Source organism: Pangasianodon hypophthalmus, chromosome 14 (genome assembly GCF_027358585.1).
Source record: "Pangasianodon hypophthalmus isolate fPanHyp1 chromosome 14, fPanHyp1.pri, whole genome shotgun sequence".
NCBI classification, from domain to species: Eukaryota; Metazoa; Chordata; class Actinopteri; order Siluriformes; family Pangasiidae; genus Pangasianodon; species Pangasianodon hypophthalmus.
The window spans coordinates 22111358-22183446 of record NC_069723.1 but is presented as its reverse complement, the minus strand read 5'-3'; the positions used below and the strand labels follow the sequence as shown (position 1 = coordinate 22183446).

Genomic DNA, 72089 nt, shown 5'->3' with positions numbered 1-72089 from the left:
CAAAGCATATCTGCAATAGAGACGTAGATGTCTCAGAGACGACTCATATTTTTTTCCAGAAGAGAGACTTAAATCCATAGCAAGTTATTTTAAGCACTGGATGATTCTGAATTTAAATTCTTCCTTGAGCAAATTCTATAAATGGCACTTGGGTATTTATAGAACTGCAAATGAAACACCTGCTAGAAAAGTTGTTCCTCCTCCTTCTGTTGTTCTAATATTAGTCAAATCTCACTCAGGCAGTTTCGAAATTAAATCGTGCATGAACAAGATTCCAGCAAGCAGATGAATCAGGATTCCCAGTTAACGTTCTGTTTTTCCCTTCACCAAGCTGTGAGCATAGATGGTTTATGGGGTTTTTTTGGGGTTCATAATATATGTGAAGTGGGGCATTTCCTTAAGCTTTAGTCGAGGAGCAGGGTGTCACTTCATTTCCTGTCTGCTAGAACAGAGCAGAAATGCTCATCAAGTATACACTATGCATTTCAGAGGTTACAAATCAATAAGCCATGAAGCTATTAAGTCAATCCACACTGCACGCAGACGAACGTAAATGATGCATACCTACTTAACGTTAAATAAAACACTGCGATCCTGTGCTGCAAACAGCCGTGTGTAGACACGTATGTAAAACCTGTGGGGTTATGAACAGACATTAACTGTGCAAATCAAGTGGTTTACAGCAGGGAATTAAATTTTAATTTGGAAAGCCCTGTTCCATCTGGACCGAACACGCAAAGCCAACACATGACACGCGTGCTCTCAGCAGCAGGGCCGAAGCCAATTTACTCAACCTTTCACAGCTGCACGCATCAGAGAGCACTCGCTACACTTTTAGTGCGCTCTCCAAAACCCACGCTCAGCAAATTACACACAGCCCAGCCTCGCTTTAATTCTCCGTTTACACTCAGTTACTTTCCCTTCGTAGCCCTGCTGCATAGACTGTTAAGTGCACTGAAGCTACCTATTCATGGAGATGTGTCAGAAAGCATCAGGTATATAAAGAACAAGCGGGACTAACTGTTAGTCACGCTTAGAGCTGAGAAACGTCTAAAACCGGAAATCCCCTACCTCGTCATACTTTCAGTAAAGGCTAAATATAAGTCACATATGCAGCGCTTAGTCCATCTGAATGGAATTCTGGTGTAGGGATGCGTGACGATATATGACGATATAATTCTGACATATTGTGATAAATTATATTGCAATACACCTCCCTAAGGTAAAACGGGTATCGCAAAATCTTTTTCAGACATTTTTCTTGTTCAAATTATGATTACAGAATCTGATATTAACTAAATATTAATATTAAAATATTAAAATTATATTAAAATAAATATTAAAATAAAATTAAAATTTTGTACGGAACCCTTCAAATTTTACTTTTAATATATTAGAATTCTTTCAAATTATTATAATAAAATAATTTAAAATTAAGTTTAAAATATAATTAAAAAATAATTTTAAGAATTTTTATAATAATTTATTTTTGTAGATACAATGCAAGGACTTTCATTAAATAAACTAATAAAATTAAAAATAAAAATAAATGCAACAATACTGTTTTGCTCGCATCTGTTTAGCAAATCTATATATCATGATACTTGTAAAATGTCATAAATAATACATAAAAATATCGTTTTTCTCCCCATGGTATGCTGATATGATAGTTTTGTCACATTCTCTGTAGGTTCTTTATGCAGGTGAGCAACAGCATTTAAGCGAGGTGATCTCGGTCCACTTGAAGTGAACACTTCTGCAGTAAGGAAGCGATCTGACACGGAATTGACTCGACTGCATGAAGTGAATCAAACATGCTGTGTGTTTTGGGTTTCACATTTTTTTGCAGATGTGAGCTGCTAAACTGAGCCAAAGGACAGAGCTGTAGTGCTGCAGAAATGCCATGTGTCCTGGATATTTGGACAGACAAACAACGTAAGGAAAATAAACCCTAGATGCGATAAACAAAACTGGTTATTAATATAATTACTGAATTACTATTGAGCGCCGGCTATGCGTTCTCTGTGCTTGGGTGATTTTTGTGATTTCTAGATGCGCAATATTTCTGACTAGTGAAAGTGTTTTATGAGGACACTTACAGGCCTACATGCTCCTCAGCCTCAGAAAATGGACTAATAGGTGTGAAAGCACCTTCAGTGAAACATCCAGGTTGCGCTTTTAGACTTTTTAAACCTACTACGGACTACTTGCATGTAATAACAGGATTATTATTGTTCCTCTCGGTTTGTTACATGTCCTGTAAGAGCTCAAATCGAAAATATTAACAAATCGTCGCTGTAGCAGGTCGCATTTTGAGCGAGGACATTCCTGTTCCCCCGTCTAACCAACTAAACCTGTGGAGGAAGCCCTGGATGGGTCCAGCTCTTCAGTCTGGATCTCTGGAGGATGGCTAAAAATACACCAGCAGAGAACAGGGGTGATTAAAAGCGGACAATGAGCAGCAGGAAGCGATTCTGAGGAAAGGTCAGGGGAAGATTCCTGTGGCAAAGGCGAGCAGGGTGACGGAAAAAGGGACGGAAGCTCAGTGGCCTCTCTACATGCCTCTCCTTACGGATGAATCCACACCATGTCTAAAAGACCCAGGCTTTATTCTGAGATTGATGGCACTCTGGATTTCTGATAACACAGTTCACACAGGCGCTGGCTTTTTGGGCCACTCTGACTCATGGGAGCTGAGTCAGAGCTGGAGGTACCGAGGCTGTCTTCCAAAAATAAATTCATCTTTATAGTGTGCAAATCTTACGTCACTTGCGGATATTTTTAACCAAGTACACTTCATTTATAAGGTTCCTGTGAGGCGCAAGTTGAGAGCATGTGAGATGGAGGGAAGGGGCAGGGCTTCTAGGTGGGGTCATTTAACATCAGAGATATCAAGACATCTGCGATACTGATATGTCATTTGGCTCATCTTACCATTTTACTGGGAAAAAAGCCTGCTCTTTCAGCATACATTTGAGTGACAACTCATACCAGCATACTCCGATGTTGAATTGCAAAGCTACGCAAAATACATAAAGGTTGGCAGGTCTGGGAATATAATATAATTGGAAAAAAGGTCACATACAGATGAGCAAATCATTATATCATTCAAGCCTAGTTGTAGCACATGAAAAACAGCTTTGTATCATTTCTATGCAATTAAGACTCTTTGCTAGAGCTCGAGCTGTTTCTTGGAGTGTCGCATCACTGCATGCTGTTTTCCCTATGGGAACACACCTGAATAACTCGCTAATTAACAGATGAGCTGAAGCATGCATGAGGAAACGAAAAAAAACAACACACTAGTACAGTCCAACATTTTACAGCTGAAAAGTGCTGCTGTTTTCTGAAAGGCTCGATTTCCATAGAGTTCAGTCCACACTTCTCAACAGTGTTTCATAAGCGTGCAAGAGGATGTTGATTCTAAAGGATATTTCATCAAACCTCAACACCCCTTCCTCCTGGAAATGACATATTAAAGACAAACTACAAGCTGTCTGATCTGCAAACACAAAAATACTCTCACTGTCTGTCTGGTTAATCACGTTTGCTCCAGAGGTCTGCATCTGCCCCTAAAGTGAAACCTGACCTCAAAACACACGAAACTGAAACAAGCAGGGTTTAAAATCATTTCTCCTAAATACAGTGATGCTCCCTCAGAGAGGCGATCTAGGCCAAACCACTCTCTTCTGTTCCTGTCAGAGCAGGTACAGATGTCATGCCTTGTGACCAAATTCCTCCCCATGGCTTACAGAAGCTTGGCTGGAGCTAGTCATCGGAAATCATGTGACTGGCTCGTAAGATGAACTACTAGATGTTCTAGCAGTGGTAGCTCAGTGTCTATCCATAGCTGCCTGGCGCTAAGTAGTCTAGTGCACGGTTTCTCACACTTTTTGCATCCAGGGACCCTTTCCAGAGTAACACAATTTCCGAGGACCCGCTTATGATCATGGAACAGATTTAATTTTAAGGACGATAGGCCAAATATGTACCACCATTTTAATCTATTCAAATTACGAAAGCTTTTCATTCCTGAACCTTCCACTCATCCAGATGTAGACTTGAAACTCTATGTTTCATATTAAAATCACACTTATAGTTAACATTATTTATACTTGTTTTTAGTTGAGTTTTAGATTAACTTGTTTCATTTCAGCTTCAACTTGTGTCAGTTCAGCTTACAATTATGATACCGAATAATAATCAAAACAACCTGGATACCAGGGGCTCCCTGGATATAAGTCACGGACCCTGGGATCCCACTTTCAGACCCATGGGTCTAGCGGTCACCACCGTTTTCTTTTTCTTCATTCTACAAGAAAAGACTGTCGCAAAACAAAAGTTTTTATTAGCAAAATAAGCTGCAGGCTCTCCTGTTCCACTCGTGCTATCACAACTGTCACCTCACAGCAAAACATGTTGAGAAAAAAAAAACACTTTAGCCACATTTGAATAACATCTTTTGTGTGTGATGTAAAGAAAAAACACCACAGCTCACAGTTAAAAGGTCGCTGACAACTTGCTAACTTTTTGTCAAGGCTGCAAACACAACATGTTATATTAGAAACTTTCTTAGAGAAGAATAATGACTATGGTTAGTCGTCTTCTGTGGAGGAATTTATACTAGTTTGTGTCTCTTTTAATGCACTTAACTAGTTAACTAGCTTGCCATACTACTATTACATTTTTTAGCTACAATTTGTAGCTGTCAGTAGGGTTGCTGGGAAACCAAAACATGAGTCCTGGCAACACATTACAGCTTGTCTAATGGGCTAGCTAAGGAATTTATGACTTGTCCATGCCGGTTAGTTGGTGTTCAGAATGTTATGGGTTCAGAAATCACAGAACCACCAAAAGAACCACTTGTTTCCACTTAGGTAATGGTCTCATCCCTCTAATGCTCATCTGCATGCTTGAATTGTGTCCTGTCCCCATTGTAAAGTCACTTTGGATAAAAGCGTCTGCCAAATGAACAGACGCAAATGGAATGTAAATGTAGATCACACGAGGGCAGCTGTGGTCACGAAAGGCCAGAGTCCAGTTTCAATAATCTGCCAAGCCTCCTTGTGGAGATCTATATTACACACCAAGTGTTTCAATTTCAGGCCCCCAAAAAGGACCTCATCCACCTGAGAAAACATAGATTGGATAGAGCAGATGTTGACTGATTAAGGGGGACCTAAACTTGGCAGAAAAACTGGTGCAGTTGGTGACCACTTTGCTGAACTCCAGATCTCCAAAACCACAGTTCGGCTCTCTCGGTTTCTTTACTTGGAAATCTGGTGAACGTTACACCTGCCAAATGTAAGTTAGAACTTAAAGCCTCATTGAAACTATGTCACCTGGTGCAATCAATAATTTTTTAGTACACCATAAACTCTAATATAGTGGCCAACTAGGCTATGATAGAACTTACATTCAGCTGGTGAACCTGGCTGCTGATGTTCAGCACAGTGGTCACCAACTTCAATACAGGAGATCAACACTTCTGCCAAGTTTAATTTCCCCTCAATCAGCCATATCTGCACCAACCATTCTGTATTTTGTCAGGTGGATAACGTGCTTTTTGGGTCTTGAAGTTGTGAAATACAAATGGGTTGTAGCAGGTGTGACTGAGGGGAACTAAACTTGGCAGAAAAGGTGATCTCCAGAACTGAAGTTGGTGACCACTGTGCTGAACTAGAAATGTCCAAGTCCACAGTACAGCTCCTTCATTTGCGCAAGATTTCTTTACTCCAGTCTTGGAGGCCCATTGCTCTGCAACGTTTTGGGGTTTCTGTACTCATAAACACAACTGATTAACAGATCCAGAGTACAAGACCAGGTGTGTCAAACTTAAAATCTCTGCTGGGCAATGGGTGTCCAAGACTGGAAATGAGAAACTTTGGTATAATGGAACTTCTCGACTGGAATATACCAGGTTCCTGTTTTGCTTTGCTGATAAGACAAGCAGAACTCATGTTGCTCCATCTGTTCAGTACCATCAACCGTTAACAAGCCCATCATTCCATCTCAGAACCAGGAAGCAACACCAACCCAAACAGCATTTCGATTAAAACAACTCACAACTTACCAGACCACGCCGAATGCCCCGTATCCGATAGGCCGATCAGGCTCGATGTCCAGCTGCTGCTGTAGATGGTGTTGATGGTGGTGATGGTGCGCCTTGATGGCTGCAGCCTGCACCTGAGCGGGCGCCGCAGCCGCAGCCGGACCAGGAGCCTGTCCGGGTGCGGGCGACGGAAAATATGGTTGCTGCTGCTGCTGCTGGCTCGGGTTGAGCATGACGGCGGCGGACGCATGTTGCTGCTGAACAGGATGGACGGCGGCGGCCGAACCTGGAGCGGGATGCTGCTGCTGCTGCTGTTGGAGATGGTGCTGCCCGGCGTGGTGGTGGTGCTGGTGGTGGATCTGGTGCGGAGGGGGCAGGTGCGCCAGCTGATGGTGGTGGTGTGGATGGTGGGCTGCTGACGCCACCGCCGAAGCACCTCCGCTGTACGCCGCCATCATTTTGGCCGCGTTAGCAGCCGTGGTCCCACAAAGAGCCATTCGCACTCTGGGAGAGGCTGGAAGAGGGGGAAGGATGTTGGGGAAGCAAGAAAACAAGATCCGAGGGCGAAACCTCACAGGCCAAGGTGATGAGAGAAGAAGCGGCCAGGGGGGTCAAGCGGTCATGGATCCAGTGGACTTGGATAGAGGCAAATTTAGAAAAGGAAGCAAGATGTCATATCAGCATGAGTGATAGAGTCACTCCCATTTTGGCCAGCTTTATCTTGCAAGATCTGACCTACTTCTGAGAAGATCCTTCTCTCTCTCTCTCTCTCTCTAACTTGCAGGCACAATGCCAAGCATTCACAAGATCCCTACTAGAAATGAACAACAACAACAACAAAAAAAAGAAAGCTAAACTAAATAAAAATTTGAAACAAAATAATGTTTGATGTGATGGAAAAACTCCCTCTCCCCCCGTGGTGGATGATCCAGTGCGCGGCCTTAGATCTCCCGCATGGTGGAGGTGGGAAGCACCTGGCCTCGCATCTGCTCCACCTTCGGCTTTATTTCCCTCTCCTGCAGTGTGAAAGGGGGAAACCGACGGATGTGTGTCAGCGTGGGGAATGCTGCATTCATCTTTCAGATCTCCCAGCTTGCCATGTCGGCTGATCCATGCACCGAGGCCGCGTCCACCGCCGGGACTGCATGCGGGGTTTGCAGGAGGAAGAACTTATTTTACGCACGGCTGGAAAGTCGACCAAATTCCCTCCATATATGCCAAATCGCTGCCTATGTGTGTGTATATATATCTGCTGATCCTCTCATCAATATGGATATTTCTTTTATTATTATTTGCTCGCGCGCAGGAGGGCTGGCACTCCGAAATTGTTGCTTGCGCTCAGGAAAAGAAACAATCCCAAAATATCACAAGTGCCAAAGCCACTACGTATCCAAAATCCCCATGGTGGTGATCAGAAACGACAGCAATCCCTTCCCCAGAAGGAGGAAAAAACAACAATTTCTCCCAAGGCAGCAGTCAACTTATTTTCCCCATCGATTCCTGTGTGTGTGTGCGTGTGTGTGTGTGTGTGTGTATGCGTGCGTGTTTTTGCTTCCACTACGGCGTCGTTAGTTATTGTATCCAAGCGCATAAATCATAAATCCGGTTTAGAAAAATATCCAGGAAATTCACCAGCAAAAGCAAAAAAAAACACATCCAGTGTTGCTGGCAGTGACAAAACAAGCAGTCAGTGTCCTCCTCGGCTCACCCTCTAGCCGGATGGTGCTGCCAGGACCTAAAGACACACACTCAAACTATGACTCGGTCCCAAATCCCCAGCTTGTTCCCTACACTCGTGCGCTACCTACAGGATAATAAGAATGAGCTTCCACGCGCTCAGTAAGTGCACTCCGATCCAACTAAACAACCTTTTGATATTCTGCCTCACACGGACATTGGAACGCCTTCCTCCCACCTGTGATTGAACGAGCTCTGACCAATCACAGAGCGAGTTTCGCGTTCATTGGCGCACGCTGGCCAATCCGTTGCCAGAGAAACAGGGACGGGCTGAACTGTTGAGTGCGAAACTGACGCCATTACGGCTCTAACTACGGCTGCGGGTTGTAACGCAGTGACACGGAAACCTTGAGCCGGAATGGCGCTAAAAGAGCGTCAGTTTCACACGGACGAGTCTAGGCGAGGCAAACCGACCAATTGTCAGCCGCCACTTGAAGCGCGTTTCTGGGCTGAAATGATTGCCACCATTCGCTGGCCAATTATTCTTCAAATCGTTGATGAGCCGAGGTAAAAGGTAAAGGGCGGCCAAGTTTGTGTGATCATGATTCATGTAACTTTATTGTCTTTGTCTGTGGATACAAAAAAAAGACCTGCTTGTTTTTGTCAGCCTTTAAGAATTAATAACTAAATAAACTCTGGAGTTAAATTCACATGTAGCCCTTGGTTGTGGATCAGGTGTGTTAAATGAAATGCTGGTAAACTTTTGTAAATATTACATATTCCATACTTCATAAATGTTTTATAAACATTTTATAAATGACCACAGAGTGAAATTATTACACTGTAATACTGAGTGATCAGTGAACCTGGGAAACAGCTGGACTGAAAAAGCTGTAAGGATTAGTTTAGTTTTCGGAGGATGACTGACCACGCCGTTGATCATATTCGCAGAACTTTCGCTGTACCCTCAGGGTACGCCTTGCACCGTTAAAATGCCTGGAAGAATCTCAGTATGATTTAAGGTGCATAAATGGACCGTAATTAGTTTTCAGAGTAATGATTTAATGATACACTACATGCACTCTTCTAGGGAAAAAAACATACACACTACAGGTACAAAAAACTGGACCACAACATCGACAATGAAAAAGTTACAGCTTAGTACCATTTTTAGTACAGTTTTTTTCTGACACTGTATAGCACTAAACACTCTACACAACCTGCTGTATCTCCCGCTTACCTTTAAAGTAGGTATTGTTTTAAAAATCTGTTGTTCATATTCGGGATTAAAACACGAATGAAAAAAAACAAGGCTGGACATGATGATAAAATGACCCTCAAGGATTCATCTTGTATCTTTAAAATGCCTGGAAACAGGAAAAATAAAAGAATTATACTACATCTAGGTAAAAGTTGCACACTAAAATGTCTTCCACAACAACAAAAAGGTGGGACACAAAACCTCTAAGGAACTATTTTGGTTTTATGATGATAAAATGACCCTCAAGGGTTCATCTTGTATCTTTAAAACTCCTGGAAACAGGAAAAATAAAAAAATTATACTACATCTAGGTAAAAGTTGCACACTAAAAAGTCTTCCACAACACTGACAATGAAAAAGGGACAGTTTAGTACCTTTTTTAGCAGTTTATAGCACTAAATAGTATGCACAGCCTGCTGTATCTCTCTTACCTTTAAAGCAGGTTTATTTATATATATATTAAATTGATAATGGTAAAACAAACCTCTGATTATACGCACACTTTAGGCCTACTTACTGCTCTAATATCCTGTTTCACGTCTGTAAGATGACGTCGTGGAACACGGTGTGCTATGATTTCTGTTGTAGGTTGAATTTTAAATCGGGATTCTACAGTTTGGGGGGCTCTTACTTTTCCTCAGTGGATGGAAACAACAGGACTGTGCACTTTATGTGTTATTACACACAGTTCACAGTACTGTTATTGTGGAAATGTCATTTAACTGAGTTTTTTTTCCCCTAAGTTTTCCTGAGTTTTTTAGTCCTAAGTGCTCAAAAAAAAAAAAAAAAAAAAAAAAAAAAAAAGAACTACAGTTGGGTGGTTAGACTTTACATTTTCAGCATCCATGATTTTGTCAGTTCCAGCATCACATTAAAATCATCTGGTAAAAGCACCTGATTAAATAAAGCCTTTAAACTAACAACATGAACACATTTTGCTTTAACTGTTGATATAGCAGTTTAGCAGTTAATAATTGCCTTGATTAGTAATAATAACAATATTTATTAATAGCACACATTTCACTTTCCCTGTATAATGAAGTAATAAAAAATTGTCATAAAATCACATAATAAAGGCACAAGGATAAAATAAAAGAAGACGTGAAAATACAAATATAAACATCAACATCAGGAGATACACAAATCCAGAATGAAATGAAATATAAATGAAAATATAAATACCAAACCAGAGGAAGTGTGTTCAATTAAAATGCAAGTTTAAAACGGTTTTTAAAAGTGTAGCGAGCTATAAAGTGAAATGTGAAGCTCATATTTTTGGTGAAGTTATTTTTTTCTCTTTTGTATTGTAGCTCACACCAGATCGATAGCATATGGTATGTGGTAATGTACATATGCTTTCCATAAATGCATAAATAGCATATAGGCATTATACAAGGTATGAGTTTAAGATCTTCTCTGTATAAAACAAAAAATGATAACTTTCCCCCAGGCACTGTAATGTCATGTTCTTTTTTTTTTGTGGCTTAATATCACAGATGCTGTTCTTTTCAGGAAATTGTGTCAAAACAGCCCTACCAGCTGCCGAGCCTCTCTGTGTGAAGCTAATCCAAGGTGAACCAAACAACATGGAAAATTCCAGGAAAGGTGACTGCTGTACGTTTCTCATTAAGTATCGGCCCTGATTAAAACAAAGCAATTAATCCCCTGGCCAGGTTTAAAATAAGCCTGTCCTCCTTTAAGTGCAGTCCTAATTCTGATGGATGAGTGTGACGTGTCCCACATTGAGAGTTAATTTAGGCGTGGATATTAGAGAAAGCAGACCGCTAACAGCTCCTTCTGCTAACAGGAAGCAGGAGATGATTACTTTTCCCTTTCTGATCTCATGACCAAGTCAAGTCAAGTCAAGTCAAGTGGAGTTTATTGTCATTTCAGCCATATACAAGTACATAGTGAAACGAAACAACGTTTCTCCAGGACCAAGGTGCTACATAAGAAACACAGAACAACACAGGACTACAAGGGACTACATAAATTATACAATGAAGTGCACAAGTGCAAACGTGCAGACAGTACAAAACAGCACAAGACAGTACAAGACAGTACAAAACAGCACAAGACAGTACAAAACAGCACAAGACAGTACAAGACAGTACAAAACAGTACAAGACAGTACAAGACAGTACAGTGACTACTGGGACAGACAATGAGCATAGTAAGTCCCAGTGCAGCGCCGACCAGTACACAGTTCTGTTTAAAGTGAACCTAGAGACAATAGTGCAAATAGTACAAGAGTACAAAACAAGTAGCTGAAATAGTGTAAACACTCAGCTTCAATTTATACCAAGCTTAGAGTGTGTTCACAGATCAGCACTGCACTGTGAAGAATTTCTAAAATATAATGCACCAGGATAATAAGTTAGATCTGGTTAACAGTTAGAAATCATCCTGTTTGGAATTCTGGGAAAATATTTAGTGGCAGATTAGACTGCGAAACTGGACGTTACTGCAGCTTCTGTAACACTACTGCGACTATGTAAGGAATAAAACCACTGAGTGTTGATCTCTTACAGGAAACTAATCAACAACAAGGAGGTGTGATGAAGCAGAGTTACTGTTACCTCGCTGAAGTTGATTATTTTCCTATAACAGCATGTCCCGAAGTGTTTTATTCCTCTTATACCACAGCAGTTTGCCAACAATTACAATTTTTTATTTGTTAAAGAATGGAACTTCATACTATTTATCCGTTTATAGTTACATATAATGCTGTGGAATGTCCACATACCAAGTTAGCTATAAACAGTATAAACAGGTGTTCCCTCAGCATCCTCTCTTTTCTCTCTCTCATAAACTTTCTCTCTCATCCTGAAGATGTCGGAAAAGTTACAGCTTTACCGCTGACTGTTACACAGCACTGACACTGGAGACTCCTTCCATTAATGTTAAAGGAATCTCCTTACAGAAAACGTCACCATATTAATGATTACACATGTTTCATTCAGCTTCCACAGTAACAATCCCTGTGAATGAGCTGTTACTATAGCAACCATAAGGTATTAGAACGAATGCATTAATATAATCCTGTGATTTACAGCTGCACTATTGTCAGAGCTGCTGTTATAGAAAACTAATCAACGCCTTCGACCAATCAGAATGGAGACTTGAGAAACTTTATGTATGGAGATGTTTATACAAAGCCTCCAAAGATCAGTCAAAGGTAAAACTTTAAGTTTCTTGACATTGACATCAAGAGAGAGAATAAAAGAGATGCTGGTGAAGAAACGACTGTTTATAGCTGCTACAACATTAAATGTAACTAGAAATGGATAAAAAGTACAATGTGTTCTTCTTTACTAAACTAAAAATGGTCATCGTTGACAAATTGCTGTGGTATAAGAGTAAGAAAACACTGCTGTGTTTAGGAAAATAATCACCTTCGGGGTGGTAACAGTAACGCTTCGGTGTTGATTATTTTCCTATAACGGCACACCCTATCGTGTTTTATTCCATACTTCACAGACAGAGTCAGTAGCTGTGCTAAGGCATTAAATAGAAAGTCTTTGCAAAACGCACATAAATCCGAAAGCAGTTCGTTAAGTCCACTCGGTCAGGAATTTTCTTCTTCAATCCGTCTGATTAAATTCTCGCTGTTGGTAGGTGATTGATTTTTTTAAAGGCTTTTGTACTTTTTCAGACTAAACACACAGCATGTCTGATAAGCTTAGAGATAATAAAGACATAGAAACACTGCTGTGCACTAATCTTAAAATAACCCGAAGTTGTAAAAGAGAAGATGTTGTTACAAAACTAACCCTTTCCTTCAGCACTAAGTGTAATAATGAACACGCTGCTTAATTCACTGAGCACCTGCTGTGAGGTGCAGCTACAGGTGAGCCCTGAGCGCTCTGCTCTTAACACATAACTGGAGTAAATGTTATATTAATATTACACTGAGCGAAGTTGAAACAGTATTCCTCTGTATTTACCTTTTTTTTTTTTTTTAAAACCTATTTTATTCCACACTAAGGTTCTGGTTCAGCCTCATGTGTTCATTAATCATCAGTTTGTTGCTAAACAGCTCAGCAGCAAACTTTAGCAGTATTTATTACATTTATTGTGGTATTTATTGGACAGAGAAAAGTCATGGATATTTCATAATGTATATAGAATGCACTGCAGAATTATTGGCACCCATCAAGAGAAAACAGAAGAGCAACAGAAAAAAAAAGTGCTATCAATATAACTTATTAACTTATTACCTTTGTTTATATATATATATATATATATATATATATATATATATATATATATATATATATATATGTATATGTATATTTATGTATATATAAGGTTACACCTGTAAAAATCCTTCGTTATCGATTATTATGAGGAAAGAAATCTTAATTAGGGGTGTATTGGATGATTAGACAATTTTGATTGATGTATCTAATTAAAAGACAACAATATGTTGATTATTGACAGCAGGTATGTAAAAAATAATTCATACATTTTTAAACTGAAGTGTAAATAGGCAGGCAAGGTGATTTGCCCATAACACTGATACCTTTAAAATAGTTCTTTGAATTACCCCAGATTCTGAGCAAAGCTGTCAATCGGAGAATACTACATCCAGTCATATCGTATCGTAGCTGATTCCGTGAAATCGCCAAATATCGAATCGCTGCCTTATGAATTGATAGTGTCGTATTGCAGCGGATTATATGAATCATTGCATTATGAAAAGAAATTTTATTGTATAAGATTCAGGAGTATCATCAGGTATTTAATTGTTGCTTTATGAATCATACAGTATTGTATCGTAGCAGATTCCGTGGTATTGTCAAGTATTAATCGTTACCTAAAGAATCTAATCCTATCGTAACAGATTCAGTGATATCGTCAAATATCAAATCGTTGCTTTATGAATCAAAATCATACAGCATGAACTTCAGTGGTATCAGATACTGAATTGTTGTCTTATATCAAAATCGGATCATATCATATGATAGCAGATTCAATGATTTCGTCAAATATCAAATCGTTGCCTTATGAATCGCAATTGTCTCATATCATATCAGATCATTCATATTTAATGTCATCAATTGAAAATTAATGGTGAACTTACTCCAGATTCTGAACAAAGTTGCACACATATCAGTCAGAGGCTGCTAAATCATATCACATCATCACGTAGCAGATTCTGTTTGTTTTATTTTAATATTAAATAGTTCTGCTTTCATCTTTGACTTAAATCTAGTTACTGTGAAGAAGACACTGTGCATGGAGGTGAACTTTACACTGAGTGTAAGAATTAATGTTCCGTTTTCCTTATTTTCCTCACATTATCCTCTAAAAATAATCCTTTATCTACAACACAGTTTCTAAAATACAGAAGGAAGTTCTGGAAGTCGATATTGAGGAAGTCAATATTGTGGTTATTTATTCATTTTGCTCGAATGTACAGAAATGCTCAATTAATAATTCAACTCTGAGCCTCAGAAACAACAGAAAAAGAAAAGAAGAAATAAATGAAATAATAAATGGAAATGAGGATAAAGAAAAACAATATCAGGTAACAACGCTCTGTTACGATTCACAAAGATGTTACATTTTAGCTTGAAATATAATCATTAAAATACTTCAGCAATCATATAGTTTTGTCAATAATTTGGAAATCCAGTTTTCACTCTTTATATTCTGTTTTTCCTTTCTTTCTATATATTTTTCTTCTCTTTATTTTTTTGTTTTTCTCTCTCTTTTTGTCTCTGTATATTTTATTTATCTCTTTTAGTGGATTTTTTGTTTTATCATTGAATAACAGTTTCTAAGATACAGAAAAAAGTTCAGCAGTACTTATGACAGCAGCTGAGGAAGTCTAATGAGGAACTTTATTGATTGATTGATTGATTGATTGATTGACTGACTGCTATGCTGTGCTGCTCAATTAACTGCTCAATTAATAAATCAACTGTGAGTCTCATCTCACATCTTCAACAGGAAGTTATATTACCCAAACTTCCTGAAGATCACGGGAAGAAGAAAAGCTCTCTCGTTCTTTTTTTTTTCAGTGATATTGTGATATTGACTGTCTGATGAGGTCATTCTGAAAGTTGTTGATTAAAAGTAAATTCTTAATTTAAAAAAATGCATTTTATATAAGACATTAGAATGTCCTTAACGTCCTCATGCCACATTTAGTGTAAAACTAAACCTGTTACTCATTTAAGAGGAAAATATTATTGCCTGTGATGAGTTAACCCATTTATTAAATGGTTAATTGTATGTTTTCTTAGATTCAGTGCTGAATAATGATAAATAAAGCACTCCACAGCAGTGTGATGGTGGAATCACGGAGAGGTGAGTGAATGTGTGTGTCGTGTGGCTCGAGGCGATCGGGTATAGAGGATGCAGGAATGCCGAGTAGCACAAAAAAGCCAAACCATTGTGTGTAAGTGGAGCAGAAAACAGGTGACCTGGAGCACAAACAACAGTACAAAGAACGCAAAGAGCACACACTGCTGCTTCAACACACTTCAGAATGATCAGGTCATTATGACGCAATATAAAATATCAGCTCATCTCTCACATGCAACGTTTACTACTCAACGTCTTTCAGTTTTCTCTCTTTGTATTTTTTCTGTAAATGTATTTTTTCTTTATTTGTATTTTTTTCTCTCTTTTTTCCTCTCTGGTTTTTTTTTTTTTTTTTTTTTTTTTCGGTTTTCCCGCTTTGTAATTTTATGGGACTTCATGTTTGGCGTGATGTTCTTGAGATCATACACACAACCCTTCTTTCTCCAAACATGAAGAGTCGAATTATTCCCAAAGAGCATACTGCCTATTGTTTTTGTTTCTTCCGATCACAGTACATCGTTCCAAAAGAGTTCTGATTTGTCTAAACGCTCTTAGTCGTGCATCTCTGCGCTTCTTTCTGAGCAGAGGAGTTTAGCGTGAGGTGAAGCGTGGGGTAGGTGTAGCTCAGTGGGTAAGATGTTGGACTGCACTGCCACTGCTGGGCCCTTGAGCAAGGCCCTTAACCCTGAACTGCTCACATGTATAAATGAGATGTATGTAAGTTGCTCTGGATAAGGGTGTCTGCCAAATGCTTACTGATTGTTCTCTGTGTAACTGTTGTTCCTGCTGCTTTCAGGTCATCCTGCAACTCTTTTCAAGTGGCTTCTGGTTTCTCTCTTACCTTCCGAGTCGTTAGATAATTTAGCCTGAGAGTGTGTTGTGAAGGCGTGAGTGACTCACCCGTCCCGGGACGATTAGTGAACTTTCCACCAAGTCAAATCAAGTGTACAGACAGAGATGTTTAAGGCCTTTGCTATGGCTTTGTAGCTTTTTCCATTCAAATACTGTTTAATAATATTGTCTCTGAGAACTTTAGGAAGCTCCATGATGGTACTTTGCATGAACTCTTCCTAACCAATGGCAACGTCTTTTACGCTGACACCAGGTGCGATTTGCACGAGAACATTTCTTTGCTGCACTGTGTGAATACTTTCTTCCCTATCAATCATATTTTTAAACATTCTTCTTGCTTACACTTGTAAGTACATCCTTTTTTTTGTTCATATTTATAAGTATAAAGTCAACAGACATTGTGTGTGTACATCTGAAGTGTTTATATGCACTGGAATTATATTAAATAACAACCAACAATGTCTGAATACTTATTTCCCCTCATTATATGTTCATCCTTGTTTCTAATTACAGCTTTTATCCTGTATAATAACACACGAGAAACATTTTACTGCTTTCTTCATTAAACAATAAAGAAATGATTTGAACTTCTAATAAACGTTGTGGATTATTGGAATATTGAGTGGAATAATTACTCAAGATCTCCTCGACTTTCAGCTGTATACCTAATGAAACCTGCTCACAGGGAAAAAGTGATGAATAGACACATTTCATCTACTCTGCTCTTTTTATTTGGTAAAAATTAACTGAATTTATTTATATTACACTAATTATATGATGTATTAGACAACAGCGACATCCAGTGGTAGCAAAGTGCATAAAAAGGAAAAGACCCGGCTTTGTGCTCTGCAGCATTGTATGAAGCTGATTAATGATTTCTTGATGTAAAAGTTTATTTTAAAGTATTAAATATAGATACCATAAACATTTTAATATATTACAGTGCCTTGTATAAGTATTCCACCCCTGAAGGTTCCAGTATTTTATAGGGTCACAACCTGGAACTTCATCAGGATTTTATGTCATGACTCGACACAAAATATCCCATAATAATGAAGTTCTGGGAAAATTCTAGAAAATTATCAATCAGGGTTAAAATCCCAAACTCTAAAGGAGCTGCAGAGATTCACTGCACATAAGGGAGAAGCTGTTTAGAGGACAACTAAAGCCTCGACACTCGACACAACGCTGTGACAGGCTGCATAAATACCATGTAGTTTACCAGTCTCTCTCTCACTCACACACACACGCACACACAAAGACACAATCACACACACAAACAAAGAAACGGTCACACAAATGCACAATCACACACAAACAAACAAGGTCACACAAACACATCTAGACAATCACACACACACAAAAACAAAGACATGGTCATACAACTGCACAATCACACACACAAATAAAGACACAGTCACACAAATTCACAATCAAACACAAATAAAGACATGGTCACACAAACACCTCTAGATACAAATCACACACACAAAGACACAGTCACACAAATGCACAATCACACCCAATCTCTCACACTCACACACACACAAAGACATGGTCACACAACTGCACAATCACACACAGACACGGTCACACACAAGCGCAAACACGGACGCAGACGCATAGACGCGCACACACACACACACACACACACACACACACACACACACACACACACAAAGCAGTGTGATTTATATAAGAGCATGGTGTGTATAAAATGGAGTAATACCTGTGTGCTTAGTTTTGAGATGAACAGAAATAATATTTCACATTCATAAGCATGTCATTAACGTTGAAAACATTCAGAAAGACACAACACTTTCATTTTCATCGAGTTTATTAGCAGTGACGAAGATTGTTGAAACGGAACGTTGCCCTCCTCTTCATTACCGCAGGAGGAAATGCAGACAGAGCAACACGCAAAATGAAATATTAATTCAAACTTCTTTTTTTTTTTTTAACAGTCAAAACATGGCACAACTTAAACGGTGCTGGAGAGAAGGGGAACGTGGGGAAGCAAGAGAGAGAGAGAGGGGGGGAGGTGCGGGGGTTGGGTTTTTTTTTTTTCTCCATGTTCTGATGGGGTTCGTTTAATATTTCTTACAGCGCAGGCAGCGTGGCCTGGACTCGGGAGTAAGCAAGTTCTCAACACTGCGCATCGTTGAGTGGTTAGATGAAGACGAATACACATGCTCAGACATACACACAGACGGACAGACAGACAGACAGACAGACGCACCAGTCGGAACGGCACAACAAACGTAACACGTGTAGTAGAAAAATGTATACGCTGACGTAGAAACGTTTCCAATGTACAGAATAAACAGTCTAGTTTCAGTACGATGATCTCTCCCTGCTCTCGCACTTCTTTACTAACTCGTGGGTTTGAAATCAAGAGGTGAAATCAAGGGTTTTGATTAGTGTGCATAATTATACATATATATATATATTTATAGCTATTAACTCTAAAATCGACGGGGAATAAGTGCTTCTAACGGATCAAATAAAGACTTATGCTTGATGTGCATCCCCCTAAAATAGGATTTCTGTGCATCAAAGTTCTGTATGTGCATCCGCCGAGTCTTCCAGCTCCACACCAGAAGCGTTTAGATAAAAAGGTCAGGAAAAAAAAAAGAAGTGGTGCAGCACACTCAAAAAAAAATAATTAAAAAAAAAAAAAAGTGTGCTGTAGTACTACACGACTAACTCTGAGCTCGAGGTGTGCATCAGGACCCAAAAACAAATAAATAAATACAGATAAGGTGTGGAAAAGGGCGTGTTTACTTTCACACACAGGGTCAGATATGAAGCTTGCAGGAAAAAGGAATGCCACGTTCATTAATATCGGCCGAGTGGGAAAACTCTTGGCGGTGTTGTGTTATAGGAAAGTATAGAACTCAACGAGGTCGTGTGATGAAGCGGTGCTGTAAGAGGAACAAAACATGCAATTATTGGAAAACAATCGACGTCACATCATCACACCAGCCCGACATTGATTATTTTCCTATAACAGCACATCCCAAGGTGTTTTATTCCTCTTATACCACAACAAACTGCCACCGGTTATGAGTTGCCAACTTTTCATTCGTTTAAAGTGTCATTTAACAAGTTAGTTCCTGTTCTCACTTACGTTACAGCAGCTATAAACAGTCGTTCCCTCAGCTGTCTCTCTTTTTTCCTTTCCCTTGAGTTAATAAGACAAAAAAAAAATTTTTAACGAATCGTCATGTTACTGAGAAGCCGCAAAGCGTCCTTAAGACTTTCCCACGGTGGAAAAACTGACTGTTACAAAGCGCTGACACTGGAGACTCCTTCCATGAATGTTAAATATCAGTGAGTAATATGGTTTTGCTTACTTTTTTTTTTTTTTTTTTTAATTATATGGAGCGTGCACACCTTCTGACTGATCCGAATCAAGAATTCAACAGCACTGTGGTAAAGTCTCTCCATCCTGTTTAGCGCTGTTTAATAAGTTTATGTTTTGGCAAACAGAACTAAGAAAATATTATGGGATAATCAGATTGAGCAGGATTGGGATTTAAAGAAAGTAGTCCCACGCACACCTCTACTCTACTCTATAGAGACCCTGAAGGGACCAAAAAAAACAAAAAAAAACAAAACCCTTACATACTAACAAAAAGCTTTTCAGGAAAGAAAAAAAAAATAAAAAATCATGTGAAGATGGAAAATCATTTCATGTACATGTGATATTTTTCCATTTTCACAAGATTTTTATTTCCTAACAAAAACAAGACAGTAAGAGGTGCGCAAGCAATAATTCCCTAAAATACCATTACACAATATCCATTTGTTTAAAAAAAAAAAAAAAATCTTGTGAAAATGGAAAATTATCTCCTGCACACACTATAATTTTGGTTTCATTTTCATTTATTCGTTTTCACAAGATTTCTTTCTTTTTTTTTTTTTTTTAAAGAAAACAAGACCGTAAGGGGTTTGCACACAGTAATTACAATAAAAAAACATTACACCTTGTCCTTTTGTTTCAGAAAAAAAAAAAATCTTGTGAAAACAGAAAATTATCTAATGCACACGTGATCATTTCTGTTTTCACAAGATTTTTTTTTTTTAGTCTGTATGCATGTTTAGGTTTTTTTTTTTTTTTTTTTTTTTGGTAAATGTCCCTTCAGGGGGTCTGTACTGCTCTAATCACATCCTTTGAAGAAAAAAAAAAAGGAAAAAAAAAAAAAAAAAGGAAAAAAAGAGAACAAATACCTACCTTTTATAGGGTGCTTTAAAGTAAACACTATGTTTGCTAAGGCTTAGGACCAACTCACGCTAACTGATTTCTAACACAACTGTCAAGAAGTCAAGGAGAAAGTAGTGAAGGTGAATTATAGCAAAAAAGAAAAACAGAAAGAAAGCAAACATTTAAAAAACAAACAAATAACCTTTATAGTTATCTCGGTTATGATGTACGGGTTAATTATCTGGCTGATGCAGTGAAATGTCTCGTAAAGATCCAGGGCTGAACCGCAAGCCAGCTTCAGGAACAGAAAGCGACAACAAAGCCAAAGAAACGGTCAAATTCAGAGCGTTTCGTCTGAAGCGGGAAATCACTGTTCATTTTTTCCACCTCTGAAGCTGGCAGTGTTTATGACCCTGTATAGAAAAAAAAAGAGAGAGAGAAACGGTACACAATGCTAAATGATCCACTTGGCTTTCTACTACAGTCTAAAATCAGTTTCGTTAGACAGACAAAAAAAAGAAAGATTTGTAGCAAACATGGACACCCTTTTTTTTTTTCATTTTTGGCAATAACACTGTTGGTACATTTCATTTCATCTCACTCTCCTTGTGTCATTTTCTAAATCATTCCTTTTTTTTTTTTTTTTTTTTTTTTAATATAAAGTATTTTCTCCTTTACAAGGACCTCCAGTCTGTTGTTAGAAATTAGTATCCTATTCGTTATCGCTATAATTTCCGTTACGCACTGATCTGTCGATGTTCTGTCAAGATAATACAATTTAAAAATACATAAAGTGCTACTCATTATATATAATATATGAATCAATTATCTTGTGATGAGATAAAATAGATGAAAAAGAAAAGTTAAATCTTAATATTTGCTTCCTGACACTAAAGAAAATGAACAAACAAATAACATCTTCAGGCTGTAGAAAAGCCGAACGCCTGATGACGCCGGCTTTAAATTATAAATCCAAGAGCTTGAGAATAAAGGAACAGAGCCCTGTTTCACTGTGAATGCATTAAAAAAGATAAAAATAAATGGTGCTTGTTGAAAACAGAGAAAAAGAAAAAAAAAAGGAAAAAGCTGGGTGCCTGTTCATGTGCATTAACAAACCGTTATCGTGTCATGCTAATACGTGGCCTTGTAGCCCTAAAAACAACTCACACCACAACAGCAGATTCTGTTCCTTGTGCAAAAAAAATACATACAGAGAGAAACAGACTAAGAAAAGACACTCTAAGGAAATAATAAACTGAAAAAGAACTGGTGCTGAAGCGATTTTAACGTTCGTGGTGCATCTTATCTTCTCTACTCATCCACTGGGAGCTAATGTAAAACTGAAAATGTAAAATGATTAAAAAAAAAAAAAAAGAAAAAGAAAAGTCAGACTGTAGCTTCGTCTCTGCCGTAGGTGCGCAGGCAGGATTACACGGTGACGCGAAAGGTGAAAAAACGACAATAAGACTAGTGAATCTTCCAGAGGACGTACGCAGACAGCAGTTGCAAGTCTATTCTCACTTAAGTGCACCCTGGAAACCTTAGAATTTCATTTCTATTTTAAGTATAACTGAAATGAAAAAAAAAAAAAAAAAAAAGCAGAAAACGAAAAGTCAATAACATGACGCATCCAAATTCATTCACAAAATTAAGACAATTATCCCAAGGCCTTAGCAAGCGCCAGCTCGACCTAAACGGTATTTTGTGTCCCCTGAAACATTGAACAGTTCATCATCCATGATTTAACCCCCAGTCACTAGAGGGCGACGTTTTTTTTTTTTTCATGCCCGTCAAAAGGATTTCAGTGTGTTCGAACACGAGAGCGCAGTGCGTCCGAATGCGAGGTTCTTCCTCTTCCCAGGCAGCCAGCAGGACAAAGTCCGCCATCTCCGCTTTTAAAAGAAAAGCCGTACTGTAAGAGTTTGTGAATTCGTGAACAACCCTAAAAAAAAAAAAAAAAAAAAAAAAAAAAAAAAAAAAAAGAATTGAATTGAATTGTCTTCAGCAAAACAAAACAAAACAAAAACAAACGAAAAACAGGTCCTGCTTTAGAAGCAGAGTGTCTTGGCTCCAGGTCCTCGTTTCACGTCCTTTATTCCAACCCGTTTCATCCACTCTGCGCTCAGCCTCTTTAAACACTCCGTCTCGAGAGCGGCTTTATTCTGTGTCACGATGTTCGTTTCCGAGTCAGAGGCTGCAACCGGGTTTCTTGAAGCGCATCTTTTTCTTAGCGGAGTCCGGCTGAGGAGACGGCGTGTCCAGACTGAGCCTCACTGATCAGGACCGTTCTTAGATTCACTGTAGAGCACTACGCGATTTGGATCTGGAAATGTACAGTGAGGAAAATTCTCATTTTAATTCAACTCAATTTGATCATTGTAGCACTTTTCACAACAGACTTTATCACAAAGCAGCTTTACACAAATCCAGATGCAGATCTAGGCTACGTTCACATTTCCAGTTTGAAGTGAAACAGATCTGATTTTCTTCCTTAAACTCCAGTTTATATCTGACACGTCAAATGTGAGTGCAGAAGCAGAGGCAACGTGAGTGATATTGTTCACACACTCGCATGTCTATTTTATGTACATCTGGAGGATTAAAACCCACATCCACTAGAAAACACATCAGAGCCAAAACATCCCGAACTGTAAATGATTTCATGTACAGCGATGTTAAACACAGTTTCTCTTTCAAACTTTGCGCCGGCATCGTGACTGTTGTCATGAGTTTAGTCTCAAATCGAAAACGCTGACCTTACATTCAAAAGTGCTTTACTGTTCTAGAGAAGACTTGGTATGCAAAAGTTAGGTTTGAAGGCTACAAGTTTTTTTTTTTCTTTTTAAATAGTATTAGGAAAACCAGTTACTGTTAGTACTCAATAATACTCAGTTCGTACTTTAAAATAGTACATATACTGTACGGCCAAACGTTTGTGGACACCTGACCATCACACCCATATGTGGTTCTTCCTCAAACTGTTGCCACAAAGTTGGAAGCACACAATTGTCTAGAATGTCTTTGTATGCTGTGGCATTACAATTTCCCTTCACTGGAACTAAGAGACCCAAACCTGTTCCAGCATGACAATGCCCCTGTGCACAAAGCGAGCTCCATGAAGACACTGTATGCCAAGGTTGGAGTGGAAGAACTCAAGTGTCCCGCACAGAGTCCTGACCTCAACCCCACTGAACACTCCAGTGAACTGGAACACCGACTGCGCCCCAGACCTCCTCATCCAACATCAGTGCCTGACCTCACTAATGCTCTTGTGGTGGAATGGACACAAATCCCCACAGCCACGCTCTAAAACCCACACTCCAAAAGCCTTCCCAGAACAGTGGAGGCTATTATAACAGGAAAGGGGGAAGAAATCTGGAATGGTATTTCAACAAGCACATATAGGTGTGATGGTCAGGTGTCCACATACATTTGGCCATATAGTGCAATTATGCGATTTGAGAAACAACGCTAGTTTGTTTAGCTAGTTGTAGACACAGTGTCAGATGGTGCTGTGTGTTAGTATTGTACCACATGCAAGCGTTGCATTTATCTCTTAGGACGTGCAGAAGCAACCAAAGGATACGCACTGCAGCCATCTTTTTTTTATTTTCCAGGACTATGTGGACACAGAAATCTGAACTTTTCAAATCAGACCTGAGCCACTTCCGCAAATAGTCCTAGACTGCATACAGATCCGATATGTGGCCATGGGACATGAATGAGAATGGACATCATGGTCTTTGTCAGTACTCAGTGTTGACAACGCGGCAATACAGCAATGCAGGATAGCGAAACAGTCGACTACAGTGACTGTTTCGTTTTCTTAATTTAGGCCCTGGTGCCTAATGAAACCTTTTGAGAAAGTCAATAAGGAGTACCTTTTTGTGGTTGTTAAGCGTTCTTGTCTGTTGGGCAGCTATAAATTAAAAACTATTAGTCTGGTATCCTAATTACATGAAAATAATGGGTCTAGAGACATCCAAGAACTCCAAACTTCCCCTTTAAAGTACCTTGATATGAGGACTACTGATCAATAAAAAGCTACAATCTGAATACATTTTCACTAATGAACATCACAGATTAAAATAAAAAACAAGAAATGTTGACACTTACCTTGCTTTTGCAAATTCAAAATATATTCCATTTCTGAAAAAAAAAAGAAAAAAGGTTTATTGTTTGTAGTAATGTTCCTTATGAAGATGCATAAGAACTCTTGCAAGGGGCCTTTATTAATGCAAATGCTTACATTTATGGACCAAAACCGTCAAAATATTTTGTAATAAGCAAACTCTTACAGACTAGGACCTGCTTCAAGTCTGCTTCAAGTTTAAAAGTTCACTTAAAGGGTACTGAAATTAAGTGAGTTAAATTAGCCAACATCAGAAGCTTTAACATCTTTGACACTAAAAAGACATTTACTAAAAGTTTTTGCATATAACGAATAGGAAGCATTATCACATAACATCAAGCAAAAAGATATTTGCGCAATTAATAAGAAGTGATGGTGGTTCACCTTTAGTGTGATATACTACAGCAGCTTTAAGATCAAAAAAGTCCCAGCTGGCTTTCCTCTCGAAGCCCTTAGTGTAGCCTTGCTCTCTGGGCAGAGACAGCTTGCGCGGTAGCTCTGCCCCAACGTCCTTAGAGGAAGAGCAAAACACTATTGCACCAGAAACCCCAGGCTCGTCCTTTTGCGTATCCACCTCGAGGTTCAAGCCCTGAAGCGAGCCTTCAGTAGACCCGCTGGCTGCAGACGGTGTGAGGTTTCCTCCTTTACTCACGCTAGTCCGTTTGTCTGTGAAAGCTGACTGATCCGGCCTCTGGGGGACGCTGTGTGTCTGTGTAGCCACAGCGGCAGTGCAGCCTCCCTGAAAGCTCACCTCTCCGGGTTTGGCCTTTGCCGTCGAGCCGCATGTCGGACCTTCTGGACCGCCGCTGGGTTCGTTGATGAACGACAAACCCCATTGGTTTTGAAAGATGTCGCCCAGAGATTTCTGATTGGGTGGAGGGTCAGATTGACGGCCGCTGGGGAGAGAAAGTTGCATATTGGAAGAGGAGGAGGCAGAAAGGGGGTAAACGAACAGATTAGGCTTCCTGGGCTCAGGTGTGGTAGTTGAGGTGGAGGTGGAGGGATTGCAGCTACTGCCGGAGGAAGATGCTACATGATCAGAGCCTGCTGAGGAGACGACTGGCACAGGGGAGGAACTGGGGACCGAGCTGAAGTGGGGACCAGGCAGAGGGCAGGTGCTGCCATCACCATTGCTAAAGCTGGCCGAGGTGATGGTTTTCACAGCCGACATGGGCACCTGCGAAGGCCTCCCAGGTACCTGTGGAGCAGGAGCGGGAATCTCGGTGCCAGTCTGGGCTGACTTATTGAGGTTCTCCTTCACTTTACTTGCATAACTGATCTTAGGCACTATCTTCGCGCTACTGTTGTCCACAGGAAAGACAGGTGGTGGCTTGAACAGAGTCCACGAGTCCTCTTTAGCTGATGCTGCCACTTTCGTTTTAGTGGACTTATCCTCAAATTTTTTCCCAGCGCTTTTCCGGTAAACCTCGGACGTCTGTAGTGCAGGTGGGGTAGTGGTTGCCTCTCTAGTTTTAGTCAAGCCACCGGAATGGCTGTCTGTCTTTGAGGCTCGGCCGATTTCCACCAGCGCCGCTGAGGTTCTGTCGGCCAGTTCTAGAGCGGCTGGCCCTGGTTCTTGCTTACTGGCCTGTTGCATGGCCTTGACCTGGCTTGAAGAAGTCACATTGTCCAAAGATCTGCCGTTCCGCTGGGCTCGGCGCTTCTTCGGTGTGGTGTAACCGCTTTCCGAGCCGCTGCCATCGTTGTCTGTGCCGGGCTTGCCAGGATAACCGTTGGTGAGTGGCCCACAGTTTAGTGTCACCACGCCGTTTAGAGACGCCAGGGCCTCCTTTTTGCCCTCATGTGCGGTCAACTCTGAGGGCTTGTCATTTTTGCAGTCCATACTGTTTCTACTAGTGTTATTGCCTTTCCTTTCCCCCTTCAGGCCAGTGTGTGAGAGCTGTCCGGAGGGTTTCAGTTTCAAGTCGGATTCTAGTAGGAGTTTGTCACCATTTTGGCTCGCTGAGTGCAGAGAGCTGTCTAGGTCAAGGGAAGTGGGAGTCTCCTCTCCCTCAACTACAAATCCATTTATTTTTCCATTCTCTGCGGGTAGAAAAAGGACACACGGGCAATTAAAATAAAATCAAACCAAGTCATCTGATTAACAGAGAGTCCAAGTACAAATCTAAGCAAGTTTGCCTTGCAGGACGGGGTTGAGCCTGGTCAAATTTTGCATAAAGAAGGACTATTTGGAATAGATATGTTGAACAGTAAAAGGCCAGAATAATCAGGATTATGGTCTTCCGTATAAAAAAAAAAAAAAAAACAAGGGGAAATTCTGTGACTTGCTACCTGTTAGCGATTGACCAAACACACGTACATTAAAATGTGCATTTTACTGAATAAAAAAATTTCAAGGATGCACCGATCCGATATAGGGTACTGGCCTCAAACACTAGATCAGCACTGGACTAGATCTGACACACTTTCCTTTCGGCTTTCCACTGACATCCTTTATGCTATTTACATACATAGTGTTGACTGACTTTACACAGATCTTTCACATGAACACATGGCGCAACTTGTCTTAAAGCATGACGCTGTCATGCTTCTGATGTTTCGCATAACTTGGCAAAAGAAACTCGCAGACAGCAAGCTTGGTTTCACAGTAACTAAACATGGAGAATGTAGTCTCAGGGCTACCTTAAGCCCAAAGCTCTGATAATGGGATCATGCTGAAAAGGAAAAAAAATGGGAATGGATAAAATCTCTGGACCTAAAACAGTCATGTTTTTATATGATGTTTCTGACTAGCAGAAATGATAAAAACTTTTTTTTTATGTCAATGATACTATAATTTTACCCTATTTTTAACCTCTGTGCTACTGACATGTCCAAATGCAGCTCTGTCGTATTTGGGATGTTCACAGAGCTTTAACACATTAAAAGTAGACACTGATACTTAAAACAGAATAAATGCTTATTACTGATACACAATGACATTACAATCCATTTAGTAACACTAGTGTGGGCAACCAACTAGATGCTAGCTAGCCAGGTGAAGGTAACATGATGAGCATGAATTAAATTAGTGACTAAGAATATACTGTGAAATTAGGGTTTGGACGTTTAGGGTATATATTTTTTTAACTTTGATGCAGATACCAAGTATGAAAATGCCAGTTAATGACAACACCAAAATAAAGTCTTTGTGTTTAAAGAAATTTCTACCTGTTGAATTCATGACTCTGCTTTGTCAGCAGCTGCAAATCACAGGTTTATATTAATGTGCTTGTTCTAATATGTTATCGTTTCTATAGCAACAGCTTATTGACAGGGATTTGTACGGAGGATTGGGCAACAGGACAAAAATATCATACCACAATTATCTCAAGATGTTGCTACGATACATGATATGTATCACGACATTTAGGTTTGCTAACAAACTGCCAGGAAAACAGAAGTGCTGCATTTAAAAAAACGATTTAAAAAAAATTTAAATTACTTAATGTCTACAGAAATAAACGATAAAAATAAATCTATATAATAAATAATATCCACATCATCTAAGGCTAATAAAAAATGGATTTCAAAAATGTGATGATATTTAACAAAGAACACTGTACAATCATTGATATGGTGAAGTTTTCTGTGAGGATGTTTATTTAACATTTATGGAAGGAGTCTCCAGTGTCAGCACTTTCTAACAATCTGAGGTAAAGCTGTAACTTTAATGCTGCATTCGACTTAACTTGTACGTGGTAATTTGAAGGTTGGAATTATGGGATTTTCCACCTTGGCACCTTTGATTTGCGAAGTGAAAAGGGAAAACAACGGACTGCAACATGTTTATCTTTTGTTCGCAATGAGCTAGCTGTTATGAATGTTGTATATTTACCTCCTCAGAACAGTAAACTGTGTAGTCAGCATTATAGATTTAACAAGCAAATACAGTAGGATCCCCGTATCCGCAGAGGACAGATTCCAAGCTCCCCAGCACTTGCCTGAACCCGCGGATAGCAGCAGACACTACATACTATATATGTCTATATGTGTGTGTGTGTGTGTGTGTGTGTATATATAGATTTATATGTATTATATGTTGGGGGGAGGGGGATGTTTGGGGGTTGGACCACATATTTCATCACGTTACTCAGAACAGAACAGCGCACAATTAAAATTTTGAATGTTTACTCTATTTCTGGAATCTTCTATTTAATTTTTTCGGACCGCAGTCAACCGTGGTTAGGTGAATCCATGGTAACTGAAATAGCGGATACAGGGGTTTTACTGTACGTCTGTATGTTGATTGGTCTAAAGGAAGTACGTGTATATACCGTATAACTCATTTTAAGTCAAGAAGCGCTGCTTTGTTTATTTCATGACGTTGGTTTGATGTCACTCTGTAACAGACCACCCCGAGCTGAGGAGCTGGAAATTTGAGGAGTTGTGGGAGGTGTTTTCTTTGGCTTTTCCTGGTTGGAGGCGTGGAACCTGCAACCTTGAGTCGAACGCAACATGACAAGCTGCGTTTCTTTTTCTTTTCTTTTTTTTTGCGTTATTAACTACAAGAGAAAGAATAGAGAGGTTGGTGAGGTAACGACTGTTTATAGCTGCTATAACGTAAGTGACAACGGGAACTAACTTCTTTCGCTAAGATGTTCCATGTGGTATAAGAGAAATAAAACACCTCGGGGTGGAAACAGTAAGTCTGCTTCATCACACCACCTAGTGGTTGATTATTTTCCTCTAACAGCACAACATAGAGTGTTTTATTCCTTACTTAAGCAACACCTTCTGACCAATCAGAATCGAGAATTCAACAGCACAATGCTATAAGATAAAAACAATAACATAATAATATCTGAATATGTAACAGAATCAAGCAGAACGGTTCTGCTAGCTGGGCGGATGGCAAATTAGGCAATTTGTAGATCTTTAAGTAGTAGTTTAATGATTATTTTTAAATTCATTTGGCTGTAAAGGTGATGTTTGTTGTCGGTGGGATTTAGTCAGCTATCAGTGACAAGCAAACTGCAAACAAGCTGAATACATTTCTGCAAAAACAACACAAAAAAACTATCATAATTCGCAAAGAACCGAGTTTTAACAGCGTGTTTTATACACTTAAACAATGATTATTATAGTTAAGTAGCCGTAAATAGTTGATTTGTTTATTTTTTTTTTGCGGGTGCAATTCCAGTCAGGCCTTCTGCACTCTCACATGACTGCCAGCTAGAGCAACAGGGCCTACAGCCTGTTAGCATGCTAGCTAGCTCCCCCTGCCTAGCCTTAATTTTAGCCTTCAAAATAAAAAAAATGTATAAAAGCTGTATCACTTTTAATTATTCAGTTTTTCCCCCACTGCAAAACATGCATTTTGTCTCAGAGGTGTCCTGTGTTTACATAATATTATCCTCTGACACTAACATGAAATAAGTTTGTGTCGGCTTTTTTTTCTTATTTTCTTTTTCCCATCCGCTTTCTGGCACGTCCCCACCTCCTGTCCTGTGATTGGTTGATCATATATACTCAGCACCAATCCGCAATCTGGAAATGATCTACTAGCCAATTATAAACGGAGGCGGGGGATGACACAGAATACGGATGGGGCTGGAAAATACGCGTTCCATCCAAGATGGCCGACAGGAAATAAGCTTAGCGAAGCTAACCGTCTTAGCGGCATTCCACAGGAGCCGGTTAGTGTCGCTGTGGAAAGCCGAGTGAGCTAATTCGTGTTATTTTTTTTTTTGCAAAGAGAAAAAATGTAGAAGTTGTATTTTAAACGCTAAAAGGTTTTAAATAAACGGCTATGACGTTTTTAAAAAATATATTAATCGGTTAGCATGGGTGGAAGCCGGTGCACAAGGTCAATGTCCACACTTGCTAGCTTCCCCGAAAGCTAATAATAACAAAAACTAGCTAATTTAACCATCTCGGTGTTGATGACAAGCGTTAAGTGAAGCTCAAAACGCAGCCAACGGACAAGTTATAGCATGTCACTGAGTTGCATCAAGGGGTCGTGTGATGATATTTGAAGTTTTAAAGAAGTTAAAATTGAGGCTAAACACTAACCTGTTTTCTTCGTCTGCGTTTCCTCGTCCTGGAGCTGACGGCAGCTTTGATCATCGTTCACCGATAATCTCGATCGATCCGGTCCATCGTCCGCTCCGTGACTGAGCCGTATCCCGCTCGCCCCTGTGGAGGGCCGCTCCGCCATATAACAGTGTCATTAACGGTGAAATGTGCTCAGCTGGGTCTGTACACCACAGCAGGAGCAGCACAGACATGGGCAATAGAGTAGAGCTGCGAGTCGACTCCAAAAAAAAAAAAAAAAAGACTCGCAAGCACTGGGAATCATGAGTCGACTCTGTGTAACCGATTCGATTGATTCATTCATGCAGAGAAGACACTCACTCACTTACTCACTCAGTCATCCATCCATCTTCAGTAAACGCTCTGCTCGGGGTCAGGGTGAATTCTTCCCAGAATTCACCGGAATTATTCTGGGAACACTGGGAGCAAGGCGGGAATGCACACACATCAGTTCATTGCACACACAAGTTCATTGCGCACACACACACCCACCAGTTCACTGGGAGCGAGGCAGGAATACACACACACACCAGTTCATCGTGCACACACACCAGTTCATCGCACACACCAGGTAACTGGGGGCGAGGCGGGAATACACACACCGGTTCACCACACACACCAGTTCATCGCACACACCAGGTAACTGGGGGCATGGCGGGAATACACACACCAGTTCACCACACACACACTCTTTCACACATAGGGGCTATTTAGAGTCACCAGTCCACCTACTGGCATGTTTTTGGGAGGTGAGAGGAAACCGGAGAACCCCGATGAAACCTGCACAAACACACAGTAACCTGACCGCAGGACGTTGCCTTGCTTCCTGAGGAAACGCTCACTAGCTCTGAAATAGTGCCCTGCTCTGTACTCCATATCCTCTAGTGCATTATGGGTGTTTTGAAACACCTCAGGTACATCAGGTGCTTCTCAAACTTTGTGCAGCCAGAGACCTCTCAACAGTTTTGTTTTTAATGAACATAATCCAACTATTCGGATATTAAGCTCGTTATTTCAATTCACACAGTGATATTTCGGCTGTTTATCAGTGCGTTGTATTCCTGAACTTTCCACCTATTGAACACACTACATCCAAGTTGATATTATTTAAAAGATGACTTCATTCATTCATCTTTAACTTTATTGCTTTAGGGTCAGGGTGGATCCGAAGCCTGTCCTGGGAACGCTGGGAACAAGTCAGGCACACACAGTGCATCGTGGGATTTCATAAGCGCCCCAGAAACTGAGTATAAAACAAAAAATCACAAAAATACTGCACTATGTAATGAGCAAGGTGTTAGATGTTTTATATGTAATGCTAAAAAGTTACACTGCTAACTAAAATGGCAGGAGTTGTTCATAACTGTTCAAATAATAGCATGTGAAGTAAATGAGTCAAAACCCTTGTGTCATTCATGCCACCAATAATGATAGTGTATAATAATAATGCACTTATTAAATATGAAATGTTGCCCTGTTTATGTCACAAGGTCTCCATTTCCTGTCCTGTGTTTTAGCTTTTGAAATCTAACAACAAATGATTTGGGGAACTGACTCTTTGAATCGACTCCAGTGAATCCCACCACCTTTGAATCAGAATCGGAGTCGACTCGGAGCATTTTTTTGGACTCGAGCAGCCCTACAATAGACCCAATCACCGCGTGCGCTCAGAGGCGCCAGCACGCCGCAGCCGCTGTTTTGTTCCACTCGCTCGGTGCAAGACTCGGGATGTGTCCAAAACCACACCCTGTTCACTATTTAGTGCACTAATCCATTATATTTCTGCATTCTCTGCACATATTCTGGTGCTGATTTTCAGAGCTAAAGCACCGACTCTTAAATCTCCATCACATAAGCACTTATTATCAACAATTTATTTCAAAATATTGTTTGAGGCTTAATACTATGTATCAGACATGCAGGACACAATATAAGGGGTGAAAGCCATTATTTTTAGGTTCTTCATATGTTTTTGTGGATGTAGCTGTCTAAAGAGGTTTAAAACTCCATTGTGAGGTTCTGCATAGAACCCAAGGGAGAGGTTCTCAACCTCAGCCACACTGTGTAATGATGATTCCTCACCCCCCCATCAACCCCCCATCAACCCCGCCCACCCAACCCCGCCCCAATAATTCATATAGCAGCATTTATCAGAAATTATAGAGCTACTATTTTAAAAATTCACAGGTTATTACTGTAAATAAGTGCAAAATCTGTAGAACAATGGGTAACCTTTCTTATTATTTCTTCTTCTTATTAATTATTATTCTGATTATTTCTTATCGATTAAATTTGACCTTGTTATAGACCACATCAAGAAAGGAAAGATAGTGTGTTCTTCATACGGATACGTTTAAATGATGCTTTTTTTGAATCGGTGTGTATCAGAGAGCAGAACTGCATGCGCTCTGCACTCACTGTGTCTATGATGATGATTGGACTGGGATTGTGCGGCGCACTGCAGCGTATCAAAGATTGAAAGATACCAAAGCATGCACCAACCTAGATCCATCCTAGATGGCTGCTTTGTTTTGATGCACGCAAGAGCACGGAACCCTGCATCACATAAATAAATGCTAGCAAAAGGTTGGGTTTGTCGGTGTAGCCAGTTGTACATATTTTATAGCTAGTTACACGTATTATGTAATACTGATAAGCCGATTTTACATCAAAAGCAACCAATGCACAGAGGTGTGGAGCGTTCACTGCTGTGCTTTCCTGCACTGGATGAGTAAATATAACATGCAAGTATTTGTAAATATTATTAACATGCATTACCACTGTATATGATTACATAAAGGTTGTTAATCTATGTTAAAATATGTATTGTTTTGTACATAAGTCAATATTTGCACACTCACACATACAGATGTACATAATCTATATTTCTACTTCTGTAACATAGCTACACTTTATTAAGTTTCTTTGTATGTATGTCTATGTCTGTTTTTTATTTTTATTTCTATATAGTTTCTGTTATCTTGGCATTCAATGTGGACAGCAAAGAAAGAATTTCATTGTTCAGGGAAACTTGGTTTCCTCACTGTGCACATGACAATAAACGCTTTGAATCTTGAATCTGAAACACTTTGAATCTAATCTAATGAAATTTTCACTTCTACGAAAAGACAGTTTGGACTTTAACCGAAGCCAGAGCGCCGCTGGTGCAGTAGGCTACGGACTGAAATATCGCCCATGTGCCGGTTAGATTACAGACATACACTGTACCATATAGCATGACTACTGTATTTTGTAATACACTATAAGGTCAAAAGTATGTGCACCCCTGACCATCACACCCATATTTGATTCTTCCCCAAACTGTTGCCACAAAGTTGCAAGCACACAATTGTATAGAATGTCTTTGTAGCATTACAATTTCCCTTCACTGGAACTAAGAGGCTGAAACCTGTTCCAGCATGACAATGTCCCTGTGCACAAGGCGAGCTCCATGAAGACATGGTGTGTGAAGGTTGGAGTGGAAGAACTCAAGTGTCCTGCACAGAGCCCTGACCTCAACCCCACTGAACACCTTTGGGATGAACTGGAACACCGACTGAACCCCAGACCTCCTCGACATCCCAACATCAGCGCCTGACCTCACTAATGCTCTTGTAGCTGAATGAACATAAATCCCCACAGCCACGCTCCAACATCTAGAGGAAAGCCTTCCCGGGAGAGTGGAGCTTATTATATCCGGAAAGGGGGAACTAAATCTGCAAGGTGCACAAACTTTTGCCCATGTAGTATATGTGAACAGATATACAGCATCACACTGTATTTATTGTTCTGCTTTATTGACTATTCACAGAAAGTAATACTCATGTACATACACTTTGTGAATTTATTAAAATAAATAATTCTTGACCCTTTAACTATAAAATAAATTCTACAGACACCCTCAGAACACATTTACTTTACATGAACATTATTTGAATGTATATAATAATATTTTGTCTATTTATTAGAGTCAACGAGCTTTTTAAAATTCCTGAGCACATTATTTAATCCAAGTTTACTTTATTTATGAGCTGACTTGTATTTGAGTTAATAAGGTTTGGATTAAACCCATATGGTTCGATGCCTAAGAATGATATGAACTCAGTTTCTAATATAATAGATTCGATAATATGGGTTGGGATTATCGCCACGGTGACTAAAAGAAGAACAACCCCAGGTCCTCGGGCTTTGCTTCGAGCCCCCACACTGAGAGTCAGCGCTCGCTGTGTCCAGTCTGTTCTGCTTAGAAAATATTCAGGATCAGATCTGTACATTTTGGTGTAAAGTTGTTCTGTCCAACGGCCTGTTTATGGATCCGCTGCTATTTTAGTGCTGATTTAGATAAACAGCTGTACTGTCTCAGGTTTACCAGAGGAGGTCAGTCAAAGTGCTGTATCAGTTTAAAATTGTTTATGATTTCTACAACATACACCACAATTCACTCTCAAGATATTAACCGTGAGAGAAATATGGGCGTAATGATATGGCTTAAACATATAACTATTAGCAATTAGACTTTAAATATCCCATTTTGAAAACATTCATGTATGCATGTATTTATGTATATATGCATTTGTTTGTTTGTTTGTTTGTTGAAAGTCTTTATTCTCCTAGTCCATAATAACAGATTATTTTGACTAATTTATTCTACAAAACTGAAATATTAACAAATGAATTTAACGTGCAATTACTTTTTCTTGAAGAAAAGGTTTTCAAAAATTCTTTTTTTCTTTCTTTCTTTCTTTCTTTGTTTAAAGGATTTTTAAAAAAATCAATAATTACATTTTATTCTGACAACTTTATTCAACAAAATTGAAATATTAACATAAAAATGCTTTCCTCCTTATTTATTTATTTATTTGTTTACTTACTTACTTACTTACTTACCTGATCCCTAATAATAACAACTTATTTTGACTAATTTGTTCAACAAAATTGTTAATATGCAGGGACCTTCTCCTGAAAAACTTGTTTTAAAATTATTTATTTGTTTGTTTGTTTGTTTACTTATTTATTTAACGGTTTTTCCCAATCCATAATAGAAGCTTATTTTGACTACTTTTTTTTGATGTTAAACAAAACTGAATTATTGACATAAAATAATTCCTGAAAAAAATCAACTGTTATAAAATATACTGTAATAAAATAATTCCCCCTGGAAAAAAAATCAACTGTTAACATACAATTGCTTTTTCTTGAAAACATTTATTTATTTATTTATTTATTTATTTTCCTGCTCCATAATAAAGGCTTACTTTGACTAAACTGTTCAACAACACTTAACCGTTTCCTGCTGGCGCTGCTCCATCAGCACAGTGCGCTTCCTTATATCACTGGGGTCGTGGAATAGAAACTACACGACATGTCATCGCAACTAAAACACATCAAACAGAGACTATAACAGAGACTATCACGTAACAGAACTTCCCAAACTAATTTTAGGACGTCCACTGCACAGGTTTGCAGGTTTCATATGTCTGAGAACACCACCATGAACGCCGGCTTGCAGGAAGAAGATCATGTCCCATGAAACAAGGCATATTTTAGGACTTCCTAAGTTTAGCGTAAGCAGATCCTCGTGCAGAATTGTTCAAAGTGTTCAGCTAAATATCTAGGAGTAAGACCACAAACCTGTAAACACCAGCAGTCAGTATGATTACAGTATTTTATTTAAACCCTGGAATGTAGTAAGTAGCGCTATATAATCATTTACACTGCTGTAATGTTTTAGAGTTGTGTCTTTCTCTTTCATTTATTCCCACACACCTTTATTACATTTAAATGTTGATTATTACAGTTACGTGAGCTAATCACGAGGATATTTCTAGCAGATTTAATATCCACAGAGCCTCTGACACGTGTTTCCTGTGTTCATAGCAATTCTGTATCCGTAACTGTGTTTACATTTCCAGGTGTTTTTTTATTCTTTTTTTAAGTGACTGAAATCAGATTGAAACCATACCTGCTTGAATTTTATTCATTATACCACAGCGCTGTTGAATTCTTGCTTCTGATTGGTCAGAAGGCGTTGATTAATTATCTATAACAGCAGCTCTGACAGTAGTCCAGCTGCAAATCAGTTTATATTAAAGCACTCATTCTAATATGATACCGTTTTTATAGTAACAACTTACACTTGTAGAGCAATTGTATAGTCGACGATCTACATAATCTAATTAATAATAAATGTGTTGTTATTTATCAAAGAAAAATCTCTAAATAGTGATATAATGAAGTTTTCTGTAAGGAGTAGTTGTTTCTGTAGTAAAAATGTCATTGACGCTCTGTAAGGAGATGTTTATTTAACATTCATGGAAGGAGTCTCCAGTGTCAGAGCTAGAGGTAAAGCTGTAACTTTACGAAAGTCTTCCACAACATTTAATTTAACTATAATCGAAGAAAAAAATACCACATGTTCTTTAATTAATAGGAAATTGTAATTACTGGCAGATTGCTGTGGTATAAGAGAAATAAAACCCTTTGAGTCATGCAGTTGTTGGAAATTAATCAACCTCAGGGTGCTGATAGGAACTCTGCTTCATCACACCACCCCATTGTTGATTATTTTCCTATAAAGGTATGCCCTAAAATGCTTTATTCTTATACTTATTCAATGCACAAAATTCCCAAAGTCAGTAGTAAATAAGAGGTAAATGCTACTTTTTTCTGTTGTGTATAATATGACCTATAAATATTCACAGATATGTTCCAAAAGTAAAAACTGATAATTGGATGATGATATTTTTTGGCATTTCTGACTGCAGTTGAACGTATTAACTGACACAAAAAATGTTGTATAGAATATAATTTAAACTTATTTTATCTGATTTATATTCCTGTCATTTTACCTTCTTGAGTTTAACCATTAAAGGGAGAAGGAAAATGGGTTAACCTTCATTCCTGAGGCAAAATGAAGACAAACTACAGGACATCATTCACAAACAGAGCCTGCTGTCATGTTGTCAGCTCAGGCATAAATCAGGGTGTTAGGAATATTATCAGTAAGTGAAAGGTGTAGATCAATGTTATAGGTTTCTCTCGGTAAAGGAGTTTTATAGGTAGTGGGCTATTTTACCTTGAGCAAAGCAATAGTGATTTCCTTTTTTTTCCCCTCATGCCCCTTTCATCTGAGCTGTAATTAGTATCATTACCACGTCATATTTCACTCTTCTGGAATGTTCTGTTGCTGTGGGACATGAATGGGGAAAGTGCAGGCATGTTGCCATTGACCTGTCCAAGCAAATCTCAGCTAAATCAAACCGAGAGATCCAGCCAACAAGATGTATTTTTGGGACCTGAGAAGAGACGTACTGTGAGAGCTGAACTGTGACTCGGCTCAACATCATAACCTCATGGGTTGTCTTGTAAAGATGATGTCATAGGGAATTCACTTGGATCCCAGTGAAGACCCTTCTCCGAGGTGTGCAGATGTCATTAACAAGTCCCAAATATTGTCACTTGCTAGGATGCAGTGTGGTAGGAAGGGGGCGGGGCTTCTAGCAAGCATTAGTTAATAGCAGAGTGTTCAAAACATCTACGCAACTGTCAATCATTCCAGATTCATATGTCGATCAGATCATCTGTTGTTTTTGTTAGGGAAAAAAGTCAAGGTAAATGGACAATGTTTTGAATTCATTGTTGTTCTTTTGGCTGCTCCTGTTAGGGGTTGCCACAGCAGATCACCTTCCATTGTCCACATTTTGATTAGGCGCAGGTTTTTGTGCCAGATGCCCTTCCTGATGCAACCCTCCCCATTTATCCAGGCATGGGACTGGCACTGAGAGTGCATTAGCCTGTGTATCTCCAGTGGCTGGGGTCTCCAGCATAGGGCTCAAACCCACAATCCTGAGATCAGGAATGCCATGCGCTACCATCTGAGCTAGCCAGGCACCCAATGTTTCGAGTTCATTAATGAGAAGTAAAATCAATCATTGTAGTGTATGTTCAACTAGGCTAATGTCAGGTGGCTAAGACGGGGTAAGTCAGTTAATAAACACACAACCATGACAATGACTGAATGTCCAGAGTCTCTATTTAGTGTGTGTGTGTGTGTGTGTGTGTGTGTGTTGGGAACCAGGTTTGCTTCCTCAGTAATCAGCAGAGCGTGAAAGTGTCAGTGTGTGAGGCGGCTGGGTGTTGTAGTCCAAGGCAGCCATGTTTGAAAGCCGTGGTGTGTTCTGGGAAATGGAGTCTGACACCGATTCCTGACAGCTAATATTAGACCTACTGTATATAATTAATATCAGTTAACTATAATTATCACTGGAAATGGTCGAAAATGGTGTGGTTTTCTCAACAGAGAAAAAATGCTAAAGATTTTGACATGATAATTAGACGATAATTAGATAACCATAATTAGAAAGTGATTAAAGCCAGCTTTCGCTGTCCTGCGTAGGTCAGCGCTCAGATGCATTCCAACAGTTTGAGCAGCAGATCAACAGTGCAAATGTCCGCCGTGTGGAAACATTTCACAGTTTTTCACCGTATCTACAAGGGATAATAGACAAGCCATTTTTAAAAAGGATTATTTTGAAAAGTGTACTGTGTTATGATAGTTAGTATCGAAATAAAGGTTTGTACACACACACAAACCTTTCACAGTAACATTCGCAGTACCTGTATGCTTCCCAGTAACATTGATTAGAGTCTGGCTTTACTTTGAGGAAGTCAGAATCCAGTTACGCTAATGAAATTGAATTTACTTAGTGCTAAATCATTTTAATTTGAAATAAATTACCCAGTCCATATATTTCATCACTGCTTCCTGCATCAGCTTGGCCTGCTGAGTAGCTATAAGTGAGAGTGTGTGTTATATATGACTCACTTCTGCCCCTTCTTCCTTCCCCCTCCATCTTTCCTCTGCAGCTCTACGGACACTGAGTCACGGAGTGGAAGAAACCCAAAATCCTCCTCTCCTAACAAGACAGGACACCCAGCTTTTTATTATAGTCTCCTCCCGTCTGTGCCAGAGGACACGCCGCTGTGCCAAGAAGCCAGGCAAGACGAGCCGATCAAGGAGAGCATGTGCCAACAATGTGCTGTTGTCTTCGTTTTATTTTTTATTGCAAGGCCCTTGAATAGAGGCCCAGGAGGTCCTAGACATTTTCCATTACACCATTGTCATTGCCTTTAGCTATAACTGCTGTGAGTCTGGGAACCCCCTAAACAAACACACACAATTCAGTTGGAAAAAAAAACCCCAAGGATTTAAGCGTTTGATAACTATGTTAGGAGATAATGATTTAATGTTGTATGCTTTAAATGCTGTTTGTTTAAACACTGTTATATCACAGCGCTATTGAATGCTCAAATCTGATTGGTCAGAAAGTGTTGATTCATTTTCTACAACAGCAGCTCTGACAGCAGTGCAAGACAAGTCACAGGTTTCTATTAATGCGCTTGCTCTAATATCTTTATTAAAACAAGCTTTAATATAAAAACAACTAATTAATGGTAAAAGGACACTAATAATGGTACTAGTACACTAATAATAAACCCCATAAAATATATCAGTGCTTAACGAAGAAAAAGGTATAATCACTGATATTCTGTAAAGAGATCTAACATTTATGGAAGGAGTCTCCAGTGTCAGTGATTTGTAACAAAAAGTGTAACTTTATATTTTTTGCCATCTTCAGAACAGAGGAGTTTTTGCTTTGTGGTTTCTTGATAAAATGACAAGCTGCGTTTTCAAGAGAGTGCGAGAGAGAGAAAAGAGAGGCTAATGATGAAACAACTGTTTGTAGCCACTACACCTTAATTGAGAACAGGAAGTAACTTGATTCATGGATGTTCCAGAACATTAAACATAACTATGAATGGATAAAAGGTTTGACATGTTGTTGTTTCATAAATAAAAAATGTAATCATGGGAAAATTGCTGTAATATATGAAGAATTAAAACACTTGAAGCTGTGCTGTTGTTGGAAAATAATCAACTGAGGGTGGAGACAGTAACAGACAAATGATTACCTGCCCCTTTTTAATGCATGCATTATGATCATAAGCAGTATAATAATCCCAGTGGTGGTCATCTTAAGCTTATTAGCATAATGTGTTACTTAGAACAAGTTATATATGAGTTGAAGCCCAACATGTAGATAATAAAAAAGCGCATTTCGATACATAAACTCTCCAAAGATTGCACTTCACGTCGCCTGCACTTTGACCATTGCATTTGTACGTCAGGTGCTTTACTCATGAGCATGTTAGCAGCAGTAATAAACAGGTGAACATTTAAATCACATAGACCTCTAATCTTCCTGCATAGTTCTCATGCTTAACCACATGGTTTAAAAACACCTTCATAAATTTCTGTCGCAGTCTTCTAACTTCCAGAAAGCAGCCTCTCATTACAAAGACTTCACTAAGGATTTCTACAAATCTTACAATAATTTATGACCACATTTCTCCTGGTTTATGTGCAGCCAAAGAGGTTTAAACTCAGTTATAACTGGTGACTGATAAAGAAATCAAGAAATTTATATAATCAAGCCATTTGTATGATCATTTGGTGTAAATAGCCATTCATAAAAATTCATCAAACTCTCAACAATTTAATAAAAATAAAAAATGAAGAGGTTTATTGTTAGGGCTAGGGGCGTGGTCAGCGTTTTGTCTTTCCTTATTTACACTTATGGCATTTACAGAAGTGATTTATCTACACTATATGGCCAAATGTTTGTCTTCGTATGCCGTAGTATTACAATTTCCCCTTCACCGGAACTAAGAGGCCTGAACCTGTTCCAGCATGACACTTCCCCTGTGCACAAAGTGAGCAACCCGACTGAACACCTTCATTAACCTTACTAAAAGATAAAGGCTCCTGAGAGGTGCAACAGAAAAGCGCTCACCCCATCATCGGAGAGATTTAAAGTTCAAATCCCGGTGACGCCACAGCCATACATGGCCGAGAGTCAAAGGAGCAAAACTATCCGTTCTCTCTGGGTGGGAGGGATGTAGTATTCTTTCTCCTCTGTCAATCACAGTGACACTAGCCAGAGCTCATGTATGCATAAGAGGACGGATAGAGCTTTCCCCTGAGTGTGTTACGTCACCCTGTGATGCAGCATGAGCAGCAGTTTGCTGAAAGAAGGCTTGTGGGGTGTAACCCGAGTTCAGGAACAACCTGGCAACCAATATCTATATGTCCTCATATCAACCATTCTCATTCAAATGTCTCCAAATGATATAATGATGTTTCAGGAGATAAAACAGGAATTAGTTAAGAATTAGTTTGCAGTCACGGAAATATGATAGTATTTTCATTTGAAGTGACATGTCTGAGGGCTTCCTTTAACATTTTTGCATATTTACCACCAAATAAACAATTTGTTGGTCAAACAGGACAAATAAGAGCAACATTTTGTTAATCCAATAAATGATTGGATTATTTCCTAAGAATAACTATATTGTTTTAATCGTACATTACATTCTTGTCTTAAAGATTTTGTCTCTGTTTTTTTTCTGAACCAGCAAAATGGCTGCACCAACGTCTGCTTAATGGAAAACTACTGAGTTCCCATGGCCCTGAATTACAGCCGTCGTGACCTTCAGACTGTTCAGTAAGTGTTCAGAACTCTTTCTTCTTCACATAACTGGTGAAAAGGTGCTTTTAGGCACAAGCAATTACACAGGTATTCTCATGGTCTTCCCAGACTGTGTGAACGTCCTTGTTTCCAACAAGACTCCAAATGCTCATGATGAACATTTTTCTTCCCTACTATAGGATGTGCATTATATATGGATTGTGTATCATAACAAAGAGACCATATAACATCTGTATTTTTGCCACATTTCATGTGATTTTATTGATAAAGCCATTTGAGTTGCTGTGGCTGCTGTTTACACACCTTTCTGGGAACCGAATTGAATTAATACAGCCTCCCCAAACACCAACACTCAAAGGGTTTTCATCTAATTTCAAATTACAGAGCAAACACACAGAGCGACAGAAGCTGCAGACCTGTATTTAGCCAACCTGCACATTACATTATAATTGCAGAACAAGTAAAGGAAGGGTGATGTTGTAATTCTCACTTAAGCAACTTGATTTTCCGCTAACAAAAACCAATTTGGCTTTTATTGCCGTAGTGGAAAGCACCGTTCACAGCCTTCAGGATATTGCATCAGCAGGTCTGACTGTCAAAACAAACTGGTAGGATGAATGCTGGTCAGAAAGTGTTGATTAATTTCCTGTAACAGCAGCTCACACAGGTTTATATTAATGTCCTCGTTCTAATGTGCTATCATTTCTGTAGTAACAATTCATTGACAGGGACTTGATTCTGTATCGAGATGTTAAGGAGTCTCCAGTGTCAGCGCTTTGTAGCAATCAGAGGTAAAGCTGTAACATTAAGTTTTTTGACATATTCAGGACAGATGAGTTTACATGTTGCGGTTTCTCAGTAACATGACATACTGTTTTTCTGTGTCATTAACTTTGTGAGAGAAAAACGAGAGGCTGGTTTATACTTGCTATAACTTGTTTTGTGGAATGTTCCATTAAATGTAGCTATAAATGAATCAAAACTAAAATCTGTTGTCCTTTATTAAAAAAAGTAATCATTGTCAAATTGTTGGGGTATATCAAGAATAAAACACTTTGCAACTAGCTATTTTAAAAAAAATCAACTTTGGACTGGTAACAGTAACTCCACTTCATCACAGCACTCGGTTGTTGATTATTTCCCTGTCATAGCACATGGACATCATCACACCTCTTAGTCTTTAAGATACAGTGTTGATAAAGTAAGGAATAAAACACTTCAGGACATGCTGTTATTGGAAAATAATCAATGTTGCAGTGGTAATGGTAACGCCGCTTCTTCAGATTACCCTGTTGTTGATTATTTTCCTATAACAGCACAAAATGGGGTGTTCTATTCCTTACTCATGACACGTCTTAGCTATAGAGCTACACTGTTTATAAAATTACTACTTTCTTTATTATTACATTCATCACTGATATGGATCTAAATTTATATTTTATGTGCACAAGTCATGTTTTCTTGTGTTTTGTTGCATCAAACATGTTCTCATACACGCCATTTATCCATTTATCTGCTTAGCAGAGGTGAGCGAGGATGCTGAACTCATAATCAGTCTCTTAGTGGTCAGCACTAAAAGATGGGCAGGAAGGAAGCAATGTTTGAAATGACGTCTCGTTCAGGGTCTAAGTGTTATAACCTCCCACACCCACTGGCCTGATAGGATCTGAGTGTTAGTGAGTCCTCTTGAGCTCCTGCTTTGGCTTGAGGCCTGACTGTAGTCCTGCAGCTTGTAATAAATAGTAGTCCTGAACTGCTGCAAGAACAAGGAGAAAAACTCTCATCATGAGCAGATACAAGGCCTGACCAATGCCCTTCTCACCCTTTACACAACCTCATGGAATTGTGGGTTATTCTGAATAGCTTAAAGCCATACGCTTTAGGGAGAAAAAAAAAAAAAAGGTCATAAATTTGAGTTAAAACCAGCAATTTTCAGTTTAATGGATGTAAGTTCACTGGCTGTGAGTAAGTAAAAGCTATGGCTGACTCAGTCACTCTGTTTAAACCAATGTTGAATGCAAAATTTGAATCTAAGTCAAGTTGCTTTGTATCTTTTTTATCTGGTATATCTATGGAGCTACTATTGTCACTTGTGGGCGTGGCCTATCCAGCGTTTTAAAGATCCGATGAGAAACAGTAGTAGCCAAAAGACCTACAGCCCAATGTGTAAGTTCTAGACATGTACACTCACCAGAAGCACTTCCTTCCAACTTTATTGTTCCTTGTTATGTCTCTAGACATTTAATGAGAGATTATATATCCGATAGGATATGATTCCTTATCCTGAAATCTCGACTACACGTTTTTCTTCTATTTTTGTGGAAATAATTGCAGTTAGGAACTGAAGTTGTGAGTGGGGGAACTGAAGAAACGTCGGACCTCACACTCCATAGGATTGGTCCAAGGAATCAGTCGAGCCAATTGTTTGGATCTGTCACTTCACTGTGTCATACCTAATTAGCGTAGGATTGAGAAACTCTTAATTTAAATGTCGCATTGATGTTTTGCCATTGTCACCTACATAGAAAAAATGAACAGTTGGCTGTCACTTTTGTCTTTTTTTAGTATGATTTGTAGGGAATTGTTTGTAGGGAATTGTTGCAAATGCCTCTACTAACTACCTGGAAAGGGATTAGTCATAGTTGAGCTAATCGAAAGCAGCTATAGAGCTATTTAAACAAGATTAAGATTCCAGTGACTCTGCTGCTAACCCTAAACCTAACCCACCTTTTTAATACAGAGTTGTATGAATTGTTATGAATGATCAAACATCAGATCATGTTGCTTGTTTATATCTGAATTGCTTTTTTTCCCCATAAATATAATCCATTACATTCAGCTTATATCACAGCACTGTGCTCAATTCTGATTGGTCAGAAGTTACTTCCCAATATACCCTATATGACCAAAACCAAACCAGTACACCTATATATGTGTGTTGAACATCCCATTCCAGATTTAGTCCCCCTTTGCTGTTATAATAACCTCCACTCTTCTGGGAAGGCTTTCCACTAGATTTTGGCTGTGTTCCAGTTCATCTCAAGGTGTTCAGTGGAGTTGAGTTCAGGACTCTGTGTAAGACACTCGAGTTCTTCAACTCCAACCTTGGCAGATCATGTCTTCATGGAGCTCGCTTTGTGCACAGGGGCATTGTCATGCTGGAACAGGTCTGGGTTTCTTAGTTCCAATGAAGGGAAATTGTAATGCTACAGCACACAAATACATTCTAGACAAGTATGTGCTTCCAACTTTGTGGCAACAGTTTGAGGAAGAGCCACATATGGGTGTGACGGTCAGGTGTCCACATACTTTTGGCCATAAAGTGTAGAACCTTTAAGGGCTTCCCCAGAGGGACCTTTGTAGAATTCTTAATGGAACCTTTCCCAAAAGGGATATTTCTAGAGCCTTCTTTTGTGAGATTTAACATACACCCTATTACATATCCACATGTTCAGGTAAGAAATACATATTACAAATTAAAGGTACTAAAGAAGTAACCTTGAAGGTACCACCTGAGCACCAGGAACAGTATAGCACCAGGGATTCTTTTATTTTCAGATTGAGTATTAGTACCTGCTTTTTGGTGCTAGCAATACTGATAACGAAATGAGCAACCTAATTAGTATTAATCAATCAGGGACGTCATGGAACATTTTATTTATCTCTGTTTATGCTTCCGGTTTAAATAGCAGCCATGGAAAGAGCATATGTGTGTGTTCATGCACTTAGGCTACTAGACTTGTTCTTTATAGCATTAGTGAGTTGATTAGCTAGCTACAACAGTTACCTCGGTCATGCTTCAGCGGAGAAAGGTGGCATTTTATTTTTCTTTGGAAAAGCACTTCTGTACAGCATTTTTTTTTCATTGCATCTGAATCCCTTGTCATGTCAGAGCTGTTATTGTCACTCGCCTAGCGTTTGTACGTCTGTAAGTATTTTTCTCGCCCAGCTAGTGTTTGGTGCTGGCACTGAACTCCTCATGCTGTTTTATATTTAAGATGTTTTATCACTTGTACTTCAGGAAGATGCAGTAGTTGCTTCTCTTGATATTTTCACACAACATAGCTTGCAGTCTGCTTTGCTTTGATTGCTTTCATTAATCGTGAAACACGTCCAGATCGCTGTCATTAATTAGCGCAACAACATATGCTTGGTTTGTCACTATGTCACATAGTATCACATGGTATTGATGCTGGCATCAGAGCGTTTTCACCAGTACGAGGAGCCTAAATGAGCACAATATCAGGCAGATCACAGATACCAGTATCGTTGTTTAGTACTATTTTTCTGGAAGAACTTTTTTCTAATAGCATAGTGCTAACAAACACCAGCTGTTTTGGTTGTTACAGTGTCTAGGTACAAGGTTTACTCCCACTGTTCCACTTACACTTTTTTATGCATTTATCCAACTCCAAAAAGGAACTAGAGAAGACAAATAATAATTAATTAAATTGGGCCATAAATGATAAATGAAAGGAACACAAAGCGTCAAAAGCCCAAAGAATCCACAGCATCCTGTTATTAGAGCTTCACAATATTACCATCCACTAATTTGGACAAACAGCTCTGCTCGTCACAGGAACAGTCCAACAGCCGAGACCGGGAAGGAGGGAGGAGGGTGAAGACAGACAGAGAGGGAACCATAAAACGTTCAGGTTCCTTCTTTTAAGCTTTGATGCGCTGAGGCTATTGTCTGTTCATGTCAGCGGAGCAGCTTTAGATTTATGACAACGTGTACACCCACATCGCTTTGCACTCTCCTGCGGCCAGGCTAGACCTGCTATCGCCTTTTATTTAAAACAAGAGATCATGCTTCATAGTGAAGTGGTAATATAAATGAGGAAAACGACTAAATCAGGCCAAAGTTTCTCTTCAAAAATCACAAAAACCTTTTTTTTGGGACAGAAATCAATTTATGAGATCATTCTTTCTACCACAATGAGGTCTTTTTTTTCTTCTAAAAAATAGACTATTATTTAATTTATGTGTTATGCTAAATCCATTTCTAATGGAGTGACCTGTAATTTAAATTAACTCCCTTATGGAAAAAAATCACACACATTTCACATGGAAAGTCGATTTCAACATGTTACGTCCTGACATATGCACACTGAATTTCAATAAACGCACGTGACATCATGTGAATAATATGTTACTACATACTGAATCAAATGAATCATAGTGTATGTAAAAAAAAACATGTAAAAAATAAAAATGGGTTAACTATATGTGAAAAATTAACGTGAAATTAAACGAAATATATAAAAAAATAATGTGAAAAGAAATTCACGATGTTAGAAAATAGTATGAAAAAGAAAACATGCACAAAAAACATACATAAAAATAAATAAAAATTACCTTAAATGAAATTATAAAATTAAATAAATTGTTGTCTTTTTGTCAAAAAATAAAAGTTAAAATGAATCACGTGTAAGAATCAGAAAATAATAATAATAATAATAAAAAAAACCAATTTAAAAAACCATATGCGCTAGATGCGAAAAAATGTAACGTAAATTGTCTAAAAAACACGTGTAAATGAAACAAATGTGTGACTTTTTAGTACAGGAATGTATATAATCCTAAATGGGTCACTCATAACTTCATAAATTCAGTTTTTGTTTTCTGAATCTTAACGAACATTATGGATCTGTTTTCTATGATGGATTTTACTTTCAGCCATAAAGCAGACGACTGTGTTTGTAATTCCTGTCGAGTTTACGCTGCAGACTGTGAGCTCAGGAGGCGTGTCACCGACTGCTGAATGATACCTGGGTTTCGCCCCGAGGCCACTTATAAACCCAGCACACCTTTGCTATCGGCTGATTGGCCCACGTGATGCGTCTTCTAAGTGCTTTTAATAGCACCTTTCACCTCGGATGAGCCACAGTGAACCGAGGACGTGTACGTGGAGCTTTGTGACATGGGGAGAGTCTGAGAACTGACAGTCTGCACAGCCTTCTGTAAAGCTTACTCAACATCACTGAGACACTGAGCGAGTAACCATGAGTTTGTCCGGCACCAGCACTGAGTCGGAGTTTTCCGAGGACGAGCAGGAGGGCTGTGCATCAGGCTTGGAGGTTTCAGACAGTCCCAGTGAAGATCCTTTGAATAAACTGTCAGCTGCCTCAGAAAGTGATCTCACGGAGGTCAGCGTTGCTAAGAAGCGAAGGCGGCCGGCTCGTTCCAAAGCCCGCAGGGTTGCTGCGAATGTCCGAGAACGCAAGCGCATCCTGGACTACAACCAAGCCTTCAATGCATTACGCGTGGTGCTCAAACACGACCTCAATGGCAAACGTCTGTCTAAGATAGCAACTCTGCGCCGGGCCATCCATCGCATCTCAGCGCTGTCTGCGCTCTTACAGTCAAACTCACAAGACGAACCGGACACACCATCATGCATCCATCCTGAGTGCCACGTGAGGCTGGATGACACCCGACGTGAGGAACCGTCGGAGAACTGGGCAGACCCCCAGCACCAAGCAGAGCTCCACAGAACCCCTCAGCATGCTACACTGTTATCTGGAGCTCTCGGATCACCGTCTCCTCCTTACAGCAACTTCTCTCCTGCAAACATTTACTCCGCAGAGGGTCTGAACTATCCCTGCTATAGCCAAGACCCTGAATTTCAGTTCGGCTTTAAGCGCATGGAAGTGTTTTCAGATGCTCCGGCCACGCCTTTCCCCTGGCAGTGGCAGTGCTCGGGATTCCAGCAGTCTCTAAGTATGCACTGATAACCTGGGACACACTACACACACTGACTGTGCACTTATTACATGAATTCTTTTGTATTAGTTTGTGTTTGTGGAGAACTAATTGAGTATCGAGGAATAAAATGTACTGTATATTACAGCTTTGTGTGAAAATCGGATCCTCTAGAAGAATTTTACTTCAGCGGTCACGAAATGTGCTGTTCAAGCTGCAGTTATGCATCCGCCTTAAATACATACGTAAATATGTAGTACTACAAGCTGCATTCCTTACATACTGGATTCTCATGTACGTAGTAAATTATTTGAAAACATCTCGGCAGTGTGCAGTAGACTTTTATCTGTAACATGTTGCGTACTACTTACATACTTGGACCACACTTTGAAAATTGGAAATGTGAGTACATAGTAATGTGAAAAATGTAAAAAAAAAAACAAACAAAAAACAAAAATGCTAGCTGTATAGCTATATCTGATGCTGAGATCCAAATTTGGACAGGACTTTATCAATAAATATTTCCATTCACATGAATAAGTAAGGAATAAAACATGATGAGGCTTACTTGTTTCATAGACGTTCCACAAGATTTAATACAAGTATATATGGATAAAATGTTCATCTAAAAAAAAAAAATCAACTTCGGAGTGGTAACAGGAACCCCATTTTACATTTTACACCACTGATTATTTCCCTATAATAGTTTTACTGCCGTTATAACACACTAATTTGTTGTTCATACTATGTTGTACATTTTATCCTTTTTCAGTTACATTATATTATTCTAACGTTATAAGTAGTTCCTTCACCAGCCTCTCTTTTACAAAGACAAAAAAAAACTTTACTACGACTTTTCTACGTCAAAGCAGAAAACGTAAAGTTACAGATTTACTTCTGAGTGTTACAAAGCTCTAACACTGGAGACTCCTTCCATAAATGTGTCTCCTTACAGAAAACGAACCATATCAACGATTTCACAGGTTTATGTTTATAGAAAGGATAATGAATTACAATAGGATAATGACTTCATATAATCCTGTGATCTGTAGCCGCACTACTGTCAGAACTGCTGTTATAGAAAATTAATCAACACCTTCTGACCAATCAGAATGCAGAATTACTATTCCACACAGAATTATTATTATTATTATTATTATTATTATTATTATTATGTTACCTTTGAGCATTATGTGATGAAATTTACATACAGTATTTTACATATTACACCAAGTATTTCTTTGTACAAGTTCTACATTATTACTTATTAAATTCTGTGTAATTATTGAATTGTAGCACCAAAAAAGATTTTTAATTACCAGACACCTACCTACGTAGGAAATACTAGAAATGTGCCATATGGTCAAATTAAGTTCATAGCCAAGAAAAAAACAAGCTTGGGCATGAAATAAGCACAAAATAAAACCATCTGTTCAAAGCAAATGTTTTGATTTGACTACAAAAATGAATGTGATTTAAACAGAATAGAAGTTTATTATTAATGCTGATGAATGTTGTTTAGTGGATAGTGGATCATGTTCGATATACCCAGCAGTGTATAACACACAAATGTGTATGTCATTTACTAAAACAGAAGCACCAGAAATGTAAAACGCAGACGGGGTTAAACCAGCAGAAATTTAGATTTGAATGCAGACTGAGTTTTAGTGCTGTTTGCTCCATTACTACAAACTCTGATTTTCTAAATTTCAGTTCAGGTTTCATATGAGGTGGTTTCAGTTTTCAAAATGGCATCATATAATAAATAGTTTGCACAAATGAAAGGTTTTTTTTTAAATCATTTTTTCATTCTTTTTCCTTTTTTTTTTTACTTAAAATGTAAATAAAAGAGTATAAATTATGACTGATCTCAAGAGCAACGTTACCGCTCTTTCCGTTTTTCGACGTCTGTCACACTGAACAATCAGAAGATACAGATTGTAATCAGATCTTTTATGAATTTATCTCTCTAAACTCTAATACTCACTCATACTCTCTACTATGTTGAATATAATAGAAAATTCACTACCTCTCAAAAGTTTGTACACCCCTGCTCATTCAAAGTCTTCATTTACACTCTTTTGTACTGTCTTATAGATTTTATGAACACTATGATATAACACATATGTAATTATGAAGTGAGCATAAGTGTTAAACAAAACAAAACTAGTCTATATTTTAAATTCGAACAGTATTCCTGATTCCTCAGCATCTTCACAACCATGAGGTTGAAGATCACAACCACAATCTTCACGAGGAGCTTTTCTTAAAGTTCACAAATAAGCCGAGCTCCTCGCTGCTTCTCCAAAGCTTGAAAATAAAACGAATTGCTTGTGGAAACAATTAATTTTGATGTAAAAGTCACTTTTTGATGAAAAAACCACACAAGCATTACCTTCACTATTTACAGTTGTCTTAGAGACAAATTTCAAGCCGTTTGAAATGAATGAAATGAACAGAATTACATGAATGTGCTCCTTCTAATACGTTATAGTTTCTATAGTAACAGCTCATACACAGGAACTTGTACAACATAATCTAAGCCTAATAATAAAAAACAGATAGAATAACATGTAATCATAAAAGACGTTTTCTGCAAGTAGACGTTTATTTAACATTTATGAGGGAAGTCTCCAGTCTACAGTCACAGTTAATGCAGTACAGTAATGCTTTTGTAACAGTCAGTAAGTTTTCCAACATGAGAAAGTCTTCAGGAGAGAGGAGAGAGTTTACAATTTTTCTGTAATATGAGAAGATGAAGAGTTTGTTTTTTGGACACTGCACAACATTAGATGTAACTACAAATGGATAAAAAGATCCATGATACATTAATAAATAAATAAATAAAAATCAATTTCTGTGGTGTAAGAGGAATAAAACACTTCAGGATGTGCTGTTCTAGGAAAGTAATCAACGTCAGGGTGGTAACAGTAACTCCGCCTCATCACACCACCCCACTGTTGGTTATTTTCCTATAACAGCATGACACGGAGTGTGTTATTCCTTCCTGTGTATGTATAAGCCAAGCAAACATGATCATGTCCTCTAAGTTTATGATTTTACTTTATGTTATGTGGTCACAACCTTGGAAATGGTGTATGTGTGTGTGTGTGTGTGTGTGTGTGTGTGTGTGTGTGTGTGTTAAGGCTTGATGGACAGCCATAAATTCCACCCACCTCATCATGCCTGTGTGTCTCTTTTACGTGCTGGTGGAAAACGAGTGATTTACTGCTACCTCTGCCCCGGGGATGTAAAACCTGTCTCATTTTGTTTTGGGAATCAATCAGTCATCAGATAATAAGCTGTATAATTAATACCTTAAGAGCTGTTACAGCATCCATTGAGAAAAATAGCATATCTTTTACACTGGCAGTGTTTGTGCCATTTAGGTATTAATAGTGAAAAAAAATCTCAATACAATCCATTCATTATAACTCTCTGAATGTAATATACAGTAAATGCTCTCTATTTTATAACTCTGATATACTTGAAGTCTAACATAATCGAAATTATTTTCTTTTCATATCCTCAGAGCAGATTTTGAATTCTCCTGGTTGGAATATAACCTTCCTAACATTTCTGTTCTTTGCTTTGCTAAACTTTGCCCATTATTCTTAACATATCTGAGAGTCTGGGCAAAAATATTTCTTTTGCAAAATCAAGACACCCTTTTTTTCTCCAAAGAAGATGGGGTGCGCTAAATTTTGCTCTCAAATGAATATAGACAGACGGGCAGACGTACATTTTCAAGGTTATAGACATAAAGCGAGACCTACAGATTAGAGCTGACTCATTCTTTCTCCTTAGCAACCTGGTGTTATTTTTTTAACCAGCTGGAAATTAAAAAGTGCTGGGTTGTTTGAAAGTTCGGTTTATTTAAAAAAATTTTTTTTTTAATGCAACACATTAACATTTTTGGTTACATTTCAAGCTTCACATTTCAACTGGCTTATTTTAAAACTCCAAAATCAGGAAAGTAAGATATAAGGTATAAGATATGAGTCAATGAATGTTTTTTATTTTATTGAAACAACCTAGATTTAAGCATAAAAAAGCCACAAACAATCCCTTTCTTTAATTAGGCACTTGTTTATTTTACAATTAATTATAGCAAAAAAACTGTTTGAAAAATAATGATTAAATTCTGTATCTATGTTGTATTCTTATTTGATATAGACTGCATTATAAGGTGAATAATTTCATAAGGAAAAAAATAAAATACTCATATAATACTTATGAAATAATCATAATTAAAGATTTATTACTAGGAAATGTTCAGATTGAGTGACAACAAATGCTCCATAACTCATAATTTATTAAAAAATAATAATAAAAAAATCAGTTTCAGCATTTTTTTAAGTTATTAACTAACTTTGCCACCTAATTCAATCATACAGGCAGTTTAATTTTTGCAATTTTTCAACCTGATCTCATGAAAAATGTAATTATTTTTACTAATCGTAGTATCCTAACACACATTCTACCAGCTATTTTCCAACTTACTTTTACATTGTTTTCATCATTTTGTTCTAAGAGTGTACAAACACCTCTGCTCGACTGTACGCTCGACTGTACCATGCTTGTGCTGTGCTCACTAGCTCACTTGACAAATTCAAAATGAGATGCTCTCTCCTAAACCCCGTGGTGTGTTTTATTTATTCTTGGAAAGATATGTAATGTAAGGGCGTGTGCTGATTGTCAGGTCGAGGTCGGTGGTTTGCTACAGAGACAGAGTCGTGGTAATAATCTCCAGGGAGAGAAGGCGCTCTCCTCAGGGCCCACAGAGGGAGGGGATTCCAGTAAGGCGGGTGAAAGGAAGTGCCAGGAGAACACATACCCGCCTTTCAGAGGATGTGATTCAGGGTTTTCTCTTGATCCAAGTCCTGACAGGCTGCGTGAACTCCGAGCCAGGGAACTCAGCCAGATCCCAGCACTCTCTCCGCCTGTATGTATGACGACATGTCTGTTACTATTCCTAGCACTCTGAGCTAACCGCCTGAGGTATTCATGACTCAAAATATCCTGTGAGTGACGAGGAGGGTTATCTGGCTTGGCAGAGATTACAGCGTTGGAGGATTTGGTGATTTCTCTGAGAATTAAACGTGGCAATCAACTGATGAGGCAAATCTCAGAGTTTACACAGGGAAAGCACCAAAATATGTTGAAGTACAAACCTCCAGGACTGGAAATGTGCACCATAGATGAGGCACGCAGAGTCTAAATAGATAAGGGGAAACTGTTTACTGCATGATACTTCACTATTATAAAACACTGCTGTTGAATTCTCGATTCTGATTGGTCAGAATTTTCTATATGTTATCATTTTGCTAGTAACAGCTTACACAAGGACTTGTACACAAGGACTTGTAATAATAAAAAAAGCTTAAAATATCAGATGAGTGTCTATAGCAGCTGATACTCAAGGTTTCACTGTCAGTATCATTATCAGAAAAGAAGTGGTATAATATCTCTTTTATTATTATTATTATTATTATTATTATTATTATTATTATCTTAGGCACATGCAAAGAAATGCTGTAGAGCAAAGATGCCTTCAAACATAATGAAATGAAGTGTTTCTTCATTTAAAAAAATACAGTAAACAGTAATAAATGAAACAAAGTCAATATTTGGTGTGATGACTCTTTGCTTTAAAAAAATTAGCAGTCTCAGGTACAATTTGTGCAGTTTTACAAGGAAATGAGCTGGAAGTGTTACTGAGCATCTTGCAGAAGCAGCCACAGTTCTTCTGGAGACTTTGACTGTCGACTCGCTTCTTATTTTTGCAGCGAAACCCAGCAGCCTTCATTATGTTTTTTATCTGAAAAGTGTCTCTTACGTAATATTCTGCTTTCTTTACTGACATACAAACATTGCAAACATTGTTCTGTAATATTTAATTTTGTGCTGGGAAACTAATGTTTGGAATCTAAAAAGTTTTTGTACTGAATAATGTAGAAGTCATAAAATAAAAATCTATAACAAAGTTTGTACTAAAAATATATTGTGCCTAAGACTTTTGCACAGTACTGTATATATATATATATATATATATATATATATATATATATATATATACATATATATATATATGTATATATACACACACACACATCTTGTGTTGAGGCTGTGGATTGGGAGCACAATTGCAATTATTTTTATTTATTTATACAAATTAATTATTATCTATGGAGAAGCAGCTAAAATCTACCCAACACTTACGAGAATACAAAAACATGAACAAAACACTCCTCAGATGTTAGTTACCAAGTGATTACTGTATTTATACATTTATAAACATTTATAACTCATTTATAACTAGAATGTGACAGAAATGTTATTCCAATTCTTCATCTTGAAGCACATTATTCAGTAACTACTGAAATGAAATGAATATGAATTCTTTTTTCGTAGAAGTGAAAGATGAATTTCTAATTCACCTCCACACTTCTGTGGTGTAATTGATCAGTCAGGTCACTTGAGGGCAGCAGTATCCCACAGCTTTACTTCACACAACCCCGTATAGAGCTGTCTTTACATTTCAAATGAGCACGCTTCGGTTGCGAGTAGACTGCAGTAAGCAAGACAGAGCTCAGAGTTCCACTTCTTCCTGTTAAACTGGGGTCAGGGCCATAACCAGGATCACATTAATCAGGTCCATACTGTAGAAATGCACTCAGCAACTCAAAATTTCTTGAATATAGTCAAGTTTATCTAGGAGTTCCTATTACAAAATTACAATAAACCAAATATAAGAGAATTAAACCAGTTTCTAGATATTATTTTTTACTAATTTTAAGCTTAGTCTTGTCCTATTGGCAGATAATGTTTCAATTTTTAAGCACACATTTCTAGAAAGAAGCAAATTATCTGACAACAGAGTAAAGAAAAAATTAACTTAATATTATAGTTGATTTATAATAATCTCATATGTCAGATTTTGTCCATTCTTCTTCTTCTTTTTTTATTTTTTATTTGTTGCTTGCGAACTAAAATCAAAGTCTGAGATTCTAACATCACATTTTTTCCACTCCAATGAAAAATATATTTTCTAATTAAAAACTGTCATAAAAACTGTCATTAAAAACTGTCATACCTTGGAGACCATGTTTAGGATTTAATATCTCCATAATAATATCTCTATATTATAAATATTATTTATAATAATAATATATTATTTATATATTAGACATAATATATAATATAAAAAAATGGCAGACATAAAGACAGATTTGTTTTCTATCTGTCTGAATGCTCAGAAGTCGCCATAGAAGCCCATTTTTTTCTTATGAAGTCCTCAAAATGGGAAAAAGTACAAAAGTTATAGATACATGAAAGGAAGTTGTGTTGCATTTTTGCAGCATACAACAATAGCTAATTTCTAATCTCTGTTGTTATCTCTGTCTGACTCCAGTTAATTTTTCAATTTACAAGCCAGCCTTAGTTACCCATTGATTTCTGAAAAATTATGCTGCATGATACTATAACACCAATACAAGAGTTAATATGAGCTTTATCATGCTAGTAGTATGTTATTAATGAGTAACACACTCAACGTTACAATTTAAACATCAAACTAACATTAAGTGTTCATTTATAGCTAACTCAGGAGCTTGTAGGCTAACCTTACTGCAACTAGCTAGCTGATTTGGCTAGCAAGTCCTTTATTTAAAAAATAACAAAAACAAACCAAACGCTGAGGTTTTGAAGGTGGTATAGACTCATTTTTATGACGTATGTTCTCACATAAACAATGTTATTCCACAGTGTGGTTGAATTCTCGAATCTGATTAGCCAGAATGTTCCCGGCTGTAACATGAACTATTATTTTATATTGTTTATATTAATGTGCTCATTGTAATGTTATTGTTTCTATAGTAACAGCACATAATCTAAGACTAATAATAAATAGATTAAAAATGTCTTGACAAGCTGCTGTTTATAGGAGACAAATAGAGACAGAGAGAGAGAGAGAGAGAGAGAGAGAGAGAGAGAGAAGGAGATGCTGGTGAGGGATAACTGTTTATCCTGGCAGTAATGTAAGTGAGAACAGGTACTAACTTATCTCTTGGATGTTCCACAACATTAAGTCTTACTTATAAACTGTTAAAAAGTGTGACGTGTCGTTCATTAATAAAGTAAACATTGTAATCGTTGGCAAGTCGCTGTGGTATAAGTGGAATAATACACTCCAGACTTTGGAGAGGTAATGGCACTCCGCTTCGTGTTGTGCCGTATCACACCACCCCGGTGTGGATTATTTTTGTATAACCATATGATCAATCATGTGATATTCATTACTTAATCTACAATTATTTTCTAGCTCAGGGGTTCCCTACATTTTGGGGTTTTGGTCACTTGAACTCCTTCAACCTAACGTAAGATTTTAGATGAAAACTTTTGAAGTAAATGGCAAAACATAACATATGTTACTTTTCAATTTGTGAAATTTTACACATCTTTTTTAAACATCTTATTCAAAATGATCATTTAACATTGTTTGTTAGATCTTGTGAAAATATATGACGCTGACAGTCTTATGAACCCCATGCAATGCCATTACGTACCCCTAGGGGGTGTGTTGGGAAACCCTGCTCTAGCTAACAGTAGAAAAGAAACAGAAAATTAATACTACAATACAGAAAAGCACTATCATGCGAACTGATTGCTAGACTTGCTAACATTGTACACTGATAGATTATTCTTCATGACAGTTTATGTAAATGAGATCTCTAACTGTGTGTGACTGGTAAGAGACTGAGCAAACGAAACACGTCATGCCTTGTTTGGGAAGCTGATGAAAAATATATGTGTGTGTGTGTGTGTGTGAGAGAGAGAGAGCTGAAAAAACTCATTATTTGCCTTACACACAACTTCACAGTCCACAATAGCACCGAGGACAACGCTGCACAGAGAGGCGCTGTATTATTCTCACTATAACAGAAAGCGTTAATAAGGTTGGTTATGTGGAATTTCCAGAAGAAATCTTAATGAACCTGGACATTCACGACTTAACGAGCTTATTTACTCTGTAAAGCACCAAACACACATCTGAAACATCAAACCAAACGAGAAACAATAGGGCAGAATGAATAAATAGAAGAACCGTGCTTATAAATCCCGGAGCTCAGCTGAATGTGAAACAGATGAGGTGCAGAACTTAATTTGGGATTCTCTCTCTCTCTTTCTCTCTAAAAAAAAGAATGCATGGTTGAATAGACAAAGATAACGAAACCAAGACTACTGTTCTTCCACAGAGAAATATAAGATAATAAAAATTTAACCCTCTCATTTGGAGAAACCAGAGGGAGTAGAGTGTTGAGACGCTGCGCCCTTTTTCTGCCTCCCACAAAGTCATAGCCGCCATTTAACTTCTATGACAGATCAGTTATTCTTACATCCACCCACCCACCCACACACACACACACACACGCACATGCGCGCGCACACAGACACCCCTTTGATTTATTGCATTGAGGAAAAGCAATCAGGGAAACATAACCCAAAAACAGAAACATTAAAACAATGAAGATATTTTAACAGGTGAAAATATCATTCTTAACAGTTATATATTATATTTTAATATTTTTAATAGTAATATAGAAGTATCAGAAAATAAATATAAGATTATTAAGCTTATAACTATATTTTTAAACATTTGTTTACTACTACTACTACTATTATTATTATTATTATTATTATTATTATTATTATTATTATTTCAAGCTGAATTTATCACATTTTATTGGTACAAAATTTAACTCATTTCAAGCATTTATTTTTGAAAAGAAGCTAAATTATTTGCCATATGAATAATTTCAAAATTGTCTAGTAATCTAGTCTTATATTATGTTATAATCTTATATTTGTTATATAATATTCTCATAATGAGAAGCATTAAATAAAATTACACTAGGTTGACAAGATTTTAAATATTATTTAAATGAGATAATTTATTTATTTTTCAATTCTTTTTTAAATTTAAAGCTTGACTTCAGGTCAAAGATGATCATCAGAAATGATCGAGTCTCTCCATCTCCTACACTCATCTCTGATCACTTCACTTCAGCCTCTGAGAAAGAGCAATAATCCTGCGAGTCCCGGAGGATCAACTCATCCACCCTGACAGTACAGACAGCTTCTGTTAAACATTAAATGACAGCAGGATAAATAAATAGGCGAGTGTGCGACACATTTTTGACATCTAGACTAACAAGAGCATGAATTAGTCAATTTCACTTATCAGGAGGAGGAAAGGACAGCATGTTATTTCAGCCGAGATTTTTTTTGAAATGCTTTGAAATGCTTGTTATAGGGCCTGGAATGAATCTAAAATGTTATTGAGTAAAAGCAATATTTTATTTTTTTTCTAAGAATATTTTGCATTCATTCCTAGTGCACTTGGGGACATATTGTGCAATCATTTAGGAATAATCATTATCGAGACTTACTTTGACTTTATTATTATGGCTTTTTGCAAAGAGCTGACTGCAAGTCCACTTCACATTTTAGCAGACAAAACTCATAACCACATTACCACCAATTTTAGCTAAGCATAGAATTAGCAAACACACAGATCCTGGTTATCTAGCATCCATGCGAATGGCATGAGGACCTTTCATTAGAAGAACATTCTAATAATTTATGTTTAATGATTTCTTAACAATTTACATTGAGTCTATAGTTCTGGTAAAGGGTTGTGCTTTCAAAATGACCCCATCACTCAATATCACAATATCATTGAAAATAAAGTAAAAAAGAATGACAGAATCTACTTTTCTTCTTCTCGTGATCTTCAGGAAATTCAAATGATGCAACTTCCTGTCAAACATTCCTGTTGACTTGTGGAAAATTCCACATATTTCCTTGAATATAACATATAATCCCAATATATCCCAATAACATTCACTCATAACCACCTGAATGTGTTCAGTGTGGTTATGAGTGAATGTTATGGGAATAAAATGTACGTTTTTTATAAACTATAATGGCCGACTTGTGGAAAAGGAAGCTTCAAGCATGAGATGTTTAACAGATTCACACGATAATGCCAAAATAATTTGATTTATAAAAAAAAAATGCAGTTTTCTAAGTGGTGTAGTTTTATTTTGTAGGTTTCGTTGTTGTTTTAAGGGAATTATCTGAAGGTTTTTGAGAAGGACACCGTGTTTAAAATGTCTTTGCTTTTAATTTATGTACATACTGTATTTATAAATGTGATGTCAGATTTCTGCCCTTGTAGACAGTGAAACTTTATATAACCATTATTTTTGTAATTCTGACAGAGTTTTGTTAGATTATGTGATCTAAGATTCAGCTCAGACCAGATGGTCTGATTCATTCATTTGAAACCAATCTATTCTTTGAAACCAATCTATCCTATCTATTCTTGCTTAATCTTTTCCACTGGACAAATACCTCTACATTCCTGATTGTGTCCTTTCAATTAGGAGTAAAAAGGAAGACCTTGAGCACTCTCAGTAAAAGCAGGCCACACTTTCAGGTTATTCATCCACTTGTCCTTTGACACACTGCCAATCCATTTGTGGGATTTTTGAGAGAGGGACATAGCTCCTTATCCTCAATGTGTTGGTTCCCACTGAGCTGAAGCGATAACCTTCAGAGAGCTGAGACTTTTCTACAGCCTCCTATTTGCATTGACTGCACTCGGGTGTTTATATCAGAGTGTGCTACATATATCTCTCTGACTTTTACGGGCTCGCTGAGAGAAGAGGGTGGAGCTGGAAGAAAGGATTTTCATCTCCTACATCGAGGCAATGGATTGTGCTTTTTCTTCTAAACAACGCTGTAGGTTGTGTGTAGAATGCAGGAGCAGGAATATAACTCCTTAATGGTTAAAAAAGAAACATTCGTAGAATGAATTCTTTGCATTTTTTAAGTTCCTTAGGGCAATAATTATAGTGCAAAAAAAACCCTAAGAGCTATTATGTGCTAGATGCCAAGCTTGTTACTTCTTCCATACATATTGCAGATGTACACTATATTACCAAAAGTATTCGGTCACCCATCCAAATGATCAGAATCAGGTGTCCTAATCACTTGGCCTGGCCACAGGTGTATAAAATCAAGCACTTAGGCATGCAGACTGTTTTTACAAACATTTGTGAAAGAATGGGCCGCTCTCAGGAGCTCAGTGAATTCCAGCGTGGAACTGTCATAGGATGCCACCTGTGCAACAAATCCAGTCGTGAAATTTCCTCGCTCCTAAATATTCCACAGTCAACTGTCAGCTTTATCATAACAAAATGGAAGAGTTTGGGAACAACAGCAACTCAGCCACGAAGTGGTAGGCCACGTAAACTGACGGAGAGGGGTCAGCGGATGCTGAAGCGCATAGTGCAAAGAGGTCGTCGACTTTCTTCACAGTCAGTTGCTACAGAGCTCCAAACTTCATGTGACCTTCAGATTAGCCCAAGTACAGTACGCAGAGAGCTTCATGGAATGGGTTTCCATGGCCGAGCAGCTGCATCCAAGCCACACATCACCAAGTGCAATGCAAAGCGTCGGATGCAGTGGTGTAAAGCACGCCGCCACTGGACTCTAGAGCAGTGGAGACGCGTTCTCTGGAGTGATGAATCACGCTTTTCCATCTGGCAATCTGATGGACGAGTCTGGGTTTGGAGGTTGCCAGGAGAACGGTACATTTCGGACTGCATTGTGCCGAGTGTGAAATTTGGTGGAGGAGGAATTATGGTGTGGGGTTGTTTTTCAGGAGTTGGGCTTGGCCCCTTAGTTCCAGTGAAAGGAACTTTGAATGCTTCAGGATACCAAAACATTTTGGACAATTCCATGCTTCCAACCTTGTGGGAACAGTTTGGAGCATGTCTTCCAACATGACTGTGCACCAGTGCACAAAGCAAGGTCCATAAAGACATGGATGACAGAGTCTGGTGTGGATGAACTTGACTGGCCTTGCACAGAGTCCTGACCTGAACCCGATAGAACACCTTTGGGATGAATTAGAGCGGAGACTGAGAGCCAGGCCTTCTGACCAACATCAGTGTGTGACCTCACCAATGCGCTTTTGGAAGAATGGTCAAAAATTCCTATAAACACACTCCTCAACCTTGTGGACAGCCTTCCCAGAAGAGTTGAAGCTGTAATAGCTGCAAAAGGTGGACCGACATCATATTTGAACCCTATGGGTTAGGAATGGGATGGCACTTAAGTTCATATGTGAGTCAAGGCAGGTGACTGAATACTTTTGGTAATATAGTGTACCTCTTTTATATTTGGCATTTAGATTGCATTTCATATGCGATAGTCAGTGTTCTGTTCACACGACAGAATATTAAACATTTTTAAATAAAACTTTACCACAGCGATGTTGAATTCAGGATTCTGATTGGTCAGAAGGTGTTGATTACTTTTCTATAACAGCAAATATAGTACGGTGGACGTTCCACGTAAACAGATCAAAAACGTGTGTAATTGTTGATATGGCGATGTTTTCTTTGAGGAGATGTTTATTTAAGGAAGGAGTCTCCAGTGTCAGACCTGTAACTAAGGTTTCTGACATGGGAAAATCATTATGATGGAGTACTTTGTGGTTTCAAGAGAGAGAAAAAAGAGAGGTGAGGGAATTACTAACTTGTGTGGACGTTCCACTACATTAAATGTAACTATACAGTAAATGGATAAAACAGGGATATTTCTTGCTATAAGTGGTATAAGGGCCCATAACTTTTTTTAAATACAGCAGATAAGCAAAAAAGCAAACTTTACAATCATTTGGCGATGAGGTTTGTGTATCGTGCAGTCGCAGGGGGCCTCCTTGTGGTTGCAAAAAGAATATATAACTAATGTAACTAAAGACAGATCATGAAGAAGTGGCGGTAATGTTCATATCTATCTGAGGTGAAAAAATGCAAAAAGGAAAAAGCAGAAGAGGAGAAAAAGATGGCAAACAATGGTTGTAAATTAATGCTGATGAATTGGATTTAGTCAGTTTGTCCACTTTTTTTTGCTTCCGCTTGTTGAAGTAATTTAAAATAAAAAAAAAAAAAAAAAAACATAGTGGCTAGACGGCTAGCATCTCGAGCGCACACAAGACCCTCAGCCTTTATTTGGTCAATATGAACTTGGAAAAAAATAATGAAACAACCTGTAGTATACTACTGCTCAACATTTTCACAGTATCCAGAATTCCCAGCAAATCCGTAGCGTACTGACTGGCACTGTACAGCGTGTGAACGCATCTCACAGTGCTTAACTAATACCGACGAGCATCAGAAGGATAGTTACTGTAAACCGCAGTATATATGTATGTGCACTCCGGTTTCTGCTGCACTACGGCTTGACTGTGGTCTTCATGCAAACTGTGTGCTGTGCTTGATGTAAATCACACTCACGTTTATAAATGAGTCGTGTGTTGTGCTGTCCGTCACGTAACCAGAAATTAATTTCGGAGGGATGAGGAAATATAAAATAAAATCATGATTGCTTTCCCGATCTGTACAGTTAAATTGGTAAGTGTGACACGTTCCTGCATTTCAGATGGATGTCAGACAGCAGTGGGAGAGATGAAGAATTTTTTTCTTTAATCATTTAAGGCACAATCTACCATCAAACAATCTTTCCATATTAATAACATTGCTTTGAAATACATTTATGAGAGTTCCTCTGAAAATGATTAAAACGATGTTAATAATGATGTTAAAAATGACACCTTATATTATAAACCCTGATCTACTTGTCTTTTTCAGTAAACTCCAGCAGCTACTTTACCGGCTCTCACCTCCGTATCTCGGCGCTTATAATGTAGCTTGTGTAACTACTTCACTGGCTCTCATCTCTGTATCTCTGCACTTATAGCATAGCTTGTGTAGCTACTTCACCGGCTCTGTAGCTTATCTGGTGAGTACCTTTCAAACAGAAACAGGAAAAATGCATCATCTCAAAATAAATTATATACTTTGATTATTGAGGGTCTCATAAAGATGCTGATGTGAGTTTGAAGTTAGCTAGTATCTAGTATCTTGTTCAGTTGGTTTTATTTTATTGTTTATGAAACTGTTTTTTCCTCATCCAAGATATTAATTCTGTTCATTTCTCCATGTAAAATAAAATGATTGCTGTGGGAGAAGGGCCTCTGAGTTAGTTGTCAGTTAGGGCCAACCAAACGTTCTATTAAGCCTTGGGATAAAACGTATGCCATGTCATCCTTGGCTAATTGCTGCAGTATAAGAGGAATTAAACACTTTGGGACATGCTGTTATAGGAAAAAAATCAACTTCTGGGTGGTGACAGTAACAATTTGGGCTTGCAGCAGACGGAAATCAGCCTCGTTATTTGATTACACGTTGGAGTTTTACCTCTGAGGAGATATTTTTATTGTGAGGTGAACTTTATCAAGTATTACAAATAGTGTTTTGTCTTAAAGATAACTGACAATTAGTTTAAAGCAAGCAGCTTCAGATGTTTCTTAATAATTATACAGTAGAATTATCCACACAACCTTATACTGAGGCAATGATTTTATTCTGCTGTACATGGTACAATAAGCTACACACTTAAGTAAGGGATAAAACACTTGGGGGTGTGCTGATATAGGAAAATAATCCCTGAAGCAAAGTACCTGTTACCCCTCAACATCCTGAAGCGTTTTATTCCTCTTATACCACAGTGATTCGCCAACAGTTACGATGTTTTATTTATGAAGGAATGACACATCACACATTTGATCCTTTTATAGTTACGTTTAATGTTGTGGAATGCCCAAAACAAATGAGTTCCTGTTCTTACTTACATTATAGCAGCTATAAACATTCCCTCACCAGACTTTCTCAAAGGTAATACGACAAAAAAAAAAAATACAGCTTACCGAAGAAATGTAAAAGCGCAAACCTTTCGTGTTGAAAAACATACTGAAACTGGAGACTCATTCCATAAATGTTAAGTAAACATCTTCTTACAGGAAACTTCAACATATCAATGATTATACATTTTTCTTTGTTATATAACCAGGTTTTTAGATTATATTGATCATCTTGCATTACATACTGTAAGTGCCAGTGAATAAGCTATTATTATAGCAATCATAGTATATTTGCATTAATATAATATATAAATATAGTGTAAATTTTTGCACTACTGTTAGAGGAGCTTGTTAGGATGTTGGGGTCAGAGCTCAGGGTCAGCCATGATGTGTTGCTCCTGGAGAAGAGACGGTTAATGACCCAGCAGTGGCAGCTTGGCAGTGCTTGAACCCCTGACCTTCTGACCAGTAATCAGTGCCACAGAGCCTTTAACCACTGACCCACTGCCCTTGTAACAGTTAGATCTGCTGTTATAGAAAATTCATCAGCACATTCTGACCAATCAGAATTGTACTACAAAACGAATCCACCCAGTGAAAGATAAATGCTTGAAGAGCTTTTGTATATTTATAATATTTCATTACTGGTTCACATGTAGGACAACAGGACACTTTATATTGAAGTCTGTAACTGCTGATGTGTTTTAAACACTTGACCCCAGGTCAGCTACTCGTTGGAAAAAGCAATCAGAACGTTCATTACCTCATACCTCAAAATAGAGATCTTCCATCTACAGAAGGAGACAGCAGCAGAACTGTATTCTTGATCTCTCCGTGACCTGTGCACGCTGTTATAACTGAGTTGTATCCATTTATAATTGCATAGCCACTTATCTGGTCTCGGGTGGAAACCAGGCCTGAGGCACAGCGATTGATTAAAAACCAGAAGAAGAAGAAGAAGAAGAAGAAGTCTACAGGATCTTTCGACGATCCAATTAAACACTGGTATTGTATGAGAGCAGCGAATGCATCCTATTAAATTATTCTATTGACATCTTTATTAGAGCTTTTACTTTCCCCCTCTGAGACGGAGAAACCTTTTTTTCATTTGCGACTAATCTAACAAATCATATTCCCACCCATCTGTGCTCGTCTGCTGATAAAGTGATACTTGGAGGAGAATCAGGGACTTTGTTTTGGAGTTTGCTGCAGTTTGTGCCGGTTGTTCTGCAGTATCGATCTGTTGCTAAAGGTTAGTGTCTTCACATTTGCCAGACACTAAGAGAGCAAAAAGGAAAACAAATAATCTTTCAGTGTCCTGCTGACTGATCGCTAAACCTGGCAGTGAGTGGAAGAATTTGGTTTAAAGCACAACACTATTGAATTCTCTGGTCTGATTGGTCAGAAGTTTGTAGCTTTAAAGGTTTATATTAATGTGCTCATTCTAATACATTATTGTTTCTATAGTAACAGCTCATTCACTTGTATGGCAGAAAAAAAACGTATCATTCTTGATATATGACCTTTACGGAAGGAGTCACCAGTGTCAGCGTTTTGTAACAGCTGTAAGTTTTCTGAAAGTCTTCATGACAGAGCAGCTTACATAAATGAATTAAACAAAACAAACAAACAAACAAACAAACAAAACCCTGGTATTATTGATGTGGTGAAGTTTTTTGTAAGGAGATGTTTATTTGACATTTACAGAAGGAGTCTCCAGTGTCAGCGTTTTGTAACAGCTGTAAGTTTTCCGAAATGGGAAAGTCTTCAGGATTTTACACTTGGTGGTTTCTCTTCTAACAAGCTGCATTTATAGCTGCTATAATGTAAACAAAAACAGGAGCTAACTTATTTCACAGACCTTCCACAATAATAAATGTAGCTATAAACAGAGAAAAAGTATGACCTGCCAAAGTTTTTTTAAAGAGATTTTTAAGAGAATGATGGGGAAAAATAACTAAAATAACTAAATCAACAAGAAACCAAAGGATAAAAGAGGAAAAAGAAAGAAAGAAAGAAAGAAAGAAAGATGCATAGAAAGAAGAAAATTTAACATTAGGGAAAAAGAAAAAAACTTTACTGACATTCCACAATATTAAACGTAACTACAAATGGATAAAAAGTTTGACATATCAATCTTTAATTAATAAAATAACGTAATTATTGGCAAATTGCTGTGGTATCAGAGGAATAAAACACTTCAGGGTGTTAACAGTAACAGTAACTCTGCTTCATGTTGTGCCTTGATTAATTTTCTATAACAGCGCATCCACGTTTTATTCCAGACTTATTGGAGTTTTCTTATTAAACTCGATATTGTTTTACTCACAGCTTTATTCACTTTATCACAGAGTTGTAGTGACTGAAAAAAGTGAGCCATAAATACATTTTCGTATTAGAGAAAAGGTGCAACTTTGTCAGCTCACCCACTTTTCACCTGACATTGCGTTGTCCCTAATTGGTGTCTGATACGAGTCCTTTGCGGCTGATAGTGGGACCGTCATCCCTCAGCAGACACATTCCCAGTGGATCTCATTGTGTATTGGCCGAAGCCCAGTATGAACGTGATCCAGGCTTTTCTCTCCACAGAGAGGTCCGAGACTCCTCATCTTGAGAAGAAGCAGCTTCTCTGATCAATTTGGCACATTTGCTAAACCGAGCCTAAAGCCTCCAGAGCCAGCCGAGGAATAAATTAGCCTTACTGCAGCCCCACGCTTTATTTCTGCGCTGGTGCGGTGTGTATTGATAGAGAGGTTCTGGGCAATCAATGGGCTCCTTGAGGACTTGGTATCACACATGACACAAAACAGAATGTTTGCCAAAAAAACTGCAAGCGCTCAGTCTAGGGAGAAAGAACCATTAATGAACAACGTTGAGAGGCTTCAGCTTACTTTTGGAAAAGTTTAAGTTCAGGAGTACAGACAGCTCCCTCAGGGAAGTGTTCTCCGAGTGTAAAATGTTGCTGAAAAAACTGACAGGACTAGCAAGCACACTAGATGCTGTGAAACTAAACTTGGAAGTGACTCTTATTCCATTGTTTTGTGAGAATTTCAGATACTAGCAAATGTGTGTATCCATGTGGGAGTCTATGTGGGCTTCTTTTGGTTTCTCCAGTTTCCTCCCACCTCAAAAACGTTCCAGTAGGTGGATTGGCTATGCTGAATTGCCTCTAGGTGTGAATAAATGTGTGAATGTGTGTGCATGGTGGCCCTGCAATGGAATAGGATCCGTGGGATTAGCTTCCAGATCCACTGATCGGGTAGATGCATGAAGGAATTGGTGTATTAAAGCCTCTGTACTGTTATGTGTGCAACATTTTATGACTAAATATAATAAAAAGCTGATAAGCTGCTATCATATCATATGTTTTTAGCATGATAAAAAAACTAAAGAATCTGTCTTTCCGTTCTCCGTCATGTTACCACTGGATGATAAATGGTTTCTCAAGAAGAGATCCATAAATCCTCTATTACACAAGGCTTTTTTTTGCCACAGTTTTAAGGGTGATAAAGAATGACCTTTCCTCGTTCACACAGACTAAGTAGGTTTATTTCCAATCCGAGGTATTAGAGATATACTGGATCATCAAATGCCTTGCTTTCTGACAATGCGCACCATCAGACTGACAAAAACTTACAAGGGAATGTAACATCTTGGGCTCTGATTGGGGCTCTGGATTGTTCACCCTGGACAATCTTCCAAAGAGGTTTGTCTGACGAAAAACTTGGCAGGTCAGGGTGGCTGATGGCCTGGCTTGGCAATGAGGATACGGAAAGAGAGAGAGAGAGAGAGAGAGGGAGAGGGAGGCTTGCAGATCAGTGGGTAGCTCCTAGTCGCCCGCCTTGCCAGCTTGAGTGATGAAGTCTCTGATTGCACTCGACAAAGATGGATGAGAAACTTAAAGCTAGTTTTCAGAGAGCAAATTGATGACCTGTGTACCAATCCACATGAGAGCAGGTTAATAAGGCTGTTACTCACAGCTGATTAGAGTTTCTACCCTCCTTCAAAACAGAAACTGAATTAGAACATAAGAAACGGATAATATACGTCGTGTACTGTCAGTTTTACACTGGCAATACAGAAGATGTTTGAATTCGCCTAATAGGTGTCAATGCAAGTGCTGTCAGGAGGAAAACACGTATAATAGATAACCTGGAGCACACTCATTCCACTGCTGTTGTGCTGCTAGTACAGCAGTGTGGTGTATTTTAAGCAGCAATGACTCGTGACCATCGGTTTTGGTGGGGCAGGATGACATTAAAAATGACATCGCCTCAAACCAAATGAAGCTGAAAGGCTATGACACTTGACTTATGATATCAGCCTCTATCTAGTGAAATTTACAGTAACCACATTATAGGCAGATTACATACAATCGACAACATACAGTCTAGCAGCCATTTTGATCTTTTTGTTTGTTTGTTTGTTTGTTTTGCTCAACTATGTCACAGCAGGTGTGTTTCCATCACCATCAATGTTTTCACTGTTTGCCATGTTTCAGCAAAATTTTCAAGTACTCAAAAAATGTCAAAAAACATACAAAAAACCTGAACCTAACCCAAAAAAAAGACACATGGTCACATATGCATGCATTTCTGATGTACAATCATTATCCACTTCAAAATCCCCCTTTCCCTCTCCCAATCTTTGCAATACATCTTACAATAGAAATCTGCTCTGTACATAACAGACACACCATCTGCACTTACACTTTGCCTTTGTTTGCAGAAATGAATTAGATATCATTCTGACTGTTTGCTATAAATCAAGATCTTGGCAGCGGTGGAGAATTTGTAAACTAGCCCAATTTGGTGTAAACACCACAAACCTGGCAACCTGGTTAGTAACTGTCCTGTCCCCTTGCCCCTCCCCTGAGCATGTGGCAGCCTGATTCCTGCCCCAACGGGCCTCCATTAGCGTGCGTTTGCAGTTCCAATTTTTGACCACAAGGTGCAATAATAACTCTATAGAGCTAACTTGCACAACATCTAGAAAGGGAGTAAACCGGCTTATATCTGTCCAATAGAATTTTTAAAGTTGTTGATCACACAAAAGAGGTAATTAGTATTTAAACAGAATTTACATTGTATGGTGTTGTGAATAAGGACTTTATAAAGTCATCTGTTAAATAGCTGAAATATATGGTGTGCTACAGTCAGAATTATTGACAACCTTCTAGAAACACCACAGAAGCTGAACACATACTAATCAAATATATATATATATATATATATATATATATATATATATATATATATATATATATATATATATATTTAATTATATATAAATCACAAAGAGTGCCAAAAATTCTGAAGTTGTACATGTAATAGAAATATGCATTACTACACTAAGGTAATTAAATTTAATCACATTCTTTGATTCACTACCATCTTTTCTTGTTTATGTGCTTTAGGAAGACTTCATGGTTTCAAAATGGTTTCATAATAACACATTATCATTCATTCATCTCCATTAACCACTTTATCCTGGCAGTGGATCCGGAGAACCCTGTGGAAACACGGGTGGACGTGGGGAGAACATGTAAAACACACACACATTAACGCGAGCTCAGTATATATGTTCTAAATTAGCACTACTGCATTAGAGTTAGTTGATGAATTTAATCACTCTCTTTGATTTGCCACCATCTTTCCTTGTTTATCTTACACTGACTCGCTAAATTAATTGCCTAATAAGGACTGGCCTTTTAAATGAATACAAAAGCCAATTAACTCTCTGATTAGCTTAATAGCAAGTGTTATTTATGTCCGACCAAGATGGGGATTTATTTCAGCTGTCAGTCATCTAGTGCTGTCTTCAGCATCCAGTAAAAGTCATCGTTAGCCGAGGAAGCTATTCTCCTGGTTTTGCTCAATCATGCGTGGCACTGAAAATAGCCTGGCCCATAAAGGTTGACGACCACTTTAGATATAAAAAATATCTGCACTTAAGGTGACAGCCATGAAATTTCAGCTCATATTTGCCTGGATGTCATTAGGCTGAGGTCACGGCGATAGACGTCAACCGCATATCCAGCTGCGATGTGTAATAAACTCAGCGTTACACACCTCCTATCTCATCTCTCAGCTCCTTAAAATTGTCAGCAGCTGCTTGTATAACACAAATATTTATTGTAAATCTGTAGGGCAACAAAGAGATAACACATAATATGCTATTTATGTTGTCCTTCCTCGGTTTGTGACACCATTCTGAAAAGGCTTCATTTGCTAAAAATAGACAGGACATACAGTATGAGCAGTTAAGGGATTCGTATCTCTAAAATGGAGGAGAAGCCCTTCACTGGCAGGCTCTTATTACAGAGATGCAAAAGCACATCTTTATCGCTGTCCCAGCTTTTTTCAGCCAGTGGCCATGACCAGGTTGCATGTCACGGTGTTTAGATTCCTGAATAATTTTGATTGGAAGCAATGCAGTGATGCTATCTCAGTCTTCCTCCTGGTCTCCAGTGATTACCCTTCCACAGGGATGGTTAGAAACACCACAGACAGAGTGTGAATGATATTTCTAAACATTCTCTCCGGGTCTCTGGTTGGGAGGTGTATTAAATGAAAGGAAAAACCAACATGAAGTTGTCTTAGCATGGTTCTGGGCTGCCACGAGCCAGCAGAAGAGCTTCCGTTTTAGATTCTCTGGAACTGAACTGGAGTGATGAACATCATTCTTCCAAAAGATATTCCTTTAAGTGGTGTTTTGGTGGCGGTGGCGGTGGTGCTGGAGAGTGCTGTCGAAAATGTCACTCCAAAATTTCTCATAAGTGTTTGATTGAGTTGAGATCTGGTGAGTATGAAGGCCACAGCATATGATTTACATCATTTTCATCCTCATTAAACCGTTCAATGAGCCCTCGTGCCCTGTGGATGGGGTGGAGTCATCCTGGAAGAGACCACACCCATGGGTGTGGGATGTTTCGTCATGAGATAAAGGTTATCATTTAGAAGAACTTGGGATAGATTTGCGGCGATGCTTCGCTCTAAGGCAACAAAAGGACCCAAACCACGCCCCACAGCACACCAGAGCCACTGTCTTTCCTTTTAATTTCAAGCCTCTTTCTCTTTCTTTACAACCAAGCTATATTATTTATAAAGTCTATATCCAGCCTATGTTACTATCCATGCACTACACAGGCCAGAGCCCAATCTTAGCGGGGACATAACATCACCATAACATTGTTCAACAAGGAAATACAAAACCATAACAAAGAAATATACATGTAAAATATACATGACATTTTAAATAGGAAGATCAGAGTCAAATGCTACCCAGGTGATGCTTACATTTATTCACTTGACAGACATTTTTATCCAAAGTGGCTTATAGTTGAGCTGAGCAGAGGCCTTGCTCAAGGACCCAACACTGGTTAGGTTTATAAGCAGGCTAATGATCCATTAATAATCTGACTGAGAGCTCAATCAGAATAAAAATTGTTATTGGAAATACCTCCATTGGAATAGAGTAGCCTGATTGAGGCCAATCTGATTTTAATACAGTTAAAATAATTATG

General features: G+C 38.3%; 3 protein-coding genes across 3 annotated transcripts in view; 1 reads left to right on the top strand and 2 right to left on the bottom strand.

Moving 5' to 3' along the window:
• nlk2 (nemo-like kinase, type 2) overlaps positions 1-7901 on the bottom strand; it is a 94078-nt gene extending 86177 nt beyond the window's left edge. Inside the window, exon 1 of the mRNA XM_026934778.3 lies at positions 6074-7901. Within this exon, the coding sequence (XP_026790579.2) occupies positions 6074-6549 (476 nt within the window). The 5' untranslated portion in view covers positions 6550-7901. The remainder of the gene's footprint in view (positions 1-6073) is intronic.
• A 10075-nt stretch (positions 7902-17976) lies between these two features.
• On the bottom strand, positions 17977-30769 carry nufip2 (nuclear FMR1 interacting protein 2). The gene is made up of 4 exons (XM_026934723.3): positions 30512-30769; positions 24881-26539; positions 24481-24513; positions 17977-22687 (listed from the first exon to the last, which is right to left on the bottom strand). The coding sequence occupies exons 1-4, from the start codon at positions 30654-30656 to the stop codon at positions 22635-22637; spliced, it is 1890 nt and encodes a 629-aa protein (XP_026790524.3). The 5' UTR covers positions 30657-30769; the 3' UTR covers positions 17977-22634.
• Positions 30770-47790: 17021 nt separating this feature from the next.
• Positions 47791-48933, top strand: LOC113539357 (class A basic helix-loop-helix protein 9). Its single transcript, XM_026935073.3, has one exon. It carries the CDS (start codon positions 48087-48089, stop codon positions 48813-48815), a length of 729 nt encoding a protein of 242 aa, XP_026790874.3. The 5' UTR covers positions 47791-48086; the 3' UTR covers positions 48816-48933.
• The last annotated feature ends 23156 nt before the right edge of the window (positions 48934-72089 follow it).

Coding starts and splice junctions, on each gene's coding strand:
- LOC113539357 (XM_026935073.3), top strand. CDS start 48,087: ATGAGTTTGTCCGGCACCAGCACTGAGTCGGAGTTTTCCGAGGACGAG.
- nufip2 (XM_026934723.3), bottom strand. CDS start 30,656: ATGGCGGAGCGGCCCTCCACAGGGGCGAGCGGGATACGGCTCAGTCAC. Junction 26,540..30,511: donor AACGCAGACGAAGAAAACAG/GTTAGTGTTTAG, acceptor TTCTACCCGCAG/AGAATGGAAAAATAAATGGA. Junction 22,688..24,480: donor TTTGAATTTGCAAAAGCAAG/GTAAGTGTCAAC, acceptor GTACATTTCCAG/ATCCAAATCGCGTAGTGCTC.